Source organism: Crinia signifera, chromosome 6, assembly GCF_055691185.1.
Source record: "Crinia signifera chromosome 6, ASM5569118v1, whole genome shotgun sequence".
In the NCBI taxonomy this organism is placed as follows: domain Eukaryota; kingdom Metazoa; phylum Chordata; class Amphibia; order Anura; family Myobatrachidae; genus Crinia; species Crinia signifera.
Window position 1 is genome coordinate 260,650,397 of NC_139222.1, and position 64,214 is coordinate 260,714,610.

Below are 64,214 nucleotides of genomic sequence, written 5' to 3' on the forward strand. Positions count from 1 at the left end.
AGATATTCTGGAGAAGAAAGTGGAACCAGGTTTTGTTCCAAATGCAAGTAATTTTTCTATCATTTCTCTTTAATGTAGGGGCAGAATTGTACATTGCTTTTAGCAGAATTTGGGGGAGGGCCTGGAGATGCTGCTCTTGTATCTAGCACATGTGTCACTCTGACGAGGCCTCGGCATCACGTTTCGCAGAGCTGATATCTCAAAAAAAGCCTTTCATGGTCTTGGGGAGGGAGCGCACCTTGCACCCATGGCCATTCCATGAAAGTTTAATGTCTCAAAAACATAAACGACAGTAACACTATACCATTGGATCCACCAACAGAGCGACCGATTGGTTAAGCATAATTATACACACTTAAGAATGAGGACAGGCATCACAAATGGGTGTGTATTTGAATTTTCTCACCCAGATGTGACGTCATTGTCGGCAGTTCCTGTGACCGGCAATGCATATTAGCACCAGCTGTGCTGCCGGACTGGCCTGATATTTCTGTGAATGGTGTTGTTCACAGACCTATAGAGTTAAGACACCCATGATCAACGACTGATATATTGTTTAAATTTGGACCCTACTATATATATATATCGTGTCTGTAGGCCAGATGCACTAAGCTTCAAAGTGATAAAATGGACAGTGATCAACAGCCAGCCAATTAGCTCCGACCTGCCACATCACTGAATGTGTTTAAAAAATGTCAGGTTGGAGCTGATTGGTTGGCTGTTTATCATTCACCAAGTTAAAGCTTAGTGCATCCTGCCCTGTGTGACTCTGAAACACTGCCATCTGTTGGCAGGATGTGTAACTACATCTACTAGCTTTGGAAGCATTTGCTTTGAGCGGGCTTATACTACCATCTATTGGCAGCAAGTGAAACTACATCTACTAACTTTTGAAGCTTTTGCTTTGCACTGTCTTTCTAGTCAGATATATATTCGGTAAATACACACACACACACATATACACACATATATATTCCATTGTTACGCTCTGTAATTGTCTATGCATTAGTCTCTTTTTATCAGTACTTTCTTGTCTACAGAAAGGCAGGTTACATTGTGATCCCACATTTGAGCTTGAAGAGATGATCCTAGAATCCAGACCGCTCCATAAAAAGAAGAAGCGACTGGCAAAGAACAAGTCACGAGATAACAGTAAAGACAGCTCTCAGTCTGTAAGTCCAGCAGCTGCTCTATGTATACAACAATCTCTCACTTTATTCCAGTACACTCTGACACCCTGCTGGGCCGTGTAAGCTCTATGACCCACCAGGGAAATGCTTGTGCCCAGGGGAAAGAGGTCCTACAGTGAAAAAGTGGGATTCTTTTTCAATGTACATTTGCTGTGTAAATCTCCTTAGTAATCCCAACTAGTCAATAATTTAGTACATGGCACCAGCTGTGTGGCAGTAATAATGCCATATAAATTGTCACAGGTAAACTGCATACCCGGTAATCAGCACAGCAATAATGGTTACAGAATTGCAGCATACAGGTGTACAAACACTTCAGGAAGCTCCCTACCATCAGCCACACCCCCGGCCTATCACCTGGGCAGCTATTCTACCACCAGGAGTACTTACCTCTGCCCTGGAAACACTTATATCAGGAGAGCACAGGTGCTGCTCAATCAGCCCAACCCAGATCATATCAGTTAGGAAACCTGGACTGGATTGAATTTTCCTGTTGCTGCTGCTGCTGATCTGAAACCTAGTCTGGATTTTTCACATTATCCTCATGTGGAAATATGCTGTATCTGGCACACACTATGACATCGTAGTGTCCTGATGACGAGCTACACTCTCGAAATGGCACAGACCATCAGCAGTAAACTTTGCGGTTTTTCACAAGTCCTGGAGTGACGTTTCTCTCTTCTCTGCATATATATATCCTAAGACGAGCTCAGGGAGGACAGAAACCTCTCGTTAAGCAGAAGGGCAAAGGCTATATATATTATATACCGTATATATCAAAACAGATAGACTTTTGCTATGGGCGCTAACAGTAATATACTGCAATCTGTACAGGGCTGGCGCGTGATCTACACACAACTAGGCCTTTTATAGCCTTGGAAACTGCCATTGTCTCTTATGTTGTGACTTTGCATTAACAGGATGACTTCCTGCAGGAATGCCTGGATACAATACAGCAAGAGTTTGTCATTTTCAACCGCGAAAAGTAAGTGACATCACTGAGCATTTTTATTCCCAAATACAGAATAGTACATAGCATTAGTCTGCCAATAACTGCTGACATGATGATCTTCCCTCATTTTTCCTTTTATTTTTATACAAATACTATGTTTTATATAAAAAGTCATGCTGGGGTGATTCTCAACTGTACAGTATTCTGTCATTCACGCAAGTGGGGGATGTTTTTCAACCATCACTGGACCACAGATCTCTGCGATCCATTGCAATGTTCATTGTTAACAATATTGTGCATACACACTAGATCTGGGGTAGCCAACCCTAGTCCTCGAGAGCTACCAACAGTGCATGTTTTGCAGGTCTCCTCACTGAATCACAAGTGAGCTAATTAGCTCCATCTGTGTATCTTTTAAAATGTGTCAGTGATTAATGAGTGCAGCTGTGCAGCAGCTAGGTTGTCTGGAAAATGTGAACTGTTGGTAGCTCTCGAGGGCTAGGGTTGGCTACCACTGCACTAGATGATAGGCATGATAATGGGGGAGATTCTCTAAACTAAAAATGGGGTAAAAATCCCGTTATCGGGGCTCTTACCGCATTTTGGGATGCTCTAAGCATCCCCTGCCGGGTTACCGTGGCGGGGGGCATCGCCAGAAAAATCTGGCGATGCCCCATTGAAGCCTATGGGCTTCTAACACAACCCACTGCCACCCCGCACCGACCCACCACCGCCCCGTACTGACCCCCGCCGCCCCGCACTGACCCCCGCCGCCCCGCACCAACAGCACAGAGCTGTGCTGCTCGGACCTGTGATCCTCTTCCGGGTGCAGGGAGGAGGAGAGCCAGCCCCCCGCCGCAGCAGTACAGTGCCAGGTAAGGGAGGTTGGGGGGAGCCGCCGGGACCCGCTGACTCACCGCAAAGGACAGCTCTTAACGCAAGAGCTGTCCTTTGCCATAATTATCGCATATGTTACAGCATATGCGATACAGATGGAGCCAGCCTTAACTTTGTGGCCGGCTCCCGACAGGGGCGCGCGCGTGAGACGCTCGCGGGCCCCGTGGCAACGGACCTTGTCCCGGGTCCCCGCCGCCTCCCCTGCTGCCTCCCCCGGTGCCCCTCACCGCCCTGCCGTCCCCCCCATACACCCGATTTTATGCGATGCGATTTTAGCCCCTTATGCGATAAAAAATTGTATAAGCACCCTAATACCCCCACTATCCACGTCGGCGTGGAGCCCGAAGTGTGGCGAGCGGACGCGTATACCTGTGAAGTTATGCGCGTCCCCTTGCGGGGCTCGCTGCACTCGCCACGCTTCGGGCTCGGTGGCTCCCTGCGCTCACCACACTTTATAAAATCAACTCCACGCCGACGTGGATAGTGGTGGTATGAAAAGGTCGTAGGACACGTACCACCGCCCCTCGCGGGCTCGCTGCGCTCGCCACGCTTCGGGTTCACGTTTATAGTGGGGGTGGCGTGGGGGTGTATTTAACATTGTAAGCACCCATTAGGGTGCTTATACAACTTATAATCACATCCCATCGCATTGTATGCCATATACAATGCCATACAATTTTAAAATTGTATGATATTGTACAATATCTCGCGATATCGCATCGCATCACATACCATCGCATGCCTTATGGTATGCGATGCGATGGGCGCCGTGATAATACACAAGTACCTAGGATTGTATTATAGTTTTATAATATAGGATTGTATTATAGTTTTATAATATAGGCTAGTATTATAGTTTTAGAATATAGGATAGTATTATAGTTTTAGAATATAGGATAGTATTATAGTTTTAGTATATAGGATAGTATTATAGTTTTAGAATATAGGATGGTATTATAGTTTTAGAATATAGGATGGTATTATAGTTTTAGAATATAGGATAGTGTATAGTTTTAGAATATAGGATTGTATTATAGTTTTAGAATATAGGATAGTATTATAGTTTTAGAATATAGGATAGTGTATAGTTTTAGAATATAGGATTGTATTATAGTTTTAGAATATAGGATGGTATTATAGTTTTAGAATATAGGATGGTATTATACTTTTAGTATATAGGATAGTATTATAGTTTTATAATAGGGGATAGTATTATAGTTTTAGAATATAAGATAGTATTATAGTTTTATAATAGGGGATAGTATTATAGTTTTATAATAGGGGATAGTATTATAGTTTTAGAATATAGGATAGTATTATAGTTTTAGAATATAGGATAGTGTATAGTTTTAGAATATAGGATAGTATTATAGTTTTAGAATATAGGATGGTATTATAGTTTTAGAATATAGGATAGTATTATAGTTTTAGAATATAGGATAGTATTATAGTTTTAGAATATAGGATAGTATTATAGTTTTAGAATATAGGATAGTATTATAGTTTTATAATATAGGATTGTATTATAGTTCTAGAATTTAGGATGGTAATATAGTTTTAGAATATAGGATAGTATTATAGTTTTATAATATAGGATTGTATTATAGTTCTAGAATATAGGATGGTATTATACTTTTAGTATATAGGATAGTATTATAGTTTTAGAATATAGGATGGTATTATAGTTTTAGAATATAGGATGGTATTATAGTTTTAGTATATAGGATAGTATTATAGTTTTAGAATATAGGATAGTATTATAGTTTTAGAATATAGGCTAGTATTATAGTTCTAAAATATAGGATAGTATTATAGTTTTAGAATATAGGATGGTATTATAGTTTTAGAATATAGGATAGTATTATAGTTTTAGAATATAGGATAGTGTATAGTTTTAGAATATAGGATAGTATTATAGTTTTATAATATAGGATGGTATTATACTTTTAGTATATAGGATAGTATTATAGTTTTATAATAGGGGATAGTATTATAGTTTTAGAATATAGGATAGTATTATAGTTTTATAATAGGGGATAGTATTATAGTTTTAGAATATAGGATAGTATTATAGTTTTAGAATATAGGATAGTATTATAGTTTTAGAATATAGGATATTAATATAGTTTTAGAATATAGGATAGTATTATAGTTTTATAATAGTGGATAGTATTATAGTTTTAGAATATAGGATAGTATTATAGTTTTAGAATATAGGATTGTATTATAGTTTTAGAATATAGGATGGTATTATAGTTTTAGAATATAGGATAGTATTATACTTTTAGAATATAGTATTATAGTTTTAGAATATAGGATAGTATTATAGTTTTAGTATATAGGATGGTATTATAGTTTTAGAATATAGGATAGTATTATAGTTTTAGAATATAGGCTAGTATTATAGTTCTAAAATATAGGATAGTATTATAGTTTTAGAATATAGGATAGTATTATAGTTTTAGAATATAGGCTAGTATTATAGTTCTAAAATATAGGATAGTATTATAGTTTTATAATATAGGATTGTATTATAGTTCTAGAATATAGGATGGTATTATACTTTTAGTATATAGGATAGTATTATAGTTTTATAATAGGGGATAGTATAGTTTTAGAATATAGGATAGTATTATAGTTTTAGAATATAGGATAGTATTATAGTTTTATAATATAGGATAGTATTATAGTTTTATAATATAGGATAGTATTATAGTTTTAGAATATAGGATAGTATTATAGTTTTAGAATATAGGATAGTATTATAGTTTTAGAATAGTGGATAGTATTATAGTTTTAGAATATAGGATAGTATTATAGTTTTAGAATATAGGATTGTATTATAGTTTTAGAATATAGGATGGTGTTATAGTTTTAGAATATAGGATAGTATTATACTTTTAGAATATAGTATTATAGTTTTAGAATATAGGATAGTATTATAGTTTTAGTATATAGGATGGTATTATAGTTTTAGAATATAGGATAGTATTATAGTTTTAGAATATAGGCTAGTATTATAGTTCTAAAATATAGGATAGTATTATAGTTTTAGAATATAGGATAGTATTATAGTTTTAGAATATAGGATAGTATTATAGTTTTAGAATATAGGATATTAATATAGTTTTAGAATATAGGATAGTATTATAGTTTTATAATAGTGGATAGTATTATAGTTTTAGAATATAGGATAGTATTATAGTTTTAGAATATAGGATTGTATTATAGTTTTAGAATATAGGATGGTATTATAGTTTTAGAATATAGGATAGTATTATACTTTTAGAATATAGTATTATAGTTTTAGAATATAGGATAGTATTATAGTTTTAGTATATAGGATGGTATTATAGTTTTAGAATATAGGATAGTATTATAGTTTTAGAATATAGGCTAGTATTATAGTTCTAAAATATAGGATAGTATTATAGTTTTAGAATATAGGATAGTATTATAGTTTTAGAATATAGGCTAGTATTATAGTTCTAAAATATAGGATAGTATTATAGTTTTATAATATAGGATTGTATTATAGTTCTAGAATATAGGATGGTATTATACTTTTAGTATATAGGATAGTATTATAGTTTTATAATAGGGGATAGTATAGTTTTAGAATATAGGATAGTATTATAGTTTTAGAATATAGGATAGTATTATAGTTTTATAATATAGGATAGTATTATAGTTTTATAATATAGGATAGTATTATAGTTTTAGAATATAGGATAGTATTATAGTTTTAGAATATAGGATAGTATTATAGTTTTAGAATAGTGGATAGTATTATAGTTTTAGAATATAGGATAGTATTATAGTTTTAGAATATAGGATTGTATTATAGTTTTAGAATATAGGATGGTGTTATAGTTTTAGAATATAGGATAGTATTATACTTTTAGAATATAGTATTATAGTTTTAGAATATAGGATAGTATTATAGTTTTAGTATATAGGATGGTATTATAGTTTTAGAATATAGGATAGTATTATAGTTTTAGAATATAGGCTAGTATTATAGTTCTAAAATATAGGATAGTATTATAGTTTTATAATATAGGATTGTATTATAGTTCTAGAATATAGGATGGTATTATACTTTTAGTATATAGGATAGTATTATAGTTTTATAATAGGGGATAGTATAGTTTTAGAATATAGGATGGTATTATAGTTTTAGAATATAGGATAGTATTATAGTTTTATAATATAGGATTGTATTATAGTTCTAGAATATAGGATGGTATTATACTTTTAGTATATAGGATAGTATTATAGTTTTATAATAGGGGATAGTATAGTTTTAGAATATAGGATGGTATTATCCTTTTAGAATATAGGATAGTATTATAGTTTTAGTATATAGGATAGTATTATAGTTTTAGAATATAGGATAGTATTATAGTTTTAGAATATAGGATAGTATTATAGTTTTAGAATATAGGATAGTATTATAGTTTTAGAATATAGGATAGTATTATAGTTTTAGAATATAGGATAGTATTATAGTTTTAGAATATAGGATAGTATTATAGTTTTAGAATATAGGATAGTATAATAGTTTTAGAATATAGGATAGTATTATAGATTTGAGCACACATTTTTTCATGATGCTCAGTGTGTATTTTTTAGGTCTCGTCTGCTGCAGTGTGTATACTTACTTCTTGTACAGCTTGCAGGGAACCAGTGTGCAGATCTGCCTTCTATCAGGCTGGTAATAGAATAATGTTTCCCGGTAATTGAATAATGTTTCCGGTTAACTGAATAATGTTTCCCGGTAACTGAATCATTGTTCCCGGTACTGGCAGCCATCACATGTTAATGACCTAATCTGTACCTGGCAAGCTAGCTGCATACTTCTGACTAAGCATTGGAGTAATTAGGTTGCAATAATTAAAATCGGAGCAAATGAAGCATTATCCTGCCCCATCTATACACTATGACACAATAGTTTCAGAAACAAGGTTGCAGGGAATCACTATGTCACAGGGAAAACATTGATTTAATTAAAAGGGAAAATAACATTTGAAAAGCAAAACAAGATATTTTGTACCGTTACTAATTATCTAATGCTTCAGGAGCCCAGGTGTTTGTTTGCTACTTGTCAAAAGCCCATCAAAATGGTAGTTTCTGCAATGTACTTTCACTAGTTTTTGGTGCCACAAACTCTCGGGTATGGGTCATTGAGTTGACCAACCAAAGATCGTCATGTATTGGGTCAACCACTATAGGTCAGCACAGCTTCGGTTGACATTTCAAATGGGTTAACATGCTTTAGGTCGACACAAACATTGTGTCAACAGTCAAACGGTCGACGTGTTTTTCTCACTGTTTTGTACCCAATGATGACATAGTCCACATGGGCAACGTATCAGTCCACCGGCTCAAGACTTACTCTGTGCCGCGAGTAAGTTGCCCCTTTAGTTATGATGATTTTGTACCTTTTAATATTTTTTATGATGTAAATGCTCTGTTACGTGTAGGGCCATGAAATGCTGCAAGTAACTCTCTCTTTTACTTAGGCTAAAGAAGACTCCGGATATGGGATCTCTGTCAGGCCAAGAGTCAACCGACGAGGTGGAGGCAGAAGTGGAAGCGGACCCAGAAGACGAAGCAGAAAGTTCCACCCTCAACATGTGCGCTTCAGTCTGCTCTCCTGGCGGCAGCGCCAATTAGTTATCTGTCTCCTGGGAACGAGATCCTGAAGCTGCAGAGGTCCTGAATGCCGCGCTCAGGCTGCATATACGGACACTTAATGAAACGCCGCTACACAGTCCAGCGAAACAAGGCTGCACAACATGAATGTCATGGAAATAGAAGGTGCAGATAACTGACTCTGTTTTCTTTATAATAATCCCCAGAGATTATCTCATGCTGAACTCTTTATTAACATGACTGGAAGATTTTTACAGGGATGATCACAGCAAACAGGATGAAGGTTCTCAGAGCCTTGGGACTGGTTACATTATAACATAAGATGCCTTTTTTTAAATATATTTCTTCTTGCGTTCTATTAATGCAAGATGTTTGTGCTTTTTCTAGTTACTGTTCTAGGGTATCTTGTTGGGCAGGGTGGGGGGCGGGGAGGGGGGGTCAATATTACTACAAACTGCAGATAAATGTAAAAGTTTATGGACCTGTCTCTACCTACTTCAGCGCCATGGACAACTGCAGAAATCCGGTGGTCATTATAATTAGTTCGCTCCCCCGCACGTTTGCGCAGCGGAGCAATGTTTTGGTTCTGCGCATACACATAAGCTTTTATGCACATGTGCCGGCTCTGTTTGCGAGCAGGCGTAGCTAATAGATTATTCGACCGGCCCATTCGCACAGAGCAGAGCGTACAGGGGGCGTGGGGCGGCGTCAATGTGTAGCACCCATGGGCACACCCAGTGTTTCAGGGGTGTCCCCATGAACACTCTGGACATTCCTATGCTAATGCAGCCGTGACACAGGTGCGGGGGTGAGCAGCTGACCTCAGCGGATGTCAGCGGCCCACTCTCTTCCCTCTGCAATGTGGGAGAAACTAATCCCCTGACAGTGGATTGGAAACTCTGTTTCTCTGAGACTTTGCATATCGCCTAACTCAGAAATGGAAATGGATTGGGAGGATCCCAGGATTTTGGCCCAAAAATGACAGGATTTGAATCCCAGGGTTGGCACTTCGAATTAGGTTGTGTATGCACAGCATTTCAAATGCAGCACCGACATCCAGCCAATTGTAGCTTGCAGACTGTCTCCCTTTCAGAGAAGTGGCTGCAGCAGTGGTTCCTGAATTGGCTGCTTAACCACCAACTCCCATTAACTGGCGGCCGGTGCTATATTTGAAATGTTGCAGGTGCTGTAACTATTACTGCCCGCCTAATAGTAAGTGATATTTACGTACATCCATCCAATCTGCCCCCCCCTTCGCTGCTCTTTATTCCCACCCTCCCTCACTGTTTCCTCTCTACTCCAATCCATCCTCACTGCTCTCTTCACTGACCCTCCCTCACTGCTCCCTACTCCCACCCTCCGTTTCCTGCACCCTTCCTCACTGCTCCCTACTCCGATCCATCCACACTGCTCTCTACACTGACCCTCCCTCACTTCTCCCTACTCCAATCCATCCTCACTGCTCTCTACACTGACCCTCCCACACTGCTCCCTACTCCAATCCATCCTCACTGCTCTCTTCACTGACCCTCCCTCACTGCTCCCTACTCCCACCCTCCATTTCCTGCACCCTTCCTCACTGCTCCCTACTCCGATCCATCCTCACTGCTCTCTACACTGACCCTCCCTCACTGCTCCCTACTCCAATCCATCCTCACTGCTCTCTTCACTGACCCTCCCTCACTGCTCCCTACTCCCACCCTCCGTTTCCTGCACCCTTTCTCACTGCTCCCTACTCCGATCCATCCTCACTGCTCTCTACACTGACCCTCCCTCACTGCTCCCTACTCCAATCCATCCTCACTGCTCTCTTCACTGACCCTCCCTCACTGCTCCCTACTCCCACCCTCCGTTTCCTGCACCCTTCCTCACTGCTCTCTACACTGACCCTCCCTCACTGCTCCCTACTCCGATCCATCCTCACTGCTCTCTACACTGACCCTCCCTCACTGCTCCCTACTCCCACACTCCGTTTCCTGCACCCTTCCTCACTGCTCCCTACTCCGATCCATCCTCACTGCTCTCTTCACTGACCCTCCCTCGCTGCTCCCTACTCCCACCCTCCGTTTCCTGAACCCTTCCTCACTGCTCCCTACTCCGATCCATCCTCACTGCTCTCTACACTGACCCTCCCTTACTCTCTACTCCCACCCTCCATCACTATTCCCTACTCCCACCCTCCGTCACCGTTCCCTACTCCCACCCTCCCACACTGTTGCTTACACCCATCCTCCCTACCTGCTCCCTACACTCAGCCTCACTTGCTGCTCCCTACACCCTTCCACACCATTCTTCACACCCACATTTCCTACTCCCGACAGCAATCCATATTCTAATCCCGGGATCCCTGGAACCCCTGGGTTCAGTGTTATTCAATCTCGAATCCCAACTTCCAACTGCCCTAGGTTGGACATGTCCCGATTTGAGGGTTATGTCCCACCTGCCTGATAAGTACGAGTGTGTACTGCCATGGTTACGTTTGGAGGAATTTATCATCTCTTTTATCACCAAGGCACACCATAGTCATGATATAGAGAAGCTCCCAGTGGTTATTACCCCATATCCCGATTTAAGGAATTGTAACTGCTGAATGGTTGAGCTTGTAATGTGCCAAGAAAACTGATTGGTCATTGCTTTCCTCACATGGCAAAATGTTGCATAATGTTATTCTTGCCCACATCCCTGGGATAATTATCCAACATAACAACATTTTTAATTAAATTCTTGAAACAGGTACTGAGTATTGAAATTCACCTTTTAAGATTGCTGTGTGAAATGAATGTTCTGCAATAGCCTATTTTGTTTATATGTAATTTATTTTTGTCCATATTTTAACAGCGAAGTTACAATTTTATCAATCACGACATATTCCGACAGTACTCAGTAAATTACGATTTATCCATTGCACAAATTCCTCTGATTTCAGAACTGAGAAGAACTGAGAAGAAATGAGTAAAATGTCGCCATCTAGTGGTAACAGATGTTAATGCTACAATTTACAGCTATTATCATTTAGCAAAATATTCAGACCCTCCCATTTTTTTTTCCCGTTTGAAAACGGAACGCTTGCGCAGCGTGTCCGAAAAGGGGGTATGGTCTATGTGAAAGAGGGCGTAGCCTCGCTGGGATGCCACAGCCTCAGGACACAGCTGGCCTCGGGCGGGAGATGAAACCGAGCCAAAAAATTGGGATGGTCCTGAGAAAATGGGGACAGTTGGGAGGTATGCATACCGTTCAATGTTTTTGTCAGTGCTGTAAACAAGCTTGTTATTGGCACATTGGCAAGAAGGGAGTTGATAACAAGTTATCAACACGTTTGTGGGGCGCAAGAGATAAAAGATGTCTTGTCAAGCTGCAGTGTTTGCAAGGGGTAGTCAACCCCTTATATGTAGTAATAGAAAGGAAGAAAGGGTACACTGCGCTACACAATAACCAGATATTAATGAAGTAAAATTATAGAATACAATTAATTAGTAGAGGTGCCAATAGTGTGTAAAATTTAAGATGACATTTTAATGTAAACCATATAATAAAAATGACAAGACATTATGTAAAAAATGCAATAATGGATAAAAAGGGGAACAGTGGATGTTATTAGTCCATACGGTACCGTATTTATAGTGCTGTTTACACGGGGTCCGTTCCTAATATATTGCCTCTTTTAAGGAAATGAGGCTGGGCCTTCATTAATATTGGGTTATTGTGTAGCGCAGTGTAACCTTTCTTCCTTTCTGTTGGCACATTGGGCCTGATCCAGACCTGATAGCAAAGCTGCAATGCTGTGAGCAGTGAGCATGTGAGCAGTGCCGTCAATGGGCAGTTGCCCAGGGGCCCATGGATCCTAGAGGCCCACCCCAATGGGAAGAACGGCACTACCCTGGGGAGCTGCGGCGGCGGGTGGGTGGCGGGCAGCGGTGGCTGGATTGAAGATTGTAGTGCTGTGCGCTGCACTATTCAGGGCCGGTGCAAGGCACCGGAGCGCCCCAGGCGAGTCGGGGTGGGGGCGCCCCGGTGCCGGGGGAGGGGGGGGTACCTGTCCTGCGGCGCTGTCCGGTGCCGGGGGAGGGGGGTACCTGTCCTTCGGCGCTGTGTATTTAAAGCTGGCGGTGGAGGCAGCGGGGGTCCCTGTAGTCCATTAGAAATAACAAGCGCTATCCGCCGGGCTATGCGGAAGCGCTTCTGTTGTGAAAACACTGGCAGCACGCTGATTGGCTGAGATCAGCGTGCGCCGTGCTGCCAGTGTTGGGGGGGGGGGGGGCAAAATGCCGCCCTCCAGTGGCCGGCGCCCTAGGCAAATGCCTAGATTTGCCTAGTGGTGGCGCCGGCCCTGGCACTATTTGCCGGACAGCAAGAGAATGGCTGGACGCGGATTGGCTGATTTCTCACAGCCAATCAGCTTCCGGCCAGTCTTTTCAAAATCAGTAGCGCTTCCCACCACCCACAGTGTAGTTCCCTCCATCTGCATTATCCCCCTCCTTCTTCCCAGGCTGGACAGGCGCTGAGACAGCAGCAGTAGCCCCAACTAGCTCTGGTGAGGATGTCCTGGCAGCCGCCGCTGCCCATAGGTATGTGTGTATGATGGGGGTTCTGCCCAGGGGCCCCGCTACTGTTCTGCCCAGGGGCCCCTGACAATATTAAGCCGGCCCTGCATGTGGCGCAAATGTAACATGTGCAGCGAGAGTTAGGATTGGGGGGTTATTTTGTTTCTGTGCAGGGTAAATATTGGAGTCTATTATTCCACTGTAATTGAAATTAGAGTTTGAACACACCTCACCCAAATCACATCTGCCCCACCTGGTGCAACATTGCAAACCGGTCGGAATTAAGCTGAGCCCTGGTGCCTTTGGGATATAAAAAATGGTGTTACCTAATGCGACACAGAGAGGAGCTTGGGTATTCTAACTAGACTCTGAGTTTCACAATGCCATCATGTGGTTATTTTATTTTGTTAATAGTTTATATTATATATAGGGGGAAATTCAAGTGTTGAGCGCAGAACAATTCAAGTGTTGCTCCGTTTGGGCACACACACCTGCCGCCGCTGGTATTACTCTGATGTTGTTCCATCGCTTTGAGGGGCTAGTACCTAGATATTTATATTATAGTATTACTTATTTGCTAACATTATTATAGTTATATAACCACACATTTTATTTTTGTAAAGTACCTTCTGGGAAGATTTTTTTTGTGTGTAAAAAAAGATGTAAAAAAGGTGTAAACATTTGGGAGAATGTAGAATTCAAAATGGATCTTCTAGAAAAGCATTTAAACACAGAAATCCTCATACAATCTTTGTACTCGCCTAATTATGCTCTGACCTGGATTACACTTAAATGTTTGTTACAAAATATTGCAATCATTTGTCAGGCTTTGACTTTGGGTATCTTGAAAAATTATAGCAATATTACTGAACAAACATTATCTGAATTGAAATAAAATCCAGTATGCTGTGTGATTCGGTGAGTACGGAATATCTATGACTATGTGATCACATACCTAAGGTACCACAGATAGCTGAGTGCCGTGAATTACACACACACCCACACATATATAGTGCCAAAATATTGTCCATCCCACTAGTCTTTTGTGTCCTTTCTTTAAACAAGTCGGTTCCTCCTTAACCTTATTAACCCTTTGAGCGCCAAGTGGATTTGTCAAAATGGTTGTGAAAATTGCCAAGCAAACATTTTTATTTATCACAATGGCCTGTAATGTTTTCCTTATATAGGAAATATAACCAGTTTTAACATATTTTATTTCGAATTATATAACAAATGTGAGCGACGCCGGTATTTTTAGTGAATATTTTGCACATCTTTTACAGATATGTTGGCACTGAAGGGTTAAGGTCGGCATCTCCCCTTACAAATGCCCACATCCAAATATTGGGTGATTTGTGTAATCACACATTCATAAGACATCAAGATTAATTATCTGTTGTATTTTATGTCTCATTTCAACTAAAATCCAGGGTCTGACCCAGGTAAATAAACACGTTTTTTTTTAGCTGTGTCACAAAAGCTCAAAACCCTGTTCACACTGCAGGCCGGACCCGGGTTTGTGGGGTCTTTCCTCTGCCGGCGCTTTGAGATAACTTCACCTCCAAGCGCGCCGGGGAGCCGACTCTCCACAGGGTTTTAAACAGGGTCACTATGCCCAACTCTGGTAAATAACTGGATTCCCAGGTCACTGGGACCCTTTCCACTGGGCTACTACCTGGGTAGACCCGGAAGTAACCTGGGTTATTGCGGCAGTGGAAAAGGGGTATCAAGTAACAGGGTACAAGCTCATGCTGTTCTTCAGTTATTTTATTTAGGGTTTTTTTTGGCATTTGTCAACCTCATTCTCCTTTGGTTTTCTGCTTGACAATTATCCATATTTTCTTTCTACTTGTAAAACTCTTTTGTGGACTACATAAAAACTACCTTAGCCTCATCACCAGTTCCTCTTGTAGCGTCCACTTCTGTATTTCCTGGTACTTGCGGTGCAGTTATTTGTACTCTTTGACCCTTCATTATAACATGCATTTACCTCCTTACAGCTATTGTTATTAACAGGGTAGAGAACATTTTCACCTTCCTATTCAGAAGCGTAGGTCGGCATGAGAATGGCAACATGGTCAAAATGTCGACATGCATGTTGACAGTGACCATGTTGACATTCTAGATGTCTATATGGAAGATATTTTGATAGGATATGTTAACATAATGATCTGGTGGCAGCAACATCTCCAATGTCATCTTCTGGGTCCCGGCACTGCGGTGATCGGTAGTACCGAAACATAAGTCTGATGGAACAGCATCCTGTTGAGTGCCTAATGCCACCATCCAGCCGAACCCCACCCTCCAGCTTAACCTAACCCCACCCTCCAACCTAACCTTAACACCACCCAGCAGTCTAATCCTACGCTCCTCCCACAGCATTACCCTAAACCTCAAGGCGGTGCCTAAACCCAACTGACAGCATTCAAAGATGTTGACTTTTCAGCCTGAAAATTTCAGGTGGTGACATTTCAGATGTGACATACTCCCCTTTTACACCTCGGACCTGGGTAATTGCCGGGTTGGTGGTGTGTGGACAAGAACGGTTAAAACAAGGTCCCCCTCTGTATAATGAGCGACCCAGGTTTAATGTGAAAGCGACAGGGCCAGGTCGGTGCCGGGTTGGCATTGCAATGCGAAAGGGGTATTATTGACATTCTGAGAATGTTAGTATGGTAAAAGATGGCATGTTGAAACGTGTCATTTTGTACCTCTGATGTCAGAGAACCACCCCAATAAAGACTGGCTTCCTGTCAATCAAACTTATGTTATAAGTTTGTTATGGGTTTTGCATATTCAGCGGCAATTTCTGTGCGAGTGGCATATGCGCAGTTGTTCGATAATCTCCCGATTTACAATTTCTCTATACATGCTGATATAGGTCCATAGTCTGCAACATACTATACCTCTGTTAGCATGGACATAAAACAGGGTAACAGAAATGACTTTATGCCTTTTAACCCAATTTAGTAGGGGTATTTTACAATTTATATAAACAAAATGTTCAGTAAGCCTTTGTGAGCTTCTGCATGAGGTGAACATAACACTGTTTAATATAAATTCTGCTGTGGAAAAGGGCAATCATGGCATATTCACAGTGGAGGCAGCCATTTTGTCGGAGTCCCTCAAGCTTGTATATACAGTAGTATCATTGTTTTTGCCTCATGATATCATAGATCTTAATGATTTCATGCAGGAGGTTGAATTTTGGTGCATTCCACAAAATGGCCGCCTGCAGCGTTTTTAGGACACTGAAACAGGTACAATACTGTAGTAATAAGTAGAACAGCAATGTGACATATAGGATCCGGGGCTTAGGAAATTTTCAGAGTATTGAATGTACATAATAATCATTTGGATTGTATTAACTGAAAATGTATGTGAATATTGCAATGTATATACCATATCTGTCTGTACTGTACAGTAGGTAGTCCCTGAGTAGTTGCGGGCATGGTATGATTTGTATTTTTATACATTTTATTGATGCTGTTAAATGATACAATTATTAATAACATTAAAGAGAGTCTGCCTACGTTTCATACTTTGCTGCCTGGGGACTTGTGAAAATTACAGCTCATTCTGCTGGTTACAAGTGGTCATCCAAGTATTCCTCAGGACGTTGCTCAAACTGAGGTCCTCAATCTTCTCACCTGCAGGCTGGGAACATAACTGCATTAGTCAGGCCTGTGGAGCCAGAGTCAATGGATTTGGGTGGAGTCAAAGTCGGCAGAAATTTACACCACCAATCAGCTCGTATCTGCCATATTTCAAACACAGCCTGTAACATGGCAGTTAGTAGTTGATTGGCTGATAGTTTATCTCACTCCACTTAACTGTATCACTCTCCAAGGCTAAGAAACTATGTAATAATTCTTCAAAGCATGTCTTGATATGGGCATGTGCAGTAGGAGTGGGGGTGCTTGCCGGGGATAGAATGAAGGGTCCAATTACCCATCTTCCCTTGCCACACATATGGTAATGTCATTGAATACATTCTGCATTGTGGGACATGTTTATACTGAGGGACAAGCTTATGGCTGGGCTAGGTGAATGACTCCTTCGAAAAACTTAATTGGAAGGATGGGGAAGCATTCTCATGCTTCCCAACATGACCCATTCCAGGAGGGACAAGATGCTCTGTTCCTGGACATCTGTGCCAGTGGCTGTTGCAGCACAGTCCAAACTTAAGATAAGGGAGCCCCACCAACTGCCACTCCAACCACTGCAGTCTGGGACTCACTAGCAGGTGTGACTCCCCTATCTGAATTAAGTCCCACCTCTGCAACTGGCAAGGAAGTCCAGGAGCAGATCATTTTGTCCCACATGGAATGGGTTATGTTGGGAGGTATGCATTCTAGATAACAAGATGGAAGCAATCCTGGTAACATTTGCACCTCCTGTCTGTTATGCTAAATGCACTAACATGTAAAGAGTATTTCTGAGTACCAGTTTACCTATAACATCTCAGCATGGTTATTATTATATGCACAGGCCACAGTAATAGGGAACAGATAGAAAAAATAGGGACACATAGGGAAAAAAGATAAGGGCACACAATGGGGAGAGAGAAAAATCAAAATAGCCTTTTTTCTAATGCAATGGTTTTCCGACCTGGGGTACTGGTACCCCTAGGGCTACTATGCAGACCAGTTGAGGGTACCTGAAAATAATATTGGTAATGGCAAACGAAGAAGCCTCCCGTTGCTGTGGAGGTGAGCCACATTGCTCCACTTCTGGGTCTGTCTACACTACAGCATCATCAGCGTCTCAGGCTTTTGCCCAACCAGCAATCCACTGGGTACTATCCGTGTTGCCCTCAGACATCAGCGACCATCTGCCCAGTGCTGACAGGGGTGTAGAAAGCGGCTGCATTAATCCTATAGGCCAGGGTTGCCGACTTCATTATTCTCCTCTCTGGGAGAAGCCCGGAGAGGAGAGTTTCAGCAGCCGCTCAGGGGGCGGGGCTTAAGAGTGACATCACCAAGCCCCGCCCCATGATGGTAAAACAGCGAATTCACGGATCTCCGTGGAGGGGGCGGGGCTAAAATGATGCGATTGTGCCATTTTAACTCCGCCCCCTCCTCTGAGACCCGAGGATTGCCGCATTTTAATCTATTTCTACAATATTACAGTATATATACTTTAATGTGCTACTACTGTACAAACAAATGGCACATAGAACTTGGGGCAAATGCATACAGAACATGGGGCAAAGGGAACATTCCCATATTTCCTTGTTAATACATTCCATTGTGCCTCTAGCCTGACACATGCATAAAAAATCATTACAAACGTGGCTTTTTGGCAGCCATTTTGTCATTGATCGTATCAATCTAATGTATTCACAAGACAAGCACGGCTACTGCATCCTGGAGACATGTTTCAGAACCACTGGCTAAAAAAGCTTCAAACATAACTGGTATTGACCTAAACACCCTTTCGTGCGGCAAAGTGACAGACGTCTTCATTTCTTATTAATAATGCAGGTTGCTAAATGCTGCAATGCAATACTCCACGACAAATGCTAGCTTCCAGAAAAAAACCTACACCAAACCCAGATTAGAGACAAAATAAAAAATGCTGTAAGGGCATCAAACATCTTCCGCCCTCACATGACAACACATCTGGTGCCTTTGGGCGAAGGGGAACGTCGCAACCCATGACAAATAAACAAAGCCAGATATAGTGTGTTTTCAACAAACTTTATTCATAACAAATAACAAAAGGCGTAATCATAATACAGTAGCATGCATAGCTTGACAATAATATAAACAATATCCATGGCTAAATGGAAGTAAATGCTAATGGCGGTAGATATCCAGATCGATGTGCTTTGGGAAATGATCAGTCCGTATGGTTTGGATTGTGATGTCTTTAAATCCATTGCAATAATAATATTTTAAATGATACGAACATCATAAAATCAAAAAAGTTACCCTTAACTATTTTAGGAAAAATTACAAACATGGCCAGGTGTAAAATCAGGACCATACAGTAGTTCCTACATTATAATGATCATTTACAGTGAACGAGGAATGCAATAACGGATGTGATATTCTCTCTGCGGAGTTACTGGGAAATGTATTAAGTTCACTTATATTCACAATAACGGTGATGGTTTCTGAAACTAGCCAGGGACGTGCAGGCAGGGGAGGCAGAGCCTGTCATAATGATGTGAATAATAAAAAGAAGATATTTATTTATCTTCTTTTATTATTTTCATCATTTCTACCTCTCCCCCTGCCTCCTACCATCTTACACTGCTGCATGTGAGGGTGGGAGGCAGCGGGAGAGGTGCCACCCGCTGTTAACATTAAAACACCGGGCAGCGGGGGGCGGGTAGGGGAGGGCAGGGGGCAGGGTGCAGCAATGGGCTGTAAAAGCCCATTGAAAATGAATGGGGAAGCGGCACTCATACTGGTGCCGCAATGACAGGGGCACCAGTATGAATGCACGCCCCCAGATGTGATTGGGTCAGCGGATCCAGTGATGGATCCGCTGTCCAATCACACACATGCAGGGCCCACCTGCATAGGATGCAGCAGCGCGACAGTGTGGAGTCCGGCGCCGCTGTCACCGCCGAGGAGAGGTGAGTCCGCCGGGGGAGGGGGGCGCATGTACGCCCTGCTGCCTGTGCCCGACCGCTGCATATACCATATAGCATGGTATTCAGGCGGGCGAGGGGGGGGGGGGTCCCGTGCGAGGAGATCAGTGCCTCCCCAGGCAATGACCTCACCGCACGTCACTGAAACTAGCTGTAAATTTACTAAAGAGGTGATGTTGCCCATAGCAACTAATCATATTTTGTCACTATGTAGGATCTAATAGTGATATGATAGATAGAATCTCATTGGTTGCTATGACTAACATCACATGTTTATATTTTGTAGAAGCGTTAGTAAATTCCTACCCCTTAGTCTTCAGCAAAGCAGACTGAGGGCCGATTCACAGTGCCCCGCAGTTCTCCAAGAATAGCGATTCAGAGACTTCCAGAGATCTGCACCTGCATGTCCACTTAGACTGCGATCACCTTGTGATTGCAGTTTAAGTACAGATGGAGGGCGAGTGTAGATATGGCCATCGTTGCAATTCGATGACAATTCTGCAACTGCCCATCGATAGTGCTAAACTATGCAATGGCTGACCATCGATTTTTTTACATATCGATGGTCAGCCATTGTGTTTGATGGATTGGCCTGTGGGCCAATCAAAACACGGGGGGCGGGTCTTCACGGGTGTCGGGGGCGGAGCTATGCTCCGTGTCCCGGCACTTTGAAAAAAAAAACATTGTTTTGCCGTTCCATCTATGGAGGGAAACCATCTGGTTCTCTCCCATCGATGGCAAAAGTATTCGACATCGGCCATGAACCATTGATGATTTTGAATCATCGATGGTCGATGGCCATCCCTAGGCGAGTGTTTTCTGGGAGCGCCCGGAAAACACAGGCATGGCAAGGCTGCTCCGGGGGAGAGCTGCCGCAGCTGCATGTCTTACACGCGGTCGCGGTGACCCTAAACATGTCTGGCCGGTGCCTGGTTTCATAGCTCAGCTGCACAGCCAGAGGGCAGCGGTTAATTTGTAGCGAAGCGCTCGCATTTTAGCACATCACGTGTAGGGATCGGTGAGACAGACTACCTTATCCTGCGCTGCGTGCACCCCCCCCCCCCCCCCACAGATTACCACGACAGGTGCAGTTTTGTGAAATTTCGCAAAACTGCAACTGAGCCCGAATCAAGCCCTGACTTTGCTTTATAATGATATTTAGGGGGAGAATTATCACACTAATTTTAAAGGCTCTGTTTTGAAATTGAGGGTTCAGAGCTGGTTGTACGGTCCTTTAGGCACATATATCAAACATTGGACAAAGATAAAGTGAAGAGAAATAAAGTACCAAGGGGGAGATTCTCTAAGAATCTCCGCCCCCCCTTCGCCCCCCATCGCATTTATAATTATCGCATATGTTCTAACATATGCGATAATTATAGCAAAGGACAGCTCTTGCGTTAAGAGCTGTCCTTTGCGGTGAGAGTCGCCGGGTCCCAGCAGGTCCTGGCGGCTCCCCCCTCCCTCACACACCCGGCGCTGCTGCTGCTGCGCCGGGCACTCCTACTCCCTGCACCCGGAAGAGGATCAGTGCAAAGAGGAGGTCACAGGTCCAGGCAGCACAGCTCTGTGCTGCCCGGACACAGGTGAGGGGGGAGGGGGCGATGCGGGGCGGCGGGGGTCCGTGCGGGGCGGCGGGGGGTCGTTGCGGGGCGGCGGTGGGATGCGGTAGAAGCCCATTTTTCTGGCGATGCCCCCCACCGCGGTAACCCGGCGGGGGATGCTTGCAGCATCCCAAAATGCGGTAAAAACCCGATAACAGGGTTTTTACCGCATTTTTAGCTTAGAGAATCTCCCCCTAAAACAATCAGCTTCTAACTGCCATTTTTTTCAAACACACTGTGTAAAATCACATTAAGCTGATTGGTTGGTACATTATCTGTCTCGAATTTGACTCTTCCCAAAGTTTGGTACTTCTCCCCCTTCATTTGTCTCCACATTATTTCCCCTCAACGTTTGGAGCATCCCCCCCTTTATCTTTCACCAAGAATTTATAATAAAATAATTTATGATTTATTATTAAATATGACACCAAAGATTCTTATCAAGTATGTTAATATAACTATGCTACAAAAGATACAATAGTCATTTTTAGTCATTTAAGTATTGATTCCCTTTTTCGGCTATAAGCACCAGTATTATCAGCCATACCTATATCACACAGAGCGGCCCGGTAGGACACATCAATGACCTGGTGCACGTCCATAACCCATTCAGTATATTCCCAGTACCGTATGTGAGATTTGTTCAAAAATATCATTTATTAACAATTTTATAAAAGTCTGATGATGATGGTTTGGGGCAGCCTATAACACCAGTATGGTCCTTATGACATTACTGTATTTAACTATGCCAGTAGGAGTTTCCTTTTTCAGTGATATAGATTTTGTTTATGTCATTATATAAAGACTGCCAGGAAATGTTCCGGCAGCCATGTACACTCTACGTAGTGGCCATTTTACAATACGTACATTTACTCTGCCCACTTGTCTTTCCGTTGTACTTTACGTAAGAGCAGTGCGGGTTCCCATGGATACGCTGAGGTAAGTACTGCCAGGGAGATGTCCTTCTTGCTGATATATTGGTTACTTTATTTAATACTAACTGTCAGTAGATATATTGACAATAGCTATGTACACTGTGGGCCTCATTCAGAGGTGGACGCTAACTGAGCGCAATGCCGATATGTGCGACTACATTTGCTGTGCATGCATTATTTGTGTCATCCGTACTGTGCGCATAGAGGTGCTTTTGCGTACGAAGACGCTAGCATCAGTGGTAGTGTGATAAAGCAATAGGTGTCCTTGGATGGTGTCTGAGGGGAGCGCAACAAAAAGACTGTCTCCTAGGCGGTGTATGAGAGTAGCACAGGCAGCGGAGGCTGCAGCAGGGCAAACGGGCGGCGTTCTCAGACACAGCCCATATGAAGGTAGAGGCACTGATGAACACGATGGTGCGTCGATGGTGGACTGTTGGGAAGCACTGGTGGTGTTACTACACACATTAAGTGTAGATAGTGGGTGTCACTCTAAAGTACACATTACTGCACAAGGGGAAAGCTGAAACTAGCTTTTGCATATTAATGCACCTGCGGCTCTGTCAGTGGGTGCTAGTGCAGACACAGCAGCACCCACCTCAGATCCAGGTCCTGTATGTGTTCATTGCTCTACGTACAGGTGTGTCCACATACATCTATCCTCTGTGAGCTACAAGTCACGTTACACGTGTGAACTACATGTGACTCATGTAGCATATTTGTGTGCAACTTTTTCATTTTTCAATGCGTCTTCTTCACAAAATGGTGGGAAAGGACGCACAAGCAGCTTCTGCTGATTAAAATGATATATGACATGTCTATATTTCATGTGTAACTACAGATAAAGAAATGCATACAAATTTACTGGAAAACACTGTAACTTAGCATCTTGTATGCAGATAAAGCCGCGGTCACACAGAGAACAACTTCTCTGGATATGGAGGAGAAACAGATGAATCTGCGCCGTAGGAGCGCCGAAAATTTTCGGGGCGTGCTCTAATTAAAGGGGCGTGGCCTATGCACATGGTTCTCCCGCGAGGCCAATCCCCCGTTTTGACGCTATGGGGGCATGACCCAGAGGCTCTGTAAGCCTCTAGCCATACTCCCAGCCCCCTGGCTGCGGGAATAGACGCTGTGCCCATGCACACAGCGTTTATTCACTGCTGCTCAGCAGCCGACAGGGGTGACTCCCAACAGCCCCCCCCCCCCTCACCGCGTGACACTGCCGGCCGCGGAAATGTCCCTGAAAACCGGGACATTCCCGCGGTTTTCGGGACTGTTGGGAGGTATGAGAAAATATAGGCAGGCCACATATCATTTTAATAGAAACATAGAATTTGACGGCAGATAAAAACCACTTGGCCCATCTAGTCTGCCCCTTTTTTAACCATGTTACCTCAAACCATATTTGATCCTTATTTCTTTGTAAGGATATCAATGTGCCTATCCCAAGCATGTTTAAATTGTTCTACTGTATTTGCCTCTACCATCTCTGATGGTAGGCTATTCCACTTATCCACTACCCTTTCTGTGAAGTAATTCTTCCTCAAAATTCTCCTAAATCTTCCTCCCTCTAGTGCCAGTGCATGTCCTCGTGTTCTGTTTCTCTGCTTCCTGTGAAGAATGTCTCCCTTCTGGACCTTGTTAAAGCCCTTGATATATTTGAAAGTTTCTATCATGTCCCCCCTTTCCCTTCTCTGCTCCAAAGTATACATATTAAGATCTTTTAGTCTTTCCTGGTATGTTTTGTGATGTAGGCCATGCACCATTTTAGTTCCCCTTCTTTGTACAGTCTCTAATGTATTTATATCCTTCTGGAGATATGGCCTCCAGAACTGGACACAGTACTCTAGATGAGGTCGTACTAATGACTTATACAGTGGCATTATTACTTCTTTCTTTCTACTGCTGATTCCTCTCCCTATGCAACCAAGCATCTGACTTGTCTTCCTCATTGCTTTGTTACACTGCCTACCTGCCTTTAAGTCCCCTGAAATTTTAATTTGCAGAAGCTGCTTGTGCTTCCGATTCACACCATTTTATGAATAAGATGTGTTGTTATGGAAAAAGTTGCAATACAACGACGCACAGCTCTAACGAATCACATCATGGCATGGCACGACTAGAAGAGTTTAATGTGCAAGGAGCCTAGAGGCATGTGAATACATCTGTATATTTACTGAGCCCACTTTACAACCAGCGCATTTCTCATCACATTGCTGAGGTTAGTCCTCCAGTGGAATGGCACAGGTTCCCCCACGCATAAACATAATCCCTGCATCAATTGAAAGAGCTCTGGCATTAGCATACGACAGTAAGGCCCTTATTCTGGTTCACTCGCAAAGGCAAATTCCTTCTCAAATGAACAAAACCATGTGCACTGCAGGTGGGGCAGATGTAACATCTGCAGAGAGAATTATATTTGGGTGGGGTTTTACTTTAAAGTGAGATCTATATTGCAGTATAAAAATTAAGCAGTCAGTATTTACCCTGCACAGAAACAAAATAACCAAATCGAATTCTCTCTGCACATGTTACATTTGCCCCACCTGCAGTGCACATGGCTTTATCCATTTTAGAAGGAATTTGCCTTTGCGAGTGAACCAGAATAAGGGCCTAAATCTGGCTTCCACAACTGCTCAAAGCTACGGTCACTTTTCTTGCGACTCAAAATCCGCCCTTTACCTTCCATGCTACTGCAGACCGGTACATCTGTAAGGGACACTTGGTCAATCCATTCTGCAGGACGCGGTAGTAGGGTGCAAATATAACCAACAGTATATATGTGTATATAAGGGGCCAGATTCTCTAAGCTTCAAAAGTGATAAAATGGAGAGTGATAAACAGCCAGCCAATCAGCTCCTGTCTGACATTTTTCAAACACAGTCTGTGACATGGCAGGTAGAAACTGATTGGCTGGCTGTTTATCACTCTTCATTTTATCACCTTTGAAGCTTAGAGAATGTAGCCCACGATCTTTAGCCCTGGTGCAGTTGTTGCTGGTTATTGGGATATGCACGTGCATGCAGACTATACTTTATAGTACAATAATTACATGGCTTATTATAGAGTTATATATAAAGAGAGAGAGAAATCTGTAAGGAATATATTTTACTCTTCCAGAATAGAGCTTTGGTTACATGTTACCACCACCACATACTTTAAATGTTAAATGAGCATTTTGTTACTTGGGATGTAGCAATCTGAATTTGTAACTTTTCTAAAACATGTTGAGAATCCAATATCGCGGTCTTCTTGGCAATATGTTTTTTTCATTATTGTTGAAATCTAACAATTCAGTGCAATAACTTTAAAGTGCACCTGTCACGTAGACACAACAGAAGCAGCCGCGGTGACATTGCACCTCGATGATGTCACCCATTCCTGATGACTTCATGACTGCAGCATTCTTATTGGTAGTGTGTCTTCTCAGCTTCCTCTGTCGTGTGCAGGTGATAGGTGCATTCTAAAATATGATGTGTCCTCAACTTATCTATATCATACCTAGTCTCAACAATAGTACAGTACTTAATCTCCTGCTACTGTATATGGTGACTCAACTCCCCTTCTAGACTCCATACACAAATGTGGATAAGGGCCAATTGGGGGACATTGCTTCAAGATGTATTTGTTTCACAAAATCATCATGCAGACTCCTGTGATTTCCTCCCGGCTGTTAGACAACTCTGAAGAGAATACAGTACCTTTGTCCTGTACTATGAAAGTGATGTAATATTAGAGCGGCCACCAGGGGGAGCTACAATTTTTTGTGTAGTGCGTCTCGGAACGTGATCGTCTGATTGAGATCCTGCAAGACATCAGCAGATATTAATTATTGTGACTAGTGTCTATGATAGAATAACGGTTTATTTATCATGCATTATACCACGAACAACTAAAGTCTACACGGATTAACATTTTTAATTCGGTATGCAAATCACTTTTTTTATTGGCAGAGGATAAAACAACAAGCCACAGCTAGGCCACAGATTCTGGGAGTGGCGAGGCCAGTTTTATCATCTTTCAATGCAGTTTAAGGGACAGATGTATCAAGCTTCAAAAAGTGATAAAGTGGAGAGTGAGAAGCAGCCAGCCAATCAGCTCCTACCTGTTATTTTTCGAATCCAGTCTATAACATGGCAGGTAGGAGCTGATAGGCTGGCTGTTCATCACTCACGTTATCACTTTTTGAAGCTTGTTACATCTAGCGCTTAGTGGCCTCGCAGATGGGTAGAAGGTAGGGTCACTCAGATAGCCGATACTGTCGCCATGGAGGCCATTTTGGACATTCGTCTTTTGGAATTGAGATGCTGGCAGGTGGCCTTCTTTTCCTCAGACATCTCCTACTTAGTTGCTGTGCACAAGCGCCCATCTCTGAACCACCCCCATTAATTGGTCCTCCAACTTTCTTTATGCAGACCCTGTGGAGCGCATGTGCTAGGCGACTTTTTTAAAACAGAGGCATACGCAGTTGTGGTTTACATTCGCATCAGCACCGCAGCAGAATTAGACCCTCAGGGGCAGATTTATTAAGCTCAGTGAAGTGATAAAGTGTCTGTTTTTTTTATCACCGGCCAATCAACTCCTAACTGTGACGTTACAGGCTTGGTTTGAAAAATGACAGGTAGGAGCTGATTGGCCGGTGATAAAAGCTAGATACTTTATCACTTCACCGAGCTTAATTAATCTACCCCAGACAGTTCCTTACGGCTGACAGTCCGTATACTGATTGGGGAGATTTATTAAAGCTTGGGCAGAGATAAAGTACCAACCAATCAGCTCCTTGTCGTTTTTATTTTAAAACACAGCCTGTAACATGACAGTTGGAAGCTGATTGATTAGAACTTTATCTCTCTCCAAGCTATGATAAATCTCCCCCTGTGTCCTTGCAGCTAAAGAATGGCAGTGACAGTAGTGCTGCATTTACTTTCTTACCTGACAAACTGAACCCAGATCGATGCAGGTTTCGAACTGGCCCCAACTGCACTTTCCCCGGACAGGCGGCTATCCTTCCGGTGGAAGAGGGAGCTGTAGATCTGGCAGTAAGTGTAAAATCATGAACGGGTCCATCGTACAATCCCCTTGGCACGCCACGGACCTCTGCCAGCTAAACCGCAAGACAAGGAATCATAGTTCTTAGAATTACAGGTTTATAGGAGATGCAGAATGGAACAAACAAAAATATGATTTAAGCAGATAAAAACCATTTGAGGTGAATACTGGGCCGGAAGCGGCTGTTTTGTTCACAGCCGCTGAGTAAATCCTGGGCTACGCTGCAGCTGCATACACCAGTGACAAGAGGAAAAACCAACCGATGGTGAGTAAAAATCGAATGATTTTCTTTCTGCACCCGTGCACATCCATTCGCAAACCTGTACGCAAAGTGCGATTTTGCTTATACTTTATCTCTCTCCAAAGCGTAATACATTTGCCCTCATGTGTACAATAAAATCACTGCCAGGTAAACACCACTTATAAACCATCTAGATACACAGGACTGTTGTGCAATAGATTACAGCAGCGTGTGACACTGGGGGTATCTAGGTAGAGACTGTTATTATCTATACTAGGTGATTCATCGCGCCCTACGGGCGCTCTTCACACCGTCGTAAGGGGCTGCGCCCCCTTAATTTGTGAACGTTTGTATATGAGAAATATGGTTAGAATTGTATGAAAGATGCCCTGTATTGCAACTTAGGTGTCCGCGAATCGCGGGAGGGGGGGTCGCGGAGGGTGCCGCGAATTGCAGGAGGGGGGGTCGCGGGGGGTGCCGCGAATTGCAGGAGGGGGGGTTGTGGGGGGGTGGATGCTGCGAATCGCGGGAGGGGAGGGATTGCAGAGAATCGCGGGAGGGGGGTCGCGGGGTGGGTTGCCGCAAATCGCGGGAGGGGGGTTACAGGGGCGGGGGTTGCGGCGAATCATGGTAGGGGGGGTCGCGGGGGGTGTGCCGTGAATCACGGGAGGGGGGGTCACGGGGTGGGGTGCCGAGAATCGCGGGGGGGTGTGTGTGTGCCGTGAATCGCGGGAGTGGGGGTTGCGGGGGGGGGGGGTGTGGGGGGGGGTGTGACGCGAATCGCCACAAGAAAAAATCAACACAGAAAGGTCAACACATGTAAATGTTGACATAAGTGTGGCACTTCATTGGTGTCCATGTCGACACATGAGAATGAATATGAAAACATTCAAAAAATGAAAAAAAACCTTCAAAAACTCATGTCAACCTTTTTCATTGTCGACCATAGCCATGTCAGTGTTTTCCATGTGCAATTTAATTCTGGAGCTGCCGCGAATCGCGGGGGGGGTGCCGCGAATTGCGGGAGGGGGGGTCGTGGGGGTGGGTGCCGCGAATCGCGGGAGGGGGGGTTACGGGGCAGGGGTTGCGGCGAATCATGGGAGGGGGGGTCGCGGGGGTGTGCCGTGAATCACGGGAGGGGGGGTCACGGGGTGGGGTGCCGAGAATCGCGGGGGAGGTGTGTGTGTGTGTGTGCCGTGAATCGCGGGAGTGGGGGTTGTGGGGGGGGGTGGGGGGGGTGTGACGCAAATCGCCACAAGAAAAATTCAACACAGAAAGGTCAACACATGTAAATGTTGACATAAGTGTGGCACTTCATTGGTGTCCATGTCGACACATGAGAATGAATATGAAAATATTCAAAAAATTACAAAAAAACTTCAAAAACTCATGTCAACCTTTTTCATTGTCGACCATAGCCATGTCAGTGTTTTCCATGTGCAATTTAATTCTGGAGCTGCCGCGAATCACGGGGGGGGTGCCGCGAATTGCGGGAGGGGGGGTCGCGGGGGTGGGTGCCGCGAATCGCGGGAGGGCGGGGTTCACAGGGGTTCCGGTGGGGGGTTGCCGCGAATTGCGGGAGGTGGGGGGTCACGGGGGGTGCCGCGAATCGCGGGAGGGGGGGTTGCGGGGGGGTGTGACGCGAATCGCCACAAGAAAAAATCAACACAGAAAGGTCAACACATGGAAATGTTGACATAAGTGTGCCACTTCATTGGTGTCCATGTCGACACATGACAATGAATATGAAAAAATTAAAAAAAATTAAAAATAAATCTTCAAAAACTCATGTCAACCTTTTTCATTGTCGACCATAGCCATGTCAGTGTTTTGCATGTGCCAAATGCACATGCCAAATGGGGGGGGGGGGGTGCCGCGAATCGAGGGAGGGGGGTCGCAGGGGGGTTGCCGCCAATCGTGCAAGGGGGGGTCGCGGGGGGTTACTTTTTGCCGCGAATCGCGGGAGGGAGGTCGCGGGGGGGTGTTTTTTCAGCGAATCGGGGGGGGGGGGGTGGGTCACGGGGGAGGGTTTGCCGCGATTCGCGGGAGGGGAGGGTCGCGGGGTGGTGGTTATGCCGCGAATTGCGGGAGGGGTCGTGGGGGGGTTCTTTTTGCAGCGAATCGCGGGAGGGGGGGTCGCGGGGGTGTTTTTGCTGCGAATCGCGGTAGGGGGGGTCGCGGGGGAGCGGGTGTTTTTGCCGCGAATCGCGGGACGGGGGGGGGGGCGCTCACCTGGTGGCTGTGGAGTAGCAGTGCTGGGCAACATGGGAAGGCAGTGGGTGTCTGGCACTGTCTGTGGGCTCACTGGGCTGGTTCTCTGTCACATACCTCCCAACATGACCCTCTCCAGGAGGGACACAATGCTCTGTTTCTAGACTTCCCCTTAATGTATGATTGCCATCACCTGTTTTAAACAGGTTAATTTCTCAGAAAGGTGTTCAGCACAGATGAAGGCAATCACACATTAAGAGGAAAGTCCAGGAACAGAGCGTTATAGACACAGACACCCACTTTGAGTGACAGATGTAGCCAAATATATAGGAGATACAGATCTGGTGGAGGTTGATGATAGATAAACTGTAGGCCCTTATTCTGGTTCACTCGCAAAGGCAAATTCCTTCTCAAATAGACAAAACCATGTGCACTGCAGGGGGGGGGGGGGGGGGGCAGATGTAACATGTGCAGAGAGAGTTAGATTTGGGTGGGATTTGTGGATAGGTGCGCTGGTCCCCCCGAAGCTGCTGTATGTTTCACTTATCCATGCACCCACTGAGGACGGACACTTTAAGAAGGATACGGCTTTAATGATCCCAGCTCTGAGGAGAACGTTAATTCGGAGTGACTTCTGTAGTCTAGGATAGCTGCAGGGAAGCAGCACCTATCACAGTGAATCACTCATGTACAGGGTGCTTTGCAGAGGATGTGCCTATGTGTGGCAGCATTGCAGAGCAGGGCTATGCTCACAGCCTGTCTTACACACTAATAACTAGGCGGCTGAAAAGGAAATTATGAAATTCTGCTTATTCATCTTAATTGTCTTGTGCTACAGGATATATTGCTGTAAACTCTACATCTAATTGTACTAATCATTTCTGCCTATACTGTACATAAGTATAGTTCCCGAGACCAAACATGACTTTGGTTTACCTAATAATTAATCGCACAAACTGTGCAGCACACCTTCCATCACACTAACTGTGCAGCACACCTTCCATCACACTAACTGTGCAGCACACCTTCCATCACAATAACTGTGCAGCACACCTTCCATCACAATAACTGTGCAGCACACTTTCAGTCACACTAACCATACAGCACAAGTTGTTATACTAACTGTATAGCAGCCCTTCCATCACAATAATAAGTACTTTCTGTCACGCTAACTGTACAGCATCCCTTCCATAACATTAACAAAACAGCACTGCTTCCATCACACTAACTGTGTGCCCTTTCATCACACTAACTGTACAGTGCCCTTTCATCACACTAACTGTACAGTACCCTTTCACACTAACAGTACAGCACACCTTAGTTCCATCACACTAACCATATAGCACACCTTCCATCACATTAACTGTACAGCATTCCTTCCATAACACTAACTGAACAGCATAGCTTCCATCACTCTAACTGCACAGTGCCCTTTCATCACACTAACTGTACAGTGCCTTTCATCAAACTAATTGTACAGTACTCTTTCATCACACTAACAGTACAGTACACCTTCCATCACACTACCCATATAGCAAACTTTTCATCACACTAACAGTGTGGCACACTGTTCACCATACTAACCATACAGCACAACTTCCATCACACTAACCGTTCAGCAAACCTTCCATCACACTAACCTTGTAGCACACCTTCTGTCACACTAACCTGCAGCACACCTTCCGTCACACTAGCCATGCAGCACATCTTCCATCGCACTAACCATGCAGCACACCTTCCGTTACACTAACCATGCAGCACACCTTCCGTCACACTAACCGTGCAGCACACCTTCTTTCACACTCACCGCTCAGCACACCTTCCATCACACTAACCATGCAGCACACCTTCCGTCACACTCACCATTCAGCACACCTTCCGTCACACTAACCACGCAGCACATCTTCCATCGCACTAACAGTGCAGCAAACCTTCCGTCACACTAACATTGCAGCACACCTTCCATCACACTAACATTGCAGCACACCTTCAGTCACACTAACCACGCAGCACATCTTCTGTCACACTACCAGTGCAGCACACTTTGCGTCACACTAGCCATGCAGCACACCTTCCGTCACACTAACCACACAGCACATCTTGCATCACTGAACAATATGCCAAATGACAAACGATCTAGCTAGAGTCTAGTAATATTCATCTTTTTGTGAACTACCTTCCGTCACACTAACCGTTCAGCAAACCTTCCATCACACTAACCGTGCAGCACACCTTCCGTCACACTAACCATGCAGCACACCTTCTGTCATACTAACCGTGTAGCACATCTTCTGTCACACTACCAGTGCAGCACACTTTGCGTCACACTAGCCATGCAGCACACCTTCCGTCACACTAACCACACAGCACATCTTGCATCACTGAACAATATGCCAAATGACAAATGATCTAGCTAGAGTCTAGTAATATTCATCTTTTTGTGAACTACCTTCCGTCACACTAACCGTTCAGCAAACCTTCCGTCACACTAACCGTTCAGCAAACCTTCCATCACACTAACCGTGCAGCACACCTTCCGTCACACTAACCATGCAGCACACCTTCTGTCATACTAACCGTGTAGCACATCTTCCATCGCGCTAACCATGCAGTATGATGTTAAAAATAGACGTATCAGTATCCAACACATCTGCTGGAAACATAAAACACTTATCCATAATCTAGAGCTGGAGCTGTAGTTTAAAAATATTATAAATGAGTATGGTTTGCTTGTAATTTCTCTCCAGGAACTGTACCAATGTATTAATCTGTAGTTGTGCCCTTGGTGTGGAAATCATCTCCCAGCTGCTCATTAGCAGCGAGTGTGTAAATAGGTGAAAATATGGCATTGTGCAGCAGTATCTGCCATCAGAATACTTCCCCTTTCCTCATGGCCACCACAACAATACATCGGTACATGTAATATCTGGGCGCCCGATTTTTTCATCGGGTCGGAAAAATCGATCGCATCGCATGCGACCAAATAGCATGCGATGCGATCGACCCAATTTTTTTATAGGATCCAATTTTAAATAGTCCCTGAGGCCCGATTTTACATTGGGTCCAATGTTAAATGCCCCCCAGACCCCATTTTTAATTGTATACCCACCCTGATGGGTAATTACTCATTGTTAACGGCACGCCACGATCAACGCCAACCGGAAGCGTGGCGAGCGCAGCGAGCCCGCGAGGGGCGGCGGTACGCGTCCTCCGACCTTTTCATACCCCCACTATCCACGTCGGCGAGGAGTTGATTTTATATAGTGCGGCGAGCGCAGCGAGCCACTGAGCCCGAAGCGTGGCGAGCAGACGCGGAATACGAGCCCGAAGCATGGCAAACGCAGCGAGCCCCACGTGGGGACGCGGATTACTTAACATGTATTCCACGTCCCCTCATGGGGCTCGCTGCGCTCGCCACGCTTCGGGCTCATATTGCGCGTCCGCTCGCCACGCTTCGGGCTTGGTGGCTCGCTGCACAAAATCAACTCCATGCCGACGTGGATAGTGGGGGTATGAAAAGGTAGGACGCATACCGCCACCCCTCGCGGGCTCGCTGTGCTCGCCACGCTTCGGGTTGCTGTTGATCGTGGCGTGGCGTTAACAATGGGGGCCATTTGGCATAGTAATTACCCATCAGGGTGGGTATACAATTAAAAATGGGGTCTGGGGGGCATTTAACATTGGACCCAATGTAAAATCAGGTCTCAGGGACCATTTAACATTGGATCCTCTGTAAAAATCGGGTCGATCGCATCGCATGCCTTAAGATGCGATGCCACTGATTTTTCCGACCCAATCAAAAAATCGGGTCCCATCGCATCTGATCGCATGCCTTAAGTTAAGGCATGCAATAAAAAAATCGGGCGCCCAGATATTACACAAGTACCAATACATTTTTATGTATGCATTAAAAAATCATGAATTAGATACTGGATAGAATTCCAGCTGTCCTTACCTTGTTCCGGGCTTTAATCCTTTTGTATACAAAATCAGGGAATGTTTTCCTTGGAATGAAGCGTCCAGACCCTTGGCTGACATGGAGAGTTCCATCTTCCAGCACAACCCGTCCTTGGCTTATAACTACTTCTGGGGCCCCCTGGCATTCCATTCCTTCAAATATGTTCAGCTCAATAGCCTGTCAGAAATCAACAGGTCCATATATACTTTTAAGCCTTTAGAGTTATATTCATTCAAGTATATTATTCTGTCCGATCTTCCCTCTACTAACCCTTTCCTTGAAGAGTCATCCTCTATACAGTTGTTCTCATAAGTTTTCATACCCTAGAAGAATTTGTGATTTTCTGGCCATTTGTCAGAGAATATTAATGATAACTCACAAACTTTTCTTTCACTCATGGTTAGTGGTTGGGTGAAGCCATTTATTGTCAAACAACTCCGTTTACTCTTTTTAAATCATAATGACAACAGAAACTACCCAAATGACCCTGATCAAAAGTTTACATACCCCAGTTCTTAATACCGTGTATTGCCCCCTTTAACATCAATGACAGCTTGAAGTCTTTTGTGGTAGTTGTGGATGAGGCTCTTTATTTTCTCAGATGGTAAAGCTGCCCATTCTTCTTGGCAAAAAGCCTCCTGTTCCTGTAAATTCTTGGGCTGTCTTGCATGAACTGCACATTTGAGATCTCCCCAGAGTGGCTCAATGAAATTGAGGTCAGGAGACTCCAGAACCTTCACTTTATTCTGCTGTAGCCAATGACAGGTCAACTTGGCCTTGTGTTTTGGATCATTGTCATTTTGGAAAGTCCAAGTACGTCCCATGCGCAGCTTCTGGGCTTTTTCTCCAGGATTTTCTGATAACATGCTGCATTCATCTTGCCATCAATTTTGAACACATTTCCAGTGCTTTTGTAGCTCACACATCCCCAAAACATCAGCGATCGACCTCCGTGTTTCACAGTAGGAATGGTGTACCTTTCATCATAGGCCTTGTTGACAATTTTGGTCTCATCACTCCATTTATTCCAAAAGTTTTGAGGCTTGTCTCTGTGCTGTTTGGAGTATTGTAAGGGGATGCTTTGTGGCATTTGCGTAGTAATGGGTTTCTTCTGGCGATTTGACCATACAGCCCATTTTTCCTCAAATGCCTCCTTATTGTGCATCTTGAAACAACCGTACCACTTTTTATCATAGAGTCCTGTATTACAGTTGACGTTATTTGTGGATTTTTCTTTGCATCCTGAACAATTTTCCTGGCAGTTGTGGCTGAGATTTTTGTTGGTCTACCTGAACGTGATTTGGTTTCCACAGAATCCCTAATTTTCCACTTCTTAATTAGAGTTTGAACACTGCTGATTGGCATTCTCATTTGCTTGGATATCTTTTTATATCCCTTTCCTGTTTTAAACAATTCAATTACATTTTCCTGCATATCCTTTGACAATTCTTTTGCTTTCCCCATGATTCAGAATCCAGACACATCATTGCAGCACTGGATGAAAGATGCAAGGGTCTTTTAGGAGTCAAGAAACTCACTGACCATTTATACACACACACACACACACACACACACACACACACACACACACACACACACTGATTACAAGCAAACAGATCACAGCTGAGGATGGTTACCTTTAGAAGCCATTAAAACCTGTGTGTGTCAACTTGTGTGCATGTTATCAGGCCAAAATCTCCAGGGTATGTAAACTTTTGATCAGGGTCATTTGGGTAGTTTCCGGTCATTATGATTTTAAAAGAGTAAACACAGTTTGCCAATAAATGGTTTCACCCAACCACTAACAATCATATTCTCTGACAAATGGCCAGAAAATGACAAAAGACCAAATGGGTATGTAAACTTATGAGCACAACTGTATATATAGGCCCACAGAGAGCCAACAGTCTAAAAGCTGACGTCACGTGACGTCTGCTTCCCCAGGGCGGCATTAACCTGCTTGCTAGGTTTTGAATATATGCAGCCGAGCGAGCAGGTGTGAATCAGACCAATTGACCATTTAGGGTGGTTACGGGGAGTGGCAGCAGAAAACCACAGGACCACAGCTGAGATGACATCTCTGAATAAGACCCCATTGATCTTTCATCAAATGGATCAATAAAGGTCTCAGACGGGTGACGGCCGTAATTCACAAAGGAAAGAATATTACTTTTACTTTTAGATTTGTGTTATTGAATCTGTACTGACAGACACATACAGAAAAAAAGTCTCTATTCCCGAAATATTTTAGTAGTATTATTCTTGTTTTCCTCCCCAACGTCTGTTTAGAAACCCCCAACTGCTGTACATAGAGAACAGAATAGCTAGACCAGTTATTACCAGATTATGGGTTTTGGCAGAAATAGTTTTTAGAACTTTTGGATTCCAGATAACTAGGTCGGCATCGGAGCCAGCTGCGATCCTTCCCTTTCGGGGATACAAGTTAAATATCTTGGCGGCGTTTGTGCTGGTCACGGCGACAAACTCGTTCTCATCCATTTTGCCAGAGTTCTGCGATAAAGAGGGAATGACATGGGCACGGTTATTTGTCATTGTACAAAATGCAAATCTTTTTGTTGTGTTACGCAGTATGGACCATGGACTGTAAGGTTACCCGAATTGGTTGTCCAGGTTGTTATTCCGCTGGCTTTGTTATAGCATTAGTTGTTAGCTTTTTGGACAGCAGAGGCGTACCCGTATGGGGGAGGGGGGGGGGGGGGAGTGCCTGACAAGCCTAATAGTTGGCGTAAAAATGGCCCGGACCTCCCATTACTAACCTTTAAAGTGTTTTTCATTTGGTTATAATACTTACATATGAAACTAAAGCTACTGACTACATTATTGCTTTTTATTCAAAGCAAGTGAGTGACAAGGGAGCATCCTTAATTCTAGCACTCTAGGAAGAAATAAATGGCATCAGAAATAAATCACCCAGGTTCTATATACAGTAGATGCGTCGTCCATCAATTGGGTTGCTATGTACTTCCTTATACATAAGGGGGCTAATTCAACATCAATCGGAACTGGGCGAATTCAGCTCAGATACGATGTTTGGGGGTCTGTGCATGTGCGTATTTGAGCATGTGCAGACCACGGCAACGAATGCCTTTGGCAAGTTACACAGTCGCCGGGCCATTCGTTGCGGGGAGGGACGGCAGGGGAAACGGGTGGACGGCGCTGGACCATGGGAACGTTCTATGGGCATCCCCATGAAAAAGAAGGCATTCCTGTGGGAACGCAGGCAGGCTGATGCCTGCTGGGGGTGGGTGGATAACATCACAGGACATCAGCGCCCGCCCATCTTCGGCGATTTGCGGAGGAAATAAAAGTCAGTTTCTACTGCTAGCGGACGCATCCCTTGGAAAGAGGATTTGGCGGTGGGTGGGTGCTTGGTGGGGCGGCGTTCGGTAATCAGTGAACGACTTCTGTTTACCAAGCGGCGTTGAATCATGTGGGTTAGAGTCATGGGTACTTGTTATCTTACTTGGCTATGTTCCCCTTGCTGGTGGCAGTGAAGTTGACCTTTCCCACACTAAGATTTAGACATAGTGTAGGTGGCAGAGGTCACAGGTCTGACTATAGTGTGCCCTCCTCTGGTGGTGGTGTTGTGTAGGCTTTCCCAAGGCTTCTTCAAGTGGTTTATTTTTAGGCATGTTCATAAGTATAAAACCATAGAGAGAAATAGGCCCAATGAAATTATAGCTATCATTTGTCTTGTCTACGAAATGACAGAAGATGATTGGTTACTTTGGGCAACTTCTACAATTCATCTCTTTCAAATGTATCTCACCTTAGTCTACTCACTGTGTAAGTGGGGTGCAGCTGAGGTGAGTGCCACCATTAATGCACCAAGTCACAGGCACTATCTGTATAACAAGTGGATGGACCAAGTATGTCATTGAGATCAGGTGACTACAGTCAGGGAAGTAATAAGATGTAACTGATGCAGCTCTGATTATCCTTACCACACATTTCTCCCAAATAACTGACATTCTTTCTTCTACTCCGTTTATTCCCTCTGGTATTAGTGTGAAGTTGTCCTTGCCAACGGCCTTCTGTGCTGTGGTAAAGGTGCAGTGGGCGCTCCCTGCTACCTGAAGGTCCGAACTGCAGAAGACAGGACAGACACCGGTCACTTTACACAAGTTCAACTCCACAGCGAACCAGTCACCACCAAATAATGGAGACAGTTTGTGCGCTGAACCAATATTCATGCAAATACAGCCAGTAAAGTCGCTGGGGATCAGTGACACCATTGAGGTGTGAAGCATGAGGCATTGTGGGATAACAAAAATTTCAAAATGTTCACCATGATTAACTGCACGCCAATTCAAAATACTGTACTCAGTTATGGAGAAAGGATAAAGCTCTTACAGTTTACGTAAACAAACATATTTAAAAAAAACGCGCTGAATTATAGCAGCTTGAATTTTTGCTGTGCTTCCGGACCAGTGACCTCCTCCTCCCCAGCCCCGTACTTCCACTTCCGGGTACAGGGAGGAGGAGCCAGCGAGTCCCTGGCCCTGCAGCAGCAGAAGCCGGGCACAGGAGGAGGGTGGAGTCGCCAGGGACTTGCTCACACATCGCCGGCTGCATCGCAAAGGGCAGCTCTTAAAGTAAGAGTCTTAATGCATATGCGATTATTATCTATGCGGTATCCGGCGATGTGCGGCAGAAAGGGGCTGCGGATGTTAGCGCATCCCACCCACAGTCTGTCACATGTCCGTTAGGAGCTGATTGGCTAGTACTTTTTCTCCATCCACTCTCCAAGCCTTAGTACATAGACAACCTTAGGGGAGGATGTGCAAAGCCTTGGAGAATGACAGAGAGAGGTAAACGACCAATGATCAGCTCCTAACTGCCATGTTACAGGCTGGGTATGAACGACAACAGGAGCTGATTGGCTGGTAGCTTCTCTCTCTCCACATTATCTCTCTCCATGGCTTAGTACATCTGCTATTATGATAGATGAACAGAATCCTTTTTAATCAAAGCCGCAATAAATGAAGAAATAAAAGCTACGTACCAGGATAGTAATGAGCCGAGATAGTCCGGGGTTGTGGTGTCGGCGCTTATTGGGGGCGAGGTAATGAAAGCTGCCGCTTTGGCCCAGTTCTTACTCCAGTAATGCGTGCCATCGGTAGCCAGCCCGGCCGTTATCGTCTCCCCGTACACCACCATACCTGCCGAGAAGCACACCGGCACTTATCTACTGCTGCACTGCATTGGATATTATAGAACATGTAAGGGTATGGGTCATAGGGGCCGACAGTATGAAGGTCGACATACACTAAGTCCACCACTAAAGGTCGACAGGGCGTAGGTGGACACATTAAATAGGTTGACAGGGTCAGAAAGGTCCTCACAAGCATTAGGTCGACAATGGGAAGGTCAAAAGTCAAAAGGTTGACATGAGGGTTTTTTAAAATTTGCGCCGAATGTTGACATAAGTCAACATGGACACCGTGTCGGTGTACCGCGTCCCCTCAGCATGCTCGGCACACCACGCCCTAGTGGATGCTGGGGTATGAAGTACTGGCTGTTTTTGAAAATAAAAGTGTCAAGCTTGTCGACCTTTTAACATGCGTCGACCTAAACCCAGTCGACTTTTAGTGGTCGACGAATGTATGTCAACCTTCATACTGTCGACCAAGCGACCATATCTCCTCTGCACAACCATTCAAATTTGCTTTAAGTGGGTTGGACAGAGGGCCAGATGCACTAAGCTCAACAAGTGATAAACCGGAGAGTGATGACGCACCAGCCAATCAGCTCCCACTTAACATTTTTCAAGCACAGCTTGTGCTATGACAGGAGTTGGTTGGCTGGTACTTTATCACTCTCCATTTTATCACTTTTCAAGGCTTAGTACATCTTGTCCATAAAAACTCCTTTGCAGAAGTCATATGACATTGTATCCCCTGTACTAGATATACTTATACTTCTTTTCCATCTACAAGCCGGGTCGCACCCGGGATTTTGTACCTGGCTCCAGCACGGGTTGACTCCTTTCTATCTTAGTCCCCACCCAGCATAATGCCGGGCAGGTGACATCATCAGGAGGCGGGGTCGGGGTGGTGTTTGGAGAGCATCTCCGAACGCCGGCTTTTGCATTGCAGTGAACGGGACCCGGGTTGTATCGACCCAGCTTACCTGTTTACACTGCACAATGACCTGGGTTGAACCCGTGTTCAATCCTGGTCGCTACCCTGGTTCATTTGAACTGGGAACGTTTCCACCTGCCTACAATCCCAGGTTTTGCGTGCTCCCCGGGATATTTAGGCTAGTGGACAAGGGGTATAAGTGACTGATAGTATGGGGATAGCATTGTACTATAGGATACAAAACATGAACATATATAATAGGGCAATAGACAGTGCCCTGTGCCCTGTGCTTTATTTGGTTCTATAAGGAGAGGAGAGTTAGTATCATCTTACAGCTGCTGTATCCCGGCTGGCACCTTATCAGCTGGCGTCTAGAAGCAGCTTCCTCAGCAAACGCTGCCAATTAGGCCATTAACATGCACTTAATGTTAAATAAGCTTCAGAGAGTTCATCAACTCATCACACTTGAATATATACAGTAAGTGAGCGTATAACAGCGATATGTCTGTACGAGACTTGTTATATAATTGCGTTATAACCTATAGCCATATAATGTATGCTTTTCTGCATGTACGGACGTCCCCTTATATACTGTATTTATCCTATACAGTATGTCGTGGGATGAATGGCATAATACCTGTGATCTCCTCTTTTCCCTTAAGCTGCAATTCCTCAACCGGACTTACAACATACCACAGTTTTAGGGATATGTCACTGTGAGATCTGACTGTAGTCTCTACTTAAGTTGTGTATCGGGAGCATCACAGCCAGTGCACATACTGTATCAGTGGGGCCCAGTATGCCATCTACAAAGCCGAGGTGTCCTGAACTCCCGGTACATGTGCACCCGTCCCCTAGGCACAGCAGCAGCAGACGTTCCGACCGATGGGTCAACATTCATGAAAATCTGGACTACAGTATAAATTCACCCAGAACTGGTAACATCATGAGAAAATGTTCTATAGAGTAATCAGCAATGGGATGTAGTGAAGTCTCAGAGGCAAATTTACTAAAGATTCTAAAAATAAAGACGTGATGTTGCCTGGAGCAACCAATGGATTCTGTCTATCATTTCTCTATTGCATCCTAGAAAATGAAGGAATCTGATTGATTGCTATGGGCAACATAATTATTATTTTTTTTTTTTTTGAAGCTTTTGTAAATTTACTCTTCAGTCTACAAAGTATCTGGGTCCTGGTAATGGGTTACTTACTGTATACTTTAAATGTTACAGTGGTTCCCTGTGGGGGTATGGGACACTGGGATGACCCAATTTAGGTCGACATGGGTTGACCACTGAAGGTAGACAGGCCTTAGGTCGAAACCTGCAATAGGTCGACGTGGCTAAGGGGTCGACCTAATGGCCGTATCCCTCCCTGTGCCGGTATAACTCAGTTGCGGCATACCGCAGGTCAGCTGGTCACACACAGGTGTTCTGATTTATGAGTGAATAATGAATTCTACAACAGCACAAAATGAAACGTTCCGCTACAGCGAGCAGAGGAAAGAGCAAGACGCCAAAGGAAAGTCTGCCGGTAAAATTGCCCATTGTTCTCTACCTTTCCTCTTCGCTTGAGCAATCACGTCAGCAACTCCCTTGCTCATGACTTTGGTGATGTACAAGGGGCAGTTGGCCTGCTTCGCGATGGTAATTGCACGGTAAGTCGCCTCTGCCGCCACCTGGAGGGACAGGAATCATGTCAAGCGCAACATCTGCCAACGTGCTCACAGAGCCGTAAGTGTGAGTAAATGGAAAATACTCTCATTACCTCCTCTGGGTGGCTGAGAACGTGGCTTTCCGGCCCTGTGATGCCAAGTTCTAGCAGACGCTTTTGTTCCTGTACGACATAAATGATTAAATAAATATAAATTGCTCAGGGAGAGGTAAACATGTCAGCTTCATGGCTGCGGCGTTAATTCATTACGTTCCAGAACAGGAATTACTGTAGCGATGCTAAATTACAATTACAGACGCTAGCCAGACACGTATCATCGATGGATTGTAATTTAACAAGAGCTGGAAGCCAAACACCTCTAATATAAGTTATTTCTCTGCTAAGAGATAAAGTCCCTCAGCGCATGCTATGGTGATACCAGATAGCAATACCTCTTCAATGATGTCTCCGTTCTCAGCATGCACTTGTGCTATGGCGCCGAGTTCCCGGATGATGCTGAAGATTTCATACATCTGCAAACAAAACAAATGTGTAAATGCAATACAACAAATGCTTCAATTCGTTACTTTATGCACACATGCAGTTTAGCTGTACGCTACCTCGGCGTCTGTGCACTGGTACTTGTCCTTGTATGCCATGTATACGAGAAAGGAATTCACACCTTCAAAAGGAAACAACAGACATTTATATCATGAGAATGAAAAGTTCATCGTTTCATTTGAATGGTTTTGTTGGTTTAATTGACCTCGACTCTAAGGGCGGGATGCTATATCACTCACCGCCGCGGCCCCGGGTACTTTTCGGCGCCGCTGTATTCTTTAACCTCAGGCGGATCAGTGCTTCTCTCAGCACTTCCGCATTCTTGAGGTTATCGGTGCGCGCTGCTCTCCCCATAGGGTTGTACAGGAGAAGCGCGCGCACCCTATGCTGTTACATCCGCCGCGCTAGTACAAGCTGTGTGTTACCTCGCCTCCTCTGGCTGGCGGAGAGGTACAGTGATACTAATTACTACCTACAGACACTGCGCCAGCAACATACACAGCCCACAGACCGAGGAGCCCTCGATGCGCACAGTCACAGCACCTCACGTGACTGCTGGCGTCTGGAAAAAGCCAGTGGGCGGGATGCTGAGCGTTGTCCGGCCAGCTCGTAGCGGGCGCATGCGCATAGGACACCAAGGGGGAAACAAAACATCGCCATGACACTAGGATAACGCAAACTACGCGCGACAGCTACAGATACACGGAATATGGAGAAGACAGACGCCTTTACGCGGCGATATTCCAGCGCTAACTACACGAAAAATCCCCAGATTCGCAGTGAATATTACAGCATCCCGCCCTAAGGGCCACATTTATCAAGCTTCAAAAAGTGATAACATGGAGAGTGATAAACAGCCAGCCAATCAGCTCCTAACTGTCATGTCACAGGCTGGGTTTGAAAAATGACAAATGCCAGCTGGTTGGCTGGTTGTTTATAACTTTTTGAAGCTTGATTCATATTACCCTAAGGATTGTAGTATGGAACTACAGATTGCAGCATGCCCTACCAAAGTTTTAGCATGCCCTAACAGTAAACACTATGGCAGGGCATGCTGGGACGTGTAGTTTCACAGCAGATGGAGGGCCAAATTGCATACTTCTGGTCTGTACTAAATGCCAGTGGCACAATATGCAAATAAGCACAAAGGCCCTTATTCTGGTCGGTGCGGATATATCCGCTTGCGTTCGGCCCGCCGATGTTCGGAGACCATCAAATGCAGGGGCTGCTACCAAGATGGAGGAGGCGTATCCCCGTCCACTTTCATGCGGACCGCCACATATCCACGTACGGACGGAGGTGGCGATCCGTATGGAAGGCGGGGATTCGCCTGCACGGTCCTGGTCGCATATTCTGATCTGGCCGCACAGATCAGAATAAGGGCCTAAGTATGCAACCAACATGTTGGACGCAAGAATCTTGGGCCTGGTTCAGATTTGATCGCAAAGCTGTTTTTTTTCATAAAAGGACAAAAACATGCTGCACTGCAGGTGGGGCAGATGTGACCTGTGCAGAAAGAGTTACATTTCAGTGGGGTGTGTTCAAACTGAAATCTAATGCAGTGTAAGAATAAAGCAGCCATAAACAAAAGAACTCACCCAAATCTCTCTCTCCGCACGTTACATCTGAACCCACCTGCAGTACAGCGTGGTTTTGTACATTTAAAAAAAAGATTTTGCCTTTGCAATCAACTCTGAATCAGGCCCCTTATTTGCTGTAGGGGTGCGCAATCTACCACTATCAGCAGGAGCTGTAGATTATTACTATGGGTCTGATTCAGACCTGAACGCACAGCTGCGAATTCGTACAGCAGACGTTTATTTATACACTGCACATGCGTACGATTCACAGAACACATGTGCGAGGCCGAACTGCAATGAAATCTTGCGACTTTCTAAACTCACAAAAAAAAAAGTTTGCAAGGTCATTGACTGGAAGTAGGCGCCTGAGGGCGGAAACCGGAAGTTTAGTGGGGGTGCTTAGAAAAATGCAGGAAGTGTCAGGGAAACCACTGGAAGTGTCAGGGAAATGCTGGGAGTGTCAGGGAAACCACTGAAAGTGTCAGGAGAAACGCTGGGAGTGTCAGAGAAACCACTGGAAGTGTCAGGGAAACGCTGGGAGTGTCAGGGTAACCACTGGAAGTGTCAGGAGAAACCCTGGGAGTGTCAGGGTAACCACTGAAAGTGTCAGGAGAAACGCTGGGAGTGTCAGGAGAAACGCTGGGAGTGTCAGTATAACCGCTGGGAGTGTCAGGGAAACCACTATTAGTCTCCGGGAAACAGCTGGGAGTGTCAGGGAAACCGCTGGGAGTGTCAGGGAAACCACTGGAAGTGTCAGGAGAAATGCTGGGAGTGTCAGGAGAAATGGTGGGAGTGTCAGGGAAACCACTGGAAGTGTCAGGAGAAACGCTGGGAGTGTCAGGAGAAATGGTGGGAGTGTCAGGGAAACCGCTGGGAGTGTCTGGGACACCGCTAGTAGTCTCTGGGAAAACACTGGGAGTGTCAGGGAAACCGCTGGGAGTGTCTAGGACACCGCTAGTAGTCTCTGGGAAAACACTGGGAGTGTCAGGGAAACCGCTGGGAGTGTCAGGGAAACCGCTGGGAGTGTCAGGCAAAACGCTGGGAGTGTCAGGAGAAATGCTGGGAGTGTCAGGGAAACCGCTGGGAGTGACAGGGAAACCGCTGGGAGTGTCAGGAGAAACGCTGGGAGTGTCAGGAGAAATGCTGAGCGTGTCAGGGTAACCGCTGGGAGTGTCAGGAGAAACGCTGGGAGTGTCAGCGAAACCGCTGGGAGTGTCAGGGAAACCACTGGAAGTCTCAGGGAAAATGCTGGGAGTGTCAGGAGAAACACTGGGAGAGTCAGGGAAACCAATGGGAGTGTCAGGGAAACCACTGGAAGTCTCAGGGAAAATGCTGGGAGTGTCAGGAGAAACACTGGGAGAGTCAGGGAAACCAATGGGAGTGTCAGGGAAACCACTGGAAGTCTCAGGGAAAATGCTGGGAGTGTCAGGAGAAACACTGGGAGTGTCAGGAGAAACACTGGGAGAGTCAGGGAAACCCCTGGGAGTGTCAGGGAAATCACTGGAAGTCTCAGGAAAAATGCTGGGGGTGTCAGGAAAAATGCTGGGAGTGTCAGGGAAACCGCTGGGAGTGTCAGGAAAACCGTTGGAAGTCTCAGGGAAAACGCTGGAAGTCTCAGGGAGAATGCTTGGAGTGTCAGGGAAACTGTTGGAAGTCTCAAGAAAAATGCTGGGAGTGTCAGGAAAAGCACTTTGGGTGTCAGGAAAACCGCTGGAAGTCTCAGGGAAAACGCTGGGAGTGTCAGGGAATACGCTGGGAGTGTCAGGGAATACGCTGGGAGTGTCAGGGAAAACACTGGGAGTGTCAGGGAAAACACAGGCGTGCCTGAGCATTTTAGGGGAGGGTGTGTGATGTCAGCTCCAGGCCGGATACACCTTTTTCCATCACACCGATGAGTTAATCTTTGGCTACTCTGAGCCTGCGAGGACTTGTTCCCGGTGTAATAAACATTAGATGCTGAGACTGTTACGATGGGTTTTGCACATTATCGCATGGCTGCAAATGGATGTGTAACCGCACACATCCATCCCCACAGCGTGCAAATTACAATGACCAAATAGCTGGCACTCACCCTTGTCCTTTACCAGTGCCTCCAGCTCCTCCTTCAGACTCTCGTGCCAGTATGTGATATCCACATGCAGAGAGTAATCACAGCAGACCTTCCCATCTGCCCATTCTCTCCACTGGTCATATGCAGCAACCAGGTTCATTCCAGCATCAGGAAAGACATGGTCCACTGGAACAGAACGGACAGGATCAGCGATGTATGGTATAATTACATAAGCTGTATACAACTTCTAAATTGTGCATAGCAGGTGCTACCTATCATTGTATGGGATGTACTAAGCGTTGGATCCAGGGGGATCAGGGAATAAGTCCCATGATTCTGTCACTAATACATATACAACATTCATGAACTTAACTTGAGAGCTCTTTGTTATTCAGTCACACTGTCCTTTATTCAATTTCAAGACACTGACATACCCGGGATTCAAACCCATCACCTGTAGCATAAATATATAATCAGCATTGCAGCATAGCAGATCTATGTAGTGTGTGGCTGCACTACATAGATCTGCTCAATTGCAATGCAAATTATTTTTTTTTTTTAGAAACGTCATAATTTCAATTCAGGATCAAATAGCTTACTGAGTAGAGTGTTTGTCTGGATTACAACAGGTTATGGGTTGGAATCCCGAGTAAGGCAATACACTGAAGCGTCATTTACTAAAGGGTATTGTAATACATGTGGTATAAAGAGAACTTGTGTCCAAAATGTTTTCTATAAATGTGTGTGTGTATATTATATGTGGGAAGTGGCATCATAGCATGGGCTGTCCCTGGGATCAGTTTTGTCATGCCCCTTCCCCACAGGGGGCATGCTCTTTATGTCCCTATTGGACAAACAAAGAGGGGGGGAGGGTTCTCTTTCTGGCACACAAAGCCAAAAAAGTCTAGTTATGATTCTGCTCCTTAGAACATTTGAGAGCTCCCCTTATCCTGTATTGGTTACCATTAATTCTCATGTACCATAGGCAATGCTGTACATCAGTATTAGCTAAACAGAACAATGCAGCCATAGAGAATATAAGGAATTCTTCTTATTGGTTTTTATTTAGTATGGCCTATTTACAAAACGCCATTCATATCGGTTCTTGACACACTGGATGGGCCTGATTCTGATTGGGCGTTCCCACAGGGGAGTGATGTTTAGCGACTGCACATGCGTATAATGTTTTATGCGCATGTGCAGCCACTTGGCACAAACGGGCACGGTGAATTGAGTATACGTCGGCCTGTTCGCAAGCAGCGGTGTGGCGAGGGGTCGTGCCCATGGTAACGTCTGGCGTTTCATGGGTGTTCCCATAGAAATGCGCCCGTGATGCAGATTATGCTAATAATCCATTCACATGTGTGTGGGGAAATCGGCGTTTGAGGGAGGGAGTGGGGGGGGGGGGGGCAGAAGGTCGTGCAGGCGGTGTTAAGACGACCCGCAAAGCCTTTGCAGGTCAACCAGAATCACCCACCTTATTTCAAAATCCAATTAACCGACTAGTATATCTGTGAAATGTTGGTGGGAACCAGGGTATTTTGGAGGAAACCCACACAAACAAGGGGAGAACATACAAACTCAACACCTATAGACCATGACTGGCAACAGTCTGCTTGTAAGATGCTTATTTTAGGATATTATTATTATTATTATATTATTATTATTATTATTATTATTATTATTATTATTATTATTATTATTATACTATTATTTCAACTAAGTTGCAGCACTATGCCGAGAAGTTAACACTTTGACTGTGGAGCACAAAGACAAAAACAAAAAAACAAATATCCTTGTGTCTGGAACAAAGAGTTTGCAAAGCAAGGAAAGGAAAATACACATATTTATTTATTTTTTGCATGCAGGGTAAATACTGTCTGTGTTTGCATGTAATCAATAATTGCTGGGTAGATTTATTTTTACACTACAACTTACATTTGAGTTTGGACATTTTAAATACCCCCCCTCCCCATACAGTGCAACATAGTTTTGTCCAGATGCATAGTCGCTTGCTCCTAACTCATTGATAAAAGTAGTGAAGGAGTTAAGTTCAACAAAAACAATAAAAGTAGAAAAGTAATACATATGTCTCTCCTTATCACACTTGCATTTATCTCTTGTTAAGGCTTATTTAATACATCTGGCCCATTGAGAGACAGAGAGAAAAGTGGCAGCATGCCTGTCGCATGTTATACCTAATTACTCAACCCACACAGTAAAATATATAAATATGTAATCCTATCTTGAGTCCAATATGCACAAAGAATCACAAAGATACAGAAGTAATAACCACCAAGCACATCTTGCTGTATATAATATATATATACACTTGTGTTGTATACTCACTAATCATTGTAGTGCCACCTGCCAACGCAGCTTTGGTTCCCTGAAAGAAGTCATCAGCACTGGTCATTCCCATCACGGGCATCTGTAGTCTTGTGTGGACATCTATTCCCCCGGGTATGACCAGCAAGCCGCGGGCATCAATGGTCTTTACCCCACCGGGGACAATCAGATTCTCTCCAATTTGTCTAGAAAAAAAACAATGACACAGGCTAAACAACATGGCAGAGGTTTCCTACGAAGCCAATGTTACGCGGTGGGGCTGGTGCAGACTGCAAATTGTCATCAAATATAATCAGTGTCAGTTTTTACCTAGGGACTGCATGCAGACCCCCCCCCCCCCCCCCCCCCCCGCCAGTAAAAATCTGCCATCACTAGTTAGCTGAGTGATTGCAGTGGCTTCCTATTGGAAGCACTATCTGCTAATCCACTGCTATACTGTGATCGGATTGGCAGATACAGCTTCCAAAGGGAAGCCTTTCTGCCAGCACTGTGGTGCTTCTAGGACTGCAGCTGATGCAGTCTGTTGAAGCCGCAGAGCAAATCCCCCGGCCAGCCGTGATGTTCCTCTATGGGCTGCACAGCATGCAGCCCATAAGAGTTAGTGCGCATGCACGTGGCCGCTGCAGGGCGCGCCACTGTATATAATATAATATTAATAACAAAATTATTCTTCAATGGCCCTGGCCCTAATGGGCAGTTGGATAAAGGGAAGGAGGACAGAGGGCCCTGGGTCCTCCTCTGTAATTCTCACAGGTAATGTGCAAACTGAGTGATCCACTGCTGAGAGTCGCGGCTCTTTTTTTTATTTCGGAAGGGTTTCGACCGGTTAGAGAGGTGATGAAGTGCTGAACACCAGTCACATCTTGAGGGATTCTCCAGCACCTGTGAAGGATATTTAGACGACTCTTGGAGGTGATTGCTTTCCTTGGCTGCACTATTCTGCAGTATAGGCAGCCGAGTCCCAAGCAGTGCTAACATGAAGGTGCGACTTTGCTTAAAAGGTCGGGGTTAAGTCTCATCACTCATCTGGTGAGTGTCCTAACAGACACGTACAGTAACAGCCAGTGACTGTGGAACATGCCTTGACATGAGCAGCCTTATTTTCTAATAAAGAAACAGATAGATGTCCACAAAATCCGTTGCTTTGTTCAACTAGAACTTACTTTATTAACCCATCCTCAACGTATATGTCTGCAAAAAAAGACTGGTCATCGTTCACGATCCTCCCTCCTTTAATCAGAAGTCGGTCACTCTGCAGAAGAAAAGAGACTCATTATATGATGTCTATGGATCCTGTCTATGTGTTTTGCTGCTTAGAAAGGGGCAATATGCGTTAAAAAATCAATTGGTGGTTATGCTCAATATCGTTAATGATATGAGCTGTCGTGCATTGTTAACGACTGTGCTGAATGCTGAATTTTTACTATATCGTCCACAAGGCATGCAGCAGCTGGAGGCGGGTGTTATCACTAAAGACATTGTATACCGATATTGTTCAATGTCTGGGCTTGTGTTTGCCCGTTGGCTAGTGTACAGGGACGGACTGGCCTTCTGGCACTTCTGGCAAATGCCAGAGGGGTCGATGGCCAGGTGGGCCGATTTCTTGCCACAAGGTGGAGGCTCCGTCTCCAGATCAGAGCACAGATCAGAGCTCTGGACTTGCGGCAGTTCCGGCGGCTCTCTATGTGCGCCACTGGAGTCCAGGAGAGAGGGGGCAGCATGTGCCGCTACTCCCCTCTCTCCTGCAAGCTGGCAGGGGCAGCGCATCCATGTGTGGCTCTTGTGTACACGTGCCCAACCTGTGCACATGCGTGACAAAGGTCACATGTGTGCACAAATGCCAGGGCCAATTTGGCGGCCCAGTCCATCGCTGCTAGTGTGTCATCTCTTCCATCGGGCTCAGTGGACAGTTGCCCAGGGGCCCCAGTATTCAAAGGGCCCATGGCTGATAAACCTTGCTGTCCCTACCCAGTTGGTCTGCCAGTTTATAGGTTGCCTTACTGTGGCATTTTTTGAATTGAGTGTTCTATTGTGTCACTACCCCCCTTCTCAGTGACACCACGCTCCTGTCTGTATTCAAGTTGTGAAGGGAAAGACAACATAGCTCTTTTTGACACAAGGCACCAAAATACCTAGTTACGGCTATGCAGGGGCATTGTAAGCCCATGTGCCAATGTGCAGCCTCCTACGTACGGGGGCTGTCCTCTCTGCCCGAAACAGCGCAGCGCTATAGATTCTGAGCTCACACTCTAATGCACATGCACAGATCTCTGGGAAAATGGACTCTGGTATGGGTCCCCCTGGGACACAGGGGCCCCTGTGCATCGCACACACTTTACTCATTGTAAATATGCCACTGTGGCTCTGATGTTTATATTTGTATTGTCATAAATGAGTGTGTCGACCGAACATTTCTTATTGAAAAATTTGGAAATAAAAAGTAACTGTGTTTATACAGTATGTCATGCTCTGGTTTAATTATGTGGTGAGAACCAGTGGCCCCCTGTCATTTCATTTTGTAGCTGAGGACCAGGGCTTTCAAACGAGCCCAGCCCCGTATCTCTAGCCCCCCGGGAACCAGAGATATCGCCTGGCAAAGCTGTAACGTTTTTTCCCCATAGGATAATATGGGACCCGTCAATTCCGACCCCCACCCGGTTCAGACGGCTACCAGTTCCCCCCCTGGCATCACAGAAGCTTGTGGTTGATCTCATTCAATTCCAAATAGCTGGGCCTTCAATATGATACCAGGCTGGTCCATATCAGTCAATCGGTTCCAGAGATATTACGTGTAAACTAATTTTTTTATTTTTGAAATGTAATTTCATGGCTGTTCATGTTCTTTGAGGGCAGATTACTCTGGAACCAAACGTTCCAGTTTCACTGGACCAAAATCATTCAAAGCCCACTCAAAAGTTCTTCAATATGATACTTGTCTCATGTAAATGGATCAGTTGGTTCCGAAGATATAGCCGGTTAAATAAGATAACTGGTTAAAGGGGGGGAGGGGTGGTTTTCTCTCCCCCTCACACCAGAAAATGCAGGGACTAGGCTGGTGTAAAAGGGGCCAACCTGGGAATGCATTTTCTGGTGTGAAAGGGGTATTATTTCAAATAGCCGGGACCTGCAGTGCTCTGAATACAGCCAGGCTCTGCCACTGTCAGTGGCTATCACTTCTGCCTGGCGGCTGTCCCCCATTTACCGCGAGCATGTATTCCCCTTGGCAATGAGCATGTAATCCCACATGGCAATTAGCATGGAACCTCTGGAAATGAGCATGGAACCCTTGGCAATGAGCATGTAGATAAGCAGCACTTATGTAGCATAATTTTTAATAGGCATTATGGTGTTTGACATAATACATAATGGACATAATGGCGTGTAACTTAACGTGTAATGGACATTATGGTGTAAATGTTTAATGCGCGCCTTTGGTGGACAATGTTCCTGTTTATGAAACGTATTGTGAATTTTGGCTTAATCTGTGTGGCATTATGTGAATTCTGGCTCAATCCATGTGGCATTATGTGAATTTTGTCTCAATCCGTGTGGCATTATGTGAATTTTGTCACAATCCATGTGGCATTATGTGAATTTTGGCTCAATACGTGTGGCATTATGTGAATTTTGTCTCAATCCGTGTGGCATTATGTGAATTTTGTCACAATCCGTGTGGAATTATGTGAATTTTGGCTCAATCCGTGTGGCATTATTTGAATTTTGACACAATCCATATGGCATTATGTTTATTTTGGCTCAATCCATTTGGCATTATGTAAATTTTGGCTCAATCCATGTGGCATTATGTGAATTTTGACACAATCCATGTGGCACTATTTGAATTTTGGCTCAATCCATGTGGCATTATGTGAATTTTGGCTCAATCCGTGTGGCTTGATGTGAATTTTGACACAATCCATGTGGCATTATTTGAATGTTGGCTCAATCCATGTGGCATTATGTGAATTTTGGCTCATTCCATTTGGCATCATGTGTAAGGGGCAAGTATAATGGGGTCTAGTATTTTGTTGCATAATGTATAGAAGTTGTATATGGTGTTGTACACTACACTCAAGGACATGCCCCCTGTTGAATGGCCACACACCATTTTCCGGAGCGCGCCTTCGGCGCGCATACAACTACATCCTTCACTTTTGTCACCATGGTGGGCCTGCGTACTTTAAATGCCAGGGCCTATTTTTAATCCCATTCCTACCCTCTCCCTGCCGCTCTCTTAGCATGTACACTGGCACCACTAACACCGCCCCTCCCCCTCCTAAACCCTCTTTTATCATGGTGCCCCCCCTGTCATTTTATCCTGGATCCGCCCCTGGTGAGGACTAATGGTCTGCATGCAGGGTGTGATTTGGGCTATCGATTTTTACTATATAGTCAAAAATCGATAGCAAATTGCACCGTGTTTTGCCGCACCCGATCACATTATGATCCAGAATTGCGGCCCTGCAGCATCGCAATTGAAAGTAGAAACAGAAAGTACAGCACAGTCTATTTCTACTATCTCGGGAACAAGGGCCATGCTCAATGCAGCATGCCCCCCCCCCCCCCGCATTGTCCCTCCCTGCCAACTGATGCCGTCACCCTGCCAGCCTCCAAAATCGAATCGATATTGGTGACCGCCACATCAGCCCATGTGTACACACTATAAGATTTGCTTCTGTTTGCCCACATATATACTGTATAATATGATTGGCAGCAACCAGCACTTATTTTGCCTATAACTGACGGTGTAATGGTTAGCATTACCGCCTCACAGCACTGAGGTCATGGGTTTGATTCCCACCAAGGCCCTAACTGTGCAGAGTTTGTATATTCTCCCCGTGCTTGAGTGGGTTTCCCCCGGGTACTCCGGTTTCCTCCCACAATCCAAAAATATACTGGTAGGCTAATTGGCTTCCAACAAATTAACCCTAGAATGTCTGTGTGCGTGTACATGTGGTAGGGAATATAGATTGTAAGCTCCACTGGGGCAGGGACTGATGTGACTGTTCTAATATTCTCTGTACAGCGCTGCGGAATATGTGTGCGCTATATTAGAAACTGGTAATAGATAAATATAACATTGATCATAAATAATTTGATTTGGTTCTGGACCACTAACCCAAGGCGTCCAGTGCAGGTGTCCGGACCATTATAGGAGCAGAAGACAAACCCACACAATGTCCTAGGATATGGCAGCTGCTGCCACCACTGTGAATGGGAGATGTCTCTGACAAGACACTGGGGGGAAATTTACTAAGATGGGAGTCCTCTTTCCGATGGCATGTTGCTATGGGCTACCAATCAGAATCCACTTCCTATTCATTTCTCACCTTCTAGAAGTAGATCTGATCTGATTGGTCGCCCATAGCAACAACCCATGTGAAACAGAACTCCCATCTTAGTAAATTCCCCCAATGAGGCTTATATCTATTTTTAAAGTGATATCATCAAATGAGATTTTTTTGCCCGTTTCCTGTGTCAACCCCTCACCCTACAAGACTGTGGGTACTAGTGGATTATCACGGCTCCCATCGCATGCCATATATAGTGGCATGCGATGGCATGCGATTGGATACGATTTTTGCAGTTTTTTACCATTTTTTTACAAAATCGCATGCGTTTTTTTAACAGAAAAGCATCCAAATGCATTGAAATTAGTATCAAACATGTTCAATGGCCCCCAAATGTCATTTTTGAGGCTGTACCACCCCCACTATCAAGGTGAACCCGAAGCGTGGTGAGCGCAGCGAGCCCGCGAGGGGCTGCGCTCGCCACGCTTCGGGCTCGGTGGCTCGCTGCGTTCGCCACACTTTCTATTCTCAACTCCACGCCGACGTGGATAGTGGGGGTATGAAAAGGTCCTAGGAAGCGTACCGCCACCCTCGCGGGCTCGCTGCGCTCGCCACGCTTCGGGTTCGCCTTGATAGTGGGGGTGGTACAGCCTCAAAAATGACATTTGGGGGCCATTGAACATGTTTGATACTAATTTCAATGTATTTGGATGCTTTTCTGTTAAAAACATGCGATGCGATTTTTTCCCGTGCGATGGCCATTGTGGGAGCCGTGATACTCCACAAGTACCAGACACAGTCCTCTGTCATCCCGAGCCGCTCCGCAGCTGTTCTTTATACCATAAACACAGGGAAATAATACAGCCCCCAGACAAACGTTAATAATATGTAAATATTCAATACTTCATAAAATAATCATGTGTAAAGTGCTGAGAGCACCACACCCTGACAGCCTCCGGTCCTTCCCGGAGATAAATCCGAGTACATGACATTATATAATGCAAACTGTATGTTCCTCCATACTGGCATAGACTGTATGTACCCTCCATATACTGTAAGCTCCACTGGCACAGAGACTGACAATGGGGACATCTTTTTCTATATAAATCTGTATGTTAATCTAGTTGGCTGTAGACCATAAACCATTATATAAATTAACATTATGCTAAAAAATAAAATGATTCAGGAACCGCCAGTTACATTTCAGCGGGATATTTAGGCCCATGTTAGAGGAGATTACACAATGTTTACATCCAGAAGCCAGAGGAGAACCAATGGGATCTCTCCTTTAAGAAACAAAATAAAATAAAATGCATCATCAGCTCATGGGATATTAAGGAGGGTCATACGAGACGGTACACATCATATCATAAATCACAGCTAATAATGGCAGTATCTCTATTCAGAAAAAGCCCATACCCTTGTATACACGATCATTATTCACTGTCCTTGCTTAACTGTTTATGCCCCAGTGCATTTTGGTGGGATTGTATTGTGGCACTGCTGGTGCTATATAAATATATCTCATCCATTGGACATTTGCACATTTCGCTGGAGAAAGCTGGATCCCCAACTGCCAAGTGATCTGACTGCTGGATCCTTGTCACGGAATGAACAGATGTATTTGCATTCATCACTGAGAAATATTTGACCCAGATTCCATATTTCAGGCACGGTAATCCAGCAAAGACAGGAATGGGGCGTATATACTGTACACGGTACTCTATGCGTAGCCTGGGTGGACCATATAATAACAACATCCAATGAATCAGAAAATAGAAAACTACACAAATACCTCTGTAATAAAATACAATATAAACAAACAAAAATCACAGCAAAAGGTAAATAGTTATACACACAGCAATAAAACCTGCAAATCACTTCTATAGGTATAGTGTTATACACAATGCCTGTGTGTGTTTGTGTAGTTTCTGTGCTGTGTGATTCCCTTCATTATCTGGGGAGGTGCAAGAACCCAGACCTGGGGCATCTCCTCTAAGCATCTATGACAGCAGAGCCCCTCTTATACCCCCCTCCTCTATACAGGACGCCAGTCCCCCCCTCATACTCTATATTGTTTTGTTGTTGTTGTTGTTTTTTAAATTTAAAGGGCCTCAGTGGAGAGAGCAGTGACTGATTCATATCATGGCTGTCTGCAATGGATCCCACCACCACCTCCCCCCTCCCTTCTCTCTTACAGTGATCCGAGGAATGCTCTTCTTCCCTTGGTATGACATCCTGGCAGTGTGTGTGTGGGGGTGCCAGCTGACCGCGGATGAGGGGTGCCAGGCTCCTGTCTCAGAGAGCGGTGGGTGGGCTGCCAGTCACCAGGCTGAGATGGGGTGGGGGGGATCGCTTGTCCCTGGTCTCTGTGCTGCTCGGTGGCTCCCCCTGCACTGGAAGCTCTCTCTGATTACAATGCCTCCTCATCCTGCTGCAAAGCTCCAGCCTGCAAGCCCGGAGAGGCCTCTCCTAGGGCCTGGAGCCAGCCCACCTCCCCCCACCAGAGGGCAAACAAAAGACATCTCTCCCAGGGATGGTCCGGACACAGCAACCCCTTAGCCAGGTCACCTGCTGCCTGGCACATCTCACTGCCAGGTACAATGCCATCAATGTTACTGTGTAAATTAACCTCTTCTTTGCTGCCTGTTACAGCCTGGCAGGGCAGGAATTCAATAACTCGCATCCTCTGCTGTTAGCAAATGTAGCAAGTACAAAGTGTATCAATGGTAATTGATACACTATCAATGGTACGACACTACAGTATCAGATGCATGCTATGATACATATACAGCAGTCTCATCAGGCAGATGGGAAATGCTGTGGGTGGATACGAAGAAATAGGAATCCTAGGTAAACCATTGTAGTGCACGTTCTTGTTGCTCGCTTCTAATTGCCATATCCTGTCCTCCCCCCTAGAGATTAGCCAGACAATGACCATTAACCTCCTCCAGAGTCCTGAGAACGGTTGTAGCCCATTCAAATGACACTCTGCAGCTTCTGAATAATAGACATGTAGGAAATGTAACCAGCGAATCAACATGTTCTGCTATAAAACTAACAAACAAAAACTAACAAACAAAAACTAACAATCCAAAACTAACAAACAAAAACTAAAACAAAAAAACTAACACACATAAACTAACACACATAAACTAACACACAAAAACTAACAAATATAAACTAACGTCAGACTTATTTCCACAGTCACATAAAGAATTATTAAAAAGTGCCTGGAAACCAGAGTATTAATAACATCTCAATTGTAAAAAAATAAATATTAAATTGTTGCTGCTTGTGGCTATTACCTGGGGATCTGCAGGTGACTTGTGCCCCATACCAGCTCCAGTTCCCTGGGTGTCAACTTGTTCAGTGGTCCTTGGCACGTCCATGCTGGGGCTGCTGGTGTCACTCCCAGACTCACTCAGCCCCTCAGAGCCGGCACCTGAACTGCCCCCATCAGCTGTTATTCTGCTTTTCTTTCCAACACTCAGAGAATCAAAGTCCAGGGTTTTGTTCTCAAATGCCCCCTCCACGTTGCAGAACATGCCGCCATACTTCTGCCTGGGCTTAGGACTTCCTGATCCCAGTTTGGAGAAATAATTGGGGACATCTCCCTCTGCTTTGCCTGCTAAGCTCCTCTCTGCCATGGCTGCTGGATTGCTGACTTGAATCCTGGGATGTCCTCTAACATAATCCAAAGTGAAGTGTGCTCCTGGTCTGCCAGGCTCAATTTGAGGAAGGGACACTGTCTATAAAGTGTCATAAAGTGTCACATACCCCCCTGGGGTTAGACCACAGATGGCGGCTCCTTTAAGGTCTTATTGCACTGTCCAATGTGTGTGGTGCTGAATTACACGGAAGTTACACTGTGACAGTAGCAGGTTTATCAGTCATTAGTACTGGAACATAGAAATACAGGGGTTAGAATTGGGGCTTGGTGTCTTGCTTGTTTGGTTTTATCGTCTGATTCTTAATATACAGTATCCTGGGTTTATGTAGAGCTTTAATATAAGCAACAACAACAAAAAATTACATTAGATTATTACCAGTTATTTTTATAGCGCGCACATATTGGGCCTGATTCAGACATATTCGCTAGGTTGCACATGCGCAAACCTCGACTATCGGGGACGGGGCTGAATTTGGCCCATATCAAATGTATACCATAGTACAGCGCTTTACAGAGAATATATCAGTAACATCAGTCCCTGCCCCAGTAGAGCTTACAATCTATTAAATTCTCAATCTATTACCCTCCCACATGCACGCACGTACGTACGCACACACACACATGCACACACACACATGCATGCACGTGCGCACACACAGAGAGGAGCACCTCTAGCAACTGTCTCCTTTAAGGCGGGTGCCATTTTGGTGGGGCGCAGGCCAGGGTCTCTGTCTGCATGGTGGCTGCATGTGCTTTTACACATGCCAAAAATCCAGGTCATACCCCTTTCAGACATACGCAAAAATCCCAGGATGTTTCACGTGCACACGCATAATCCCGGGACTAATGTATGTCTGAATGGCTCTACCCGGGATTTAAGTCTGCTATAATTCCGGATCCTGCGCACCTGCAATGGACCTGGGATTTTTAAAAACCCGTGATTGTACCGTGTTTAAAATCCCGGGTAGTATGTCTGAAAGGGGTATAAATAACTTTTAGGTAATTTACTCAGTAGTGTAAGTTCATTCCAGTAGGCAAGATAACTATTGGTGCCCCCAATATGTGTATGCATGTGATGTGTGTATGTATGTATGTATGTGTGTGTGTATGTACGTATGTATGTATGTATGTATGGGTGTGGATCAGTTGGTCACCAGCAAGTTGTTAGACAGTCATTAGGTCAACACCATTAAGTCGACATGCATTTAGGTCGACATGTGTCTAGGTCAAGATGCAGGAAGGTCGACATGGGTTAGGTCGACAGGGTCATACGGTCGACAGGGTCATTAGGTCGACATGGGTTAGGTCGACAGTCAAAAAGTCAGGGACCCAATGACCGCATCCCGTATGTATGTGTATGTATGTATGTATGTATGTGTATGCATACAAATAGCCTTAACAGTAAGGTGTCTGCCTTCAGTGAGACAGGTCACAGGTTCCAAAGCTAAGGATAACTGCTAACAATGTATTTGTTTAAAACAAATGATAATGTGAAACAATGTGGTGCAATGCAACAAGATATATAGTTCTAATACAGGGGGTGACACTTGCAATAATTATGTTTAGAATAAAGAGAATGTGACATCTAAGGTCCTGCTAGGAGGGGGAGTCAGCCACAGAAGCGATATCGACGGAGTGGAGGTGCCCCTTTGGGAGCAGGAGCCCAGCAGCATTTGACTCCACTGCCTCCCAGAGTTAAGGCCCATACACACTAGATGATTTTCAGCTGAAAATCGCTCAAAACAGCTGTTGTGAGTGATTTTCACCTGAAAGTCGCCTGGTGTGTATGCCCCCCCGACTGCCGACTGGCGATGATGCGCGCTCCCGCATCATCGCCAGCAAGGTGGGCAGTCTGCTGGTTTTACCAGCACATCTAGCGATGATGGCTGGTTTTTCAGCCATCATCGCCAGGTGTGTACGCAGCGCGGGCTCAAAGATGATACACTTTCAGCCCGGCTGACCGCCCCGCTCCCTCCCCCTGCTCCCCCGCCGGCTGCAGATCATACTCACCGCCGCTAAAGGACCGCCCGCTCGTCTGCCCGGCTCCATAGTTCTCCAGGCTTCTGCTGCTCTCGCCCGGCCACAGACTGAGTCAGCTGATGCCCCGCCCCTCCCGGCTTCTATCCGCCCTGCTCCCTCCGACTTGCCACCAATGTTATTAGCCAGTAATATATACATTGCTGGCAGAGGCCAGCAATGTATATATTACTGGCACCACTACCCACCAATGAATATTTATATATTGGCCAGTAATAATATATACATTGTAGCCAGTGATTTTATATATATATATATATATATATATATATATATATATATATATATATACACACACACAATTACGGAAGAAATAACGTCACTCCAGGCTCTTCAAAATACAGTGCTTTTACTGCGCTGCCAACGGCGTTTCGGGCCGGGGGCCCGTCTTCAGTCCTGAAGATGCGCTGGGTTGATTTTACCTGATCGCTTGGCTCCGAATATACACAGCCCAGCGATCAGTTCTGAATCAGGCCCCATGAACAGAAATGCACTGAATATAACGGCCTCTGCTCCCACCCTTGGAATACAAACCCCGCCCATTATGTAAATATCCTTTTATATGAAAGATTTTCAGCAAAGTATTTTGCCTCCTGAAAATCTCTCGCTCTTTGGGAAAATAGCTCAGTGTGTACGCACTATTTTGTTGACCGATATATCTTTCAAAGATTTTGGCAAAATCTTTTGAAATGAAAATCTTCGAGTGTGTATGGGCCTTTAGGCTTCTGAATTTATCTTAATACAAATAACAAAGCTACAAAGGAAGCAGAATTATAGAGAGAACAATGGTGATGCAACAAGGACATCAAAGGTTTATGAACCGGTCATTCTTATGGGTAAATTTACTAAAGCTTCTAAAAATAAAAAGATAGCAACCAATCAGATTCTGTCTATAACTTCTCTATTGCTTCCTAGAAAATGGTAGAAAGAATCTGATTGGTTGCTATGGAAACATCACTATTAATTTTTATAAAATGTAGTAAATACCTGTATAACCCTTAGACTATATCTAACCCATTGCCCCTTCTTTAAGAGTCAGTACCATGAAAATCTAGAGGACACTGTGCAGGGCTGGTTACAGTGGTGTCTGCTGCCTGCTGCCTGCTGGCCAGAGGTCCATGACATCATCACACTGATGGAATCAGCCTGGAAAACTGGACTGGACCAAATCTAATTACGTTGATGAAATTATGCAAATGATGACCAAGATCTTTAGGGATCCCCAGAGCACAGAATACGCGGAGAGACGCCCCCATGACATTATATTGGAAGTGGTTATGGGATATAGTATTTTGTAACATTGCCAAATGCAGCAGGGCGGACATTTATAAATCCCAACTTGTGATTGGTTGAGCGGCTCAGAGCAGTCACTGTTGTTTTTGTATTTTCGAGTAAATTTGATTTATTAATCCTGTAGGTTACATTGATTTCCCCTTGGATTATACAGAGAATTGTGTCAATTACTTAAAAAATATTTCCTGTGAATTACACAAACAATATCCTTGGGAAAAAGTTACATAAAACTGATTTAAATACAAGAAAAATACAATTTTTAGTAGCAAATTAATGAAGCCACCTTCATTCATTTGTAATAAAAAAAAATTTTTTTCTTGTATTCACATGTTTTTATTTATTTATTTTTTTTATTCCAAGGATATTCTCTGTGGGAGTATTTTTGGTACTTGTGTATTTTCACGGTGGCAGGCTAAGCTACGTTGTCAGTATAGCCCAACTGCTGCCTAGCGTACTCAGCATCAGGGAGCACTACTATACTGTCCCCGGGAGCTGCAGCCATGTCCCCGGCGTCCACACAGCTCCGGTAACTGCCACATCCCCTGTGCTGGCGGACGCTGGCAGAGAGGTGATCATGAGGGCGCCGGCGGAGAGGCGCTCCATCTGCGTGAAACGCACGAGCGTCTCAGACGCCGACGTGGATAGTGGGGGTATGAAAAGGTCGGGAGGACGCGTACCGCGTCAGCTCGCCACGCTTCGAGCTGGCTTGGATAGTGGGGGGGTTTCAGGAACACATTCACACCTGTCACGTCAGGCAGGTTAAAATGGTCAATGGTTCCCACACAATGTAATAAGCGCTATGCTGGCTGCAGGAACACAACGCTGATACTGACAGGGACGCTGACTGCGCTGGCTGCGGTAACACTACGTTGATTCTGACAGGTGCTGCAGGAACACTACGTTGATTCTGAAAGGGACACTATGCTGACTACATAACTGCCGCCGTGAAACTACACAAGTACCTGATTTTATATAACATAGAGCAAATATTACAGGCACTGCTTTTACACCTGTGTACTTGTGAGCAAACTAACCTACTCTCCCAGAATGGACAGAGGGTCCCGAAAATCGGGTCTCCCTCCCGGTCCACCGGAAAAGGTCCTGGCAATCACAGCATTTACAGGGATGAGGTGTAATGGGGCAGGGCTTAATTACGGCAAGCCCCGCCCCTCCAGAAAAGCTGCAGAGAGTCTCCTCTCCAGGTTTCTCCCAGAATAGAGACTCTTACGGTAGGTAAGCCTGCTTGTAGGTGCACACTAAAGGCTCAGACACACAGTTGCAATTTTAGTCCATTCTCTAAGCGATTGATCATTGATGACAAAACTATTCCACACCGACCATACACCATAGATGATTATGAACCATCGATGGATGATGGCCATCCCTATAGCGGCAGAAAATTCATATGGATCGTAAACAGAATCTCCTCACAGTTTGACTGACAGGAAGCCGGCATTTAGGGGTGGAGACCTGCCCTTTTCTGGGTGTGGTTGAAAAAGCACAGGCATTCCCAGGTTTTTTGAAGGAGGGCCTCTGACCTCAGCGCTGACCACTTCCATCCCGTCTCAGTCACAGATGAGGACAAGCCTCAGATCTACTCACATGTGCACAGACTGTGAAAACTCTTTGATGGTTCGGGAATGGAGTGTGGATGTGTGAGTGGATCCCGACTAGTGATCCATTCCCTATTCTCTCGCAATTTAGTAGGGGGTGTGTCTTCACTCCTCTTCCTCTTCTTTCTGTCTGAGTGACAGCAGTCCACTCTCAATTGTCACTTTAGGGCAGCACGGATGGTGTAATAGCATTACTGCCTCACAGCGCTGAGGTCATGGGTTCGATTCCCACCATGGCCCTAACTGTGCGGAGTTTGTATATTCTCCCCGTACTTCTTGTATGGACCATGTTGTCCAGAACATCATTGATATTTTCATGGGACTTGTAGTTTCACAACAGCTGGAGGGCCATAGTTTGGACATGCCTGACCTAGACATTGTTTAGACCGTATCCTACTGTTTATTCTGTTGCATTCATGGAGACTTTACACGTTGCTCTCTATCACTTGTGTAACAACGTATTTAATAACAGGAAAACAAATGTTGTGTGATACCGATACAAATGGGTTTATGGTAGCTCTGGGTGTATTCCATAGTTGCCTACCCTCCTGCATTCTGCAGGAGACTCCCTGAAATAGCAGCAATCTCCCTCTCTCCCTCATTAGTCTAGCAATCTCCCTCATTTCTCCTAGCCCACATTACACTGTTACATTTTTTCAGGAAAAAAGGAATGAGACAGATACATTTACATTGAATCATCAGCACCATTTCCCAGCACTTTACCAAGTATAGTATATCTTACTAACTGCTTTGGGCTCATCTACATTTTTATATTAGTCCTTTTACAAGATTCCTCTCAGATGTAGCAGTACACACCCACGCTTCTAGGGGCCACGTTCACATCTCTTTTCACAATCTCTCTATATATTGAACTAGACACGCTCTTTGGGTGGAGCATGACACGCCCCCTCAATTGGGCGCTGTGCAAAATTATACTACCAACTATAATCTCCCTGAAACTAGTTTTCAATAGTAGGTTAGTATGGTGTGTATTCCTACCTCTATGTCTGTGTTATTGCCCAGGTTGGTATTATCACTGATGTTTCGGATTATATACACAATCATACAGTATGCGCTATAACTAATTAAATGAATAAATAAATTAAATATTTGCATTCTATTACAAACAATGTCTTGAAACTCGCTGGTATTGCTCCATTTTTGCTAAATTCGAGGTTATTACACCAATACATCCAAGAAGCAGACAGATCCCACTCTAGTACCCCCATAACTAAACACATTGAAATATATTTTAATAGGGAACTGTTTTATCTGAGTCGGTGGATCCTGTTTTTATTTATCTCATTCACTGCGAAATAATAACTCCCAGGCACTTTGAACCAAACATATTTTTATTATAAAGTTGACCATAAATTAAGTACTTTACAAATAAATATAAAGTCTTTCATATATATATATTTATTATGTCACATTACAAAAATATTTGTAAAACTTTTTTTTTTACTGGCAAACAAAGTCCCCTTGAAAGATCTAAAGTTACGGTTCCAGCACTAAACCAAACGTTACGGTTATAAGATTATGTTATCCGGACGAAGCACGCGGTAAGGGCGCTTCTTGCCATACAATATATATAGATCGTTTTACATGATTTACACAGGTATGTTGTTTATAAAATGTACAATACTTTAATACAGGCATGTCCAACCTACAGTATGGCTCTCCAGCTGTTGTGAAACTACAAGTGCCACCATGCCTTGCCACATTTTTGCAATTAGGGAATGCTAAAACTATGGCAAGGCATGCTGGGATGTGTAGTTTCACAACAGCTGGAGGGCCACAGTTTGGACATGCCTGCTTTAATACATTATTCCATCCACGCAATTCCCTGAGTCTAAACTAAACTCATTACTGTGCTAAAACACACTAGCCAAGATAAGGTACTGATGGTAGGACTGGGCTAGGACCCCACTTGGGGTCACTAACTACCCCCAAGTGTTACGATGACAAGCTGCGTAAGGCACTCCGGCTTGTACCAAAGGCTACAGATAGTAGGAGAGTAAATCTACAATAACAGCTATGAATTATCGACAGCCTGACAATACTGTATACACTTGCTACGCGGCGTGTTCCTCCTAGGATGGAGGGGAAGGCTGCACCTATAACTGAAGTTTAGTTTAGACATGTGACTGATAACGTCTGTACACAGT

At 44.5% G+C, this 64,214-nt stretch overlaps 2 protein-coding genes across 3 annotated transcripts in view; one reads left to right on the forward strand and one right to left on the reverse strand.

The window, feature by feature from the left end:
• Positions 1-16,779, forward strand: part of STK32C (serine/threonine kinase 32C) — a 276,484-nt gene extending 259,705 nt beyond the window's left edge. Inside the window, exons 9-12 of the mRNA XM_083149453.1 lie at positions 1-43; positions 1,041-1,172; positions 2,111-2,175; positions 8,565-16,779. The exon at positions 1-43 is cut by the window's left edge and continues 83 nt beyond it. Coding sequence (XP_083005579.1) covers positions 1-43; positions 1,041-1,172; positions 2,111-2,175; positions 8,565-8,718 — 394 coding nt within the window. The 3' untranslated portion in view covers positions 8,719-16,779. The remainder of the gene's footprint in view (positions 44-1,040; positions 1,173-2,110; positions 2,176-8,564) is intronic.
• Positions 16,780-25,474: 8,695 nt separating this feature from the next.
• On the reverse strand, positions 25,475-57,095 carry DPYSL4 (dihydropyrimidinase like 4). 2 transcript variants are annotated; one of them, XM_083149454.1, is made up of 14 exons: positions 56,739-57,095; positions 49,303-49,391; positions 48,140-48,324; positions 45,812-45,976; positions 42,220-42,281; positions 42,052-42,132; positions 41,714-41,782; positions 41,504-41,624; positions 38,867-39,023; positions 37,806-37,947; positions 36,181-36,351; positions 33,838-34,017; positions 27,314-27,485; positions 25,475-26,186 (listed from the first exon to the last, which is right to left on the reverse strand). In XM_083149454.1, exons 1-14 carry the CDS (start codon positions 57,078-57,080, stop codon positions 26,095-26,097), a joined length of 2,028 nt encoding a protein of 675 aa, XP_083005580.1. In that variant the 5' UTR covers positions 57,081-57,095; the 3' UTR covers positions 25,475-26,094. The 2 variants fall into 2 exon arrangements, with proteins under 2 accessions (XP_083005580.1, XP_083005581.1); XM_083149455.1 differs by lacking the exon at positions 56,739-57,095 and adding an exon at positions 55,629-55,979.
• Positions 57,096-64,214: the final 7,119 nt, after the last annotated feature.

What these genes read in the sequence shown, in the direction of transcription:
- DPYSL4 (XM_083149454.1), bottom strand. Translation starts at nt 57,080, where the DNA reads ATGGCAGAGAGGAGCTTAGCAGGCAAAGCAGAGGGAGATGTCCCCAAT. An exon ending in GTTGAGGATGGGTTAATAAA is followed by an intron (nt 48,325 to 49,302) that starts GTAAGTTCTAGT and finishes TTTTTTTTCTAG; the next exon opens with ACAAATTGGAGAGAATCTGA. An exon ending in TTCTCAGCCACCCAGAGGAG is followed by an intron (nt 41,625 to 41,713) that starts GTAATGAGAGTA and finishes CTGTCCCTCCAG; the next exon opens with GTGGCGGCAGAGGCGACTTA.